The following is a 62312-nucleotide window of genomic DNA, read 5'->3' on the forward strand; positions in this document are numbered from 1 at the left end:
ATTCTGCCTTTGGACTTATCTTTAATATTTTCATTGTGGTCCCTCCAAGTGAGCTTGTTATCAAATATCACACCTAAGAATTTGTAGTTTTTCGTTATATTTATCTGTTGGTCATACAGATATAACTTTACATCTTTCTGGATTTTCCTTTTTTGTGAAAATCATTCCAATCATTCTTAGTTTTGTCTATGGAGAAACTGAAGCCCCCACCTGTTTCTCTTTTCTGCACTTCTCTCACGTGCATCGTTGAATATTTTGGAGGTGCTTTCATGGTTTCTGCTTTTGGTCCATATGGCACAGTCATCAGCAAATAACATGATCCCTATTCCTGTACTCATCTCCTTAAGGAGGTCATATATCATGATGTTAAGAAGGGTTGGCCTAATTACACTCTCCTGTGGAGTTCTATTTGCAATTGAATATATGTTGGAAAAAGGTTTCCCTATTCAGAGATGTATAGTTCTTTTGCTCAAGAAGTCCCTTTTCCATCTGTACATTTTCCTGTAACACACACGGAGGCCACTTTTTATGAAGAAGTCCTTCTCTCCATGACACATCGTAGGCTTCTTCCATGTCTATGTATCATGAATACTTCGGTATTCATACTTTTTTATGCATCTGTCTGTATTTTTACAGTGTGATCAATCACATTCCTACCTCTTCTGAACCCACTTTGTATTCCTTCTATGGACCTATTTCTTTCTAGGTGAGCTACTAATGTCTCCATTACCGTTCTTTCCATAGTTTTACCTAAACATGCTGTGAGGGCAATTGGTCTGTATGCCTCAGGACCTGAGCACATCTTACCCGATTGCCTCACTGGGACAATAATTGCATGTTTCCAGTCATTAGATATTTCGCCTTTTAGCCATATGATATTATGGAATTTTAGTATCACCCTCATGCTTCCTTCACTTAGGAGTTAAAGCATTTCAAGCTTATTCCATCCTTACCTGGTGTAGTGCTTTTATTCCTTATCACTTTCTGGAGTTCTCTCATACTAAACTTTTCATTAAAATAATATCCACATCCTCCTCCCACCTCTTCATCCTCTCATAATTATCCTTAATGAACGTTCTTTTCCTCTTCCTAATTTCTATCCTGTGATCCTTGTCATTGCTGACTTTTTGAAACATAGTGGCCCTCACATGCAGCCCCATGGCCTGACAGGAGCTGTCTCCCTTCCAAATACAGAAGTCAAACTATGCCTATGGATATTATCCTCCTCTTTGGTATTTCCTATTTCCTTAATATGTAATTAATTCCCTTCTCTCAGTAAATTTCCCAGGTGAATTTTATGGTATAGAAGCTAAAGAAGCTTCAGTCAACTGCATTGAATCTGTTAGGTGCTCCATCATTTAATATTACTAAATTATTCTCTTCAAAGAATAGCTCTAAACATTTTCCATTTTTATCATTTTTCTTACTTCCTCATAATCTGTTGTGACTATTCAGATCACCACAGATAATGAGCAGGCATGTGACATCCACAATTAATTCTTTCAGTCCCATAGCCTCTAGTTTCCTGCATGGGTTATAGACATTATAAAGTCTTAGAGGGGCAGAATTGCTTTGCATCAGTATCTCAGTAGCAGTATACTCCATACTTAGCTTCGGCTTCCAAGTAGTTCAGGTTCTACTTAATGAAGGTGCAGACACTACACCCTTTCCTATTTCTCTCTGAGGTCTATATGTACCATATCCCTGGATTTTATAGTCTAGCTTTTCTATTAGCCCAGCGTCTTGTGTGCACATTACATCAGACTTGGTTTTCATATCAGTAATATTTTTATTTAATTCCTGCCCATCTGCTATTAGACTGTAGGCATTCCAGCTGAAAATAGTCACTACCGTTCTTTTAACCTTCAATGTTTCCTTCACTTCGGAAAGTATGAAGTCATTCGTTCACAACACTTTTCAGCAGCTTTAATTATAATTCTCATGTTCTCTGTTTTCTTTCAGCCTCTTTCTACTACAACCTTTTTGGCTTTATAATCACCACGCAGCCCCTCCCACACTGGGCTCGATTATCAATGAAATCAGGGAGGCAAGCTCTCTCTCTCTCTCTCTCAGGTGCTGCCAGATATGTTAATTAGCCTCTCAGGCCCACATTAACCCTCTCAGGGCCTGTGTGGGGTACATACCCAATGAGAATGTTCAGAGTGGGGAGAGAAAAAAAAATTACATGTAAGGAGTAGTGACAATAAATAAAATACTTGCTAATAGTTTATGGACTGCTAAAAATAGAAGACTATGTCACTAAAAGTATGCTGATTGCAAGGTTTTGGGGTCCAAAGACCTGAAATTAGTCTGATGTGTTAATCCAAATAAACAATTAGACAAAAATAAACTGCAATTAATATATTTTGGAGATATTTGGAATATATATATCTGTGGAATGGGGAGGCAACAGTGAGACAAGAACAAAAATACCATTGAACTGTAGCTAAATACAGACTGTGAAATGAAGAGTCTTCCATTAATTTAAAACATTTTCAGAGTTCTCCCACACCTTCCCTTTCTGTAACTCCAAGCTTCCAGATCTGTCTGTACCACTGAACTAGTCTAGGTCCAGCTGTTCTCCATCCTAGGCTTTCCAGGCCCCACTGAAAACAGCAGCCTCCTGCCAGCAGGAACCCTGGTAAACAGAACAAGTGAGACTACAAAGAAAACCTCCTTTCCCCTGATCACCAGCTCTCTCTAGTGTCAGTTCACAAAAATTTCAAGTGTGTAATATAATCTTCCCCTACAGGCAGCAGACCAATACAAGAATTATTGTGCTTGTGTTTTTGTTTCATTTTTTAAAGTTTCAAAGCCTGATTGTTCTCTCATGTTGGTGTAAAGCAGACGTAACTATTGAAATCTGTGGAGTTGCACTGATGTAAAAATGATGTAAGTGTGGTCAAAACCAGAGCTTTAATCTGACAGGGGAATGCCCCTCCTAACTAGAAAAAACAAGGAGGAGTCCAGTGGTGCCTTAAAGGTCCTTTAAGGTGCCACTGGACTCGTCGTTGTTTTTGTGGATACAGACTAACACAGCTACCCCTCTGATACTTGCCTCCTAACTAGAATGCTGGGACCTTAGCACCTCCCTGTTACATGATATCTCGTCCTCAGACTAGCCAGGCTGACAAAGGTCTGGCTCTGGTATGGGGATCCCAGGAGGAGCAGAAGTTATCTGCTGTCCTTTAGAACCATTCCTTCTGTGACCAAGGGAGCTGTCCATGTGCTCTAAGACAGGAGATAAATAATTTAGGCCTGCAATCCCTCCCAGGGTGTGGCTGAGGTGGGCAGAGGGTTAATCCTGGGAAAGAAACATAACCTGGTTGTAGAACACTTTGGCTCTCTGACAGAAAGTTAGTCACAGCAGTCCTGGCTCTGTTGGAAGATTGCAGCACCCCTGATTCTGGTGTCTGGCTTCTTACACCAGGCCATGCTGCACATGCCATGGGAAACAGGGTTGGGCGAAGGAGCTGGTCTGGCAGTTGGATAAACACAATGCAGTGTCCCTTTGCCTTGGAGAACCAAGGTACTTGTGGTGCTGATCTGAAACTTAAGAGAACCAAATAAAGTTGTGGAGTGTGTATCCTTCTTGTCCTGTCCATTTCCCTGTTGTGAGCATAGGAGTAGGATTTTCTGTGATGCTGGGGTGGGTGGGGTGCAGACGGTATTCATGGTTCACATCTTCCTTGGTGTGGAAACTCCATCTGCTAGTTGAGAATATAGTCAATTTCCAGTCAAGTTACCTTCCAGTGCTGTAAATGTATTTCAGCAAATGTCTGGTGTAGCAGAAACTCCAGTCAGGTCTTGAAGTTCAACAATAGCATAAATCTGCCTGGTCCACTTTCAGAGCTGACCAATCCCCTCCATTCAGCAATGGGTGGGTTTGACCTTCAGCAGAAACATCTCTCTGGCATAGATCGCCAGATCTCCTCCTCTATTCCGTTCTGTTGCGTTGAAAACCACTATGTTTTCCAAATGTTGGCCAGCCTTTAAAGAAGACATTGCCAACCAGTAATGAAGCCCCAGGACCCTCTGAAGCACCCTATCAACATTTTAATTCTTTTTAAAATATCAGTAAATTTTCCTTACCATTAATAGCCTCTGCTCCTTCCTCATGGGCTGCTGGTGGACACCCAACCCCAACCCCCCAGCTTCAGAAATATCCAAGTCCCAGGAATACACAGGAGGGAGGGGAAAATGCAGTTAAAGTAATGCAGAAAGCACACTAGTTTTCAATGCGGCAGAACTCTACAACACAGAAAAGGATTAGGTGAAAGTCTCTACGGCTTTGTGTGCATGCAAACAATCAAAACACAATTCCAGTTACAATTCAGGCAATGGCAGCATCTGCCACTACTCTGTACATAAACAGCACCTCCCTCCCCAACTGTAGCAGGGATTGGTGCTGTATAAAAGCCGATAAGTGCAGTTAGCACCATTGATAATGAATGGTTAAAAAAAAAACAAGAATGGCTGAATACCTTTCTCTCCTCTCTCCGCTCCCACCCCCCACAACAAATCGTCATAAGGTCGTTCGGAGAAATTTAGTGCTCCTGATAACAGAGGTTTGTAAGCACATTTGAATAGTGAGGAGCCTTAGTAAGTTCACTGTTCAGTATTTGAAAATGTTGTTGTGTTTGTTCTTTTCGGGGGAGCTGTTATGAGCAGCAAGGGAGTTTGTTCTCTGCCTTAATCTCTGTAACTAGAGTCAATTCTTGAGGCAGAGTTGCTCTCTGGGAACTCGGCACTGATGACAGAGGGATTTGCCTGGATGCTGGTTATGGCCACCTCTGTTCAGGGACTGCTGTCTACAGTGTAAAATAATCAACTTGCAGTAAATGTATGTACCCAGATTCCATCACTGATTGCTCCTCCAATAAGAAGCTGACTTGCAAGTCCCTGGACATCTGCTTCTGCTCAGCAGAGGGATGACATGCATCTCCTTTCTTCTCCATCATCTAGTAACCTTCTCTCACTCCCTTTTTTGCAGCAGCATTATTAATCCTGTGAAGTAGGATATTCCTCTTCAAGCACGGATTACATCTGATAATGAGTCTCAGGGCAGCAGAATTCACTGCAATTCAACATGGAATGCAAGAAAGAAAATTCAGGGACTTGTGTAACACTGCTTGCACCTTGTATAGTCATTTACACCTGTCAAGAGTGGGCTCGAGGTTCTGGTGTGCTTTACTTTGTTTTCAATGTGCCCTTGTATGGATAAATCATCTGGGGGTGGGGGAGAGGAATATACTTGTCCAAGCAACTGAGGCAAGTTAAAGTGATGGCCAGGGCTGCAGGTGAGCAGGGCGTAAAGTAAAGGGGGATCACAGGCATGGAAAACATTTTTTAAAACTTGAGAAGGGTTGCACATCAAAACTGTAGACTCATGCAGCTCCTCAGGATCTGCTCCACACCCTCTGTGCAGAAGCACCACTGCCCACTCATTAGGTCATCTGCCCATGTCAGACATGCAGGGTCTGTTTACTGCCTCTCTATTGGGGAGAAATATTTTGACCCTACCCACTGTTGGGTGGAGAGTGGGGAAAGTTGCTGGCCTGCTTGGCTCTTTGTTTGGAAGCTGGGAGCCAATGGGGACCGAGAAAGAGAACACACCATAGAAATGAATGGGGCAATTCACATCTCTGCAAGGCTTCTAAGGTTCTTGAGGTGGGTAAGTTACTCGGGAGATCCCTTTTCCCCTCCAGCTTTACACCAGGCTCCTTACAGCTCCTTCATACAGCAGTGTAAATACTGGGGGCTGAGAATCTGACCTCACGTCTCCAGAGGCAAAAACCTAAAAGCTTTCAATATAGTGTCTGGAAATGTTCAATGTTCTTATTTGAAAATTAATCTACCTCTGTCCCTGTTGTTTGGACTCATCAAGCCATATCCGTCGGTTTGTACTGGGCCTAATTAGCAGCACAAAAGGCATGACTTAGGACCTGATCCTGAGAGCTGCTGAATGCCTCTTGCAAAGGTGCTGAGCAGCCTCAACTTCACTGATTTTCAGGTGGTTGGCCCCTTTCTCGAGTTGGCGATCCAGGGTAGGGGAGTAGTATTCAGTGTTACTTTTGAGAGAGGATTAATGCTGTAAACAAACAACTAGCACAGAGGAAAAATTGGCAGATGATGTAGAATTTCAAGCATCCTTGAAGACATAAGTAAATATGCTAGCTGCCCTGTTTACAGCTCCTTCATACAGCAGTGTAAATACTGGGGGCTGAGAATCTGACCTCACGTCTCCAGAGGCAAAAACCTAAAAGCTTTCAATATAGTGTCTGGAAATGTTCAATGTTCTTATTTGAAAATTAATCTACCTCTGTCCCTGTTGTTTGGACTCATCAAACCATATCCGTCTTCCTTTCTTCTCTTCATAATTTAATCCAGTCCAAAGAAAAACAGCATCTTTGTCCTTTAATTTGTTTATAAATTCCTACAGATAGAATTACATCATTACACCCTAATAATAATGGCATGTTGCAAAACTCCAGTGGTAATAAAGTTCAATAGTAACACAATATTTGCTTGTGCACTTTTCATGCCTAAGGATTCAAAAGTGTTTTACAAACCATCAAACTATGCACATGGGGCCAGATTTGCAGCTGAGCCCAGATTCACTGGTTACAGCTGCTATGGGGGCGTGGCATGGGAGGCAGATCTTGGGGTCTATTCTGTGCTCTCCCCAGCCCATGCTAGCTTACTTCAGACCAGCTGCAGGTTCTAAAGCACACCGGCTTTTAATGTGTCTTCTTGCCGAGGGACTGCAGGGGTTAGGGATGCTGAAAAGCACTTCACTAATTCTGTCAACTGAAGATCCAAAAAATGTTGGGGAAGTCCCCATTTGGGGAGGTCCAGCTACTTTCTAGTCCCTTTTTGTTGCAGGAGTGACAAAGTTGTTGTTTAGGATTTGGCCCATGGGACGTGATTCTCCACTGCCTTGTACAGACATTTAAACTTCTGCAAAGGAGGCCTAAGGTACGTAGAGGAATCACTCCACCCACCGGTGAAAAGCAGCAGCCTTCGGGGTGGTTTAGTTGTGCACAGAAGTTTAGGACAAAAATTGAAGGACAGAAATCCCTGAATCAGTTACTAAATATCTATTGTTGTTGGGGTTTATCACTAAGACAAATTACTGCAAATATTGTTTATGTGAAATTTAGGCTGATGCACATCACATCATTCATACAGACAGCCAAGAGTTTTCTTCATATACAGGGGTCTATTTTCCCTCAGCGCACTTGCTTACTAGCCATTAATATTGCATTATATGAGCATATTTATAGAACTGACCTCTGTTAATACGGGGAAATATTCTGCTCTTTTTCAGATTTATATCCATGTAAATGAGATCAGAAGTTGAAACACAGTAAGCAATGCAGATTTACCATTTCAGTTTCATCTTCAATAACAAGGAGCTCAGATATTTTTCTGAACAATATTCTTTATTGTAGTTCCAAGTCTCATGATCTTCTGAGTAACAGTAACATCTCCCACTGTGCAGCACCCATCCATTGGGGCAGAGCTCACATTTTGAATCTGAAGAGTTAAGGAGTGAAGAGGTATTAATATTAGTTATTTATAATTGTTTTATGTATTGCCCAATTCAAACTTTTGTTGTGGATTTTGAAAACAGAAGCCAAGATTTTTTTTTTAAATGGGTGCCTAAAGTCATGCCCATAAGTCTGTATTTAGGCACCTAAATAGGTGCCTGCTTTTAAAAGTCTCAGCGTTAAAATGAGGCATTTTTCATGCCTCATGTACCTTGTACCCTTTCTACTTGTGCTGCTTTTCTTGTGGCTTTTCCACAAGGAGAAGCCCAGCGGGCAGGTATTGGGAACTAGCTGATCCAATTAAGCAGCAGCTAATGATTGGCTCTGATTCCCAGCTGGAAGATCTAAGTGAGGCCTCAGTGCTGTTGTGGGGTGGAGGTGATAAGGTATAAACACTTTTCTGGCAGGGTTGGTGTCCTGAGATTAAGAGAGGGCTGTGATCCGAATCCATGAGCTGTGGGGGGGGGATCCTGCAGCATCAGTCCAGGTCAGGACTATCATTTGTTACAAAACCATAAGGAACATAGAAAAGTGACAGAAAGTAAAAGAGTCTGTGCAGAAGGCTGACATAGAGTGGGAGTATCTGATTGTTTTGTCCCCTGAGCCAGTGGGCAGGCCCACCACACTACAGCCTCCTTCCATGAAGTCTTCTGAATATAACAGGGCTGGGCAAACTACAGCCCGGGGGCCACATCTGGCCCTCCAGACATTTTAATCCAGTCCTCTAGCTCCCGCCAGGGAGTGGGGTCAGGGGCTTGCCCCACTCCACACAGCTCTTGGAAGCAGCGGCATGTCCCCCCTCTGGCTCCTATGTGTAGGGGCAGCCAGGGGGCTCCGCATGCTGCCCCTGCCCCAAGCACCTCCCCTGCAGCTCCCATTGTCTGGGAACTGCGGCCAATGGGAGCTGCAGGGGAGGTGCCTGCAGATGGGACAGCGCGCAGAGCTGCCTGGCTGTGCCTACATGTAGGAGCCAGAGTGGGGACATGCTGCTGCTTCTAGGAGCTGCTTGAGGTATGCACTGCCTGCACCCCCTCCCTCCTGCACCCCAACCCCTTGCCCCAGCCCTGTTCCCCCTCCTACACTCCAACCCTCTCCATCCCAGCCCGGAGCACCCTCCTGCACCCTCACCCCAACACAGAATTATAGAATATCAGGGTTGGAGGGGACCTCAGGAGATCATCTAGTCCAACCCCCAGCTGAAAGCAGGACCAATCCCCAATTTTTGCCTCAGATCCCTAAATGGCCCCCTCAATGATTGAACTCACAACCCTGGGTTAGCAGGCTAATGCTCAAACCACTGAGCTATCCCCCAACCACTAATTTCATGAGCATTCATGGCCCGCCATACAATTTCCATACCCAGATGTGGCCCTTGGGCCAAAAAGTTTGCCCACCCCTGGAATATAAGATGCACCTGTTGGGGAATGCCTAGGTTAAGGACATGGATCCACATTATTAAAGGTATTTAGGTATCTAATGACGCAGGGGCACTTAATAGGATTCTCAAAAGTACCTAGACACCTAACTCACATTGATTTTTGTCACTTAGGCACCTAGTAGGATTTTCAAAAACTCCTGTCTGTATTATAAGGTGCCTAAATTCCTTTAAAAATCTGGCCCATAGTGCCAACTCACTTAAGCAGCGCTTGGTTCCAAAAACATTGGCTGAAATCCTGGCACTATTGAAATCTGTGGGAGTTTTGCTATTTGCTATTGACTTTGGTAGGGTCAGGATTTCATCCATGCAGGAGCAATGAAGTACTTAAACGGTACTAGCCACACTGTTACTTTTTTCCTTTCCTTTTATTTTTATAAATGTGTGGGCCAAAATGTTCCAATGTGGGTGCCTAAAGTTAAGCACCTACATCCATATTTAGCAAGCAGAACGTGACTGCTGGGATTTCTGGAGGTGTGGAGCACCTGGAGCTCCCACTGATGTCAGTAGGATTTGTGGATGCTCAGCACCTTTGAAAAATCAGGACAGTTTTATTTAGGTTCCTAAATAAACCTAACTTTAGGCACCCACATTTGAATATTTTAGTCTATAGTTGTGGACATGCTCTACTTTCTCTTTACATTACTGAGGACTTAAACAGCTAATATTGCAGAATAATATTTTATTTTCTTACCCTTTGTATCTATGCACAGACTGTCCTTTAATCCAATCCCGCCCTCTGAACCCCTCGGTCCCAGCCCGGAGCACCCTCCTGCACCCTAAACCCCTCATCCCCAGTCCCACCCCACAGCCTTCTCCCCCAGCCAGTGCCCTCACACACACACCCATGCCCCAGCCCTCATCTCCCTCCTGCTCTCCAAACTCCTCAGTCCCAGCCCAGAGCCCCTCCTACACCCCAAACCCCTCATCCCCAGCCCCACCCCAGAGCCTGCACCCTCAGCTGGAGCCCTCACCCCCCCCCCGCACCCCACCCACCCTGCCCCAGCCTGGAGCCCCCTCCTGCATCCTGAACTCCTCATTTCTACCTCCACCCCGGAGCCCACACCCGCAGACAGAGTCCTCACCTCCCACACCACAACCCCAATTTCGTGAGCATAACATAGCCCACAATACAATTTCCATACCCAGATGTGGCCCTCGGGCCAAAAAGTTTGCCCACCCCTGCACTATAGGAAGGAAAAGCAATTAAGAGCAGAAATAATGGGGACCCTAAAAGCAATTTTATTTTCCCACTGAGTGATACTGAATGTGACGATAAAGTACTGAGTATTAGATAATAAGAAAAATGTCAATTATGTAAAGTCCATATTCTACCCTTGATCTTTGTGCAAACCTCCCATTGACATCAGTTGGAGATATACTGTGGACTGAGGAGAGTATGGGGTCCTAAATTTATGCCACAGTGCTCTTAACATATTTAAAAATGGAATTTGGACCTCTCTACAGAACAAATTTCATATTCCCTGCGCTAAAGTGTCAATTTGCTCTGAAATAAAATAATATCTGGATAACCCAAACTGGATAATCCCCTGACAACAAATAGCCCCAAACACTTTCCCATCAATACAGTGGATTTTGTTCACAAAGGAGTTTTGAGGTTTAATAAATATTGACAGAAAAATTATGTTTCAGAGAACATCCTTACTTTGATCACACTTTACTTTGATCACAGTCTTTATTGTGTAGTATCTACACAGGGAACAAATATTTGCTAATGGGCTCTTCAGTCTAGCAGAAAACGGTATAACACCATCCAATGGTGAGAAGTCAAAGCTAGACCAATTCAGACTGGAAATAAGGTGTACATTTTTTACAGTGAGAGTAACTAACCCTTGGAACAATTTACAGAGGGTTGTGGTGGCTTCTCCATCACTGACAATTTTTAAATCAAGAGTGGATCTTTTTCTAAAGAATCTACTCTAGGAATTATTTTTGGAGAAGTTCTGTGGCCTACTTTTTCTGAGGACTTCTGGCCTCGGAACCTATGGATCTACTTACCAATTCCTCTTTGCTTTCAATTACAGCAAGTAAAGCATCTTGTTGAGAACAGAATTCCTCACTAGTCTCCCAATACTTCACTTCATCAGAAAGGTAGTAACATTTTCCTTTGTAGAGCAGCCAGTTATCAAGACATGGATCTTTACACGTTGGGTCCCTAGAAGTAAATAATTGGAGAGCAAACGTTATTATTGTTCTCTTATAACATGCTCTCAGCGCATATTCACTGCGGTAGCTTGGCCCAGCCTACAGGTCATTCCCGTCTGACGAAAGACGGCACGATGGCAGCAGAGGTGGTGCCTACACATCACACCTTGTGTCAGAACTCAAAAAATCTCAGATTAAGATGAAAAACTGAAAAAATCTACCCTATTCTGTGGAGATTTTTAATGAAAACAGAATTTGACACAACTCCCAAAGGCAGGTCCAATATGGCTATTAATCCGACCTTCTGTTCCAAATAAAGGGTGGGCATAATCATCCAAAAAGTGATGTTAATTTGTCTCTTATATTGTTAAATTGTAGAGTTCTTTCCTATGCTTTAACTCCGCCCACCAACTGTCACCTTTCCCACCCCTGTTTTGCGTTTGTCCCATCTATTCCAGTGTCAAAAATTACATAAAACATGCAACTCTTTGCTAGAGCTGGTCAAGAATATTCCATTGAAATGTTTGTATGAGATTCCCATGATAGACCACAGTGGTTCAACCAGAGCAAAGACTATGGTGCAACATGGGATGTGTAGTCCAGCAGAAGGAAAGATGGGCACACGAAGCACCCACACTACAACACTCATGAGGCACTAGGGCAGATGCACTTCCAAGTTAAACTGAGAAGTAGAACATTTTGATTTGGGAATGTCAGAATATTTCATTTTGGCTGAAGAGGTTGGAACACACATTTTGAATCAAGTTTTTTCTTAACTTTTCCTTCTGCAACAAATTTCAGTATTTTGACTTTTCATCCTGATTCAGGCTGAAAACTGTTGAAAAAGCAGAATTTACCACAGGATGGAAATTCTAGTTTTCCTCTGGCTTGGCCACTGGCATATACTAATACTTCCCTGGCACTAAGTGCTTTTGACAGCACATATATCTGCAATATCTTCACTGAAGTTGCTTTCAAACACACAGGATGATGTTGTGGCTGCACAAAGGGAAGGCCACCCATGCTATTGGGCTGATATGGTAACACTACTGAAAGGAGAGCCCTATACTACATCTGCTGCAGGAAAGGACCCCTACTATCTTATACCCTGGTTTCTGAAAATTCATGTCACACACACACACACACACACACACACACACACACACACACACACGGAGTCCGGAGACATGGCAGTTGTAGCGGGGGTGTTCCCTGTCCCTCAGTGTCAACATGACCCTGATACAGTATCTGCACTGAATGAACTCCAGCCCCACATTACCGTTATCCTACTTTCCCAATTACTAGCTGCACTGAGAGGAACTCAGGCATCCTACTGTGCTGAAGTGGTGACTGTACGGAGTAGGAACCCACAGCCCCTCCCCACTTACAGTGGTAATGCGCAGCTCCACTTAGGAAACACCCCAAACTCTCACTCTGCTAATGTAGTAGGAGCACTGAAGAAACCCTTTCCCAATCCTATGTGCTGATGGGGCAGTTTCATGTCCTCTGTACTCCCCGCTCTCCTACACACCGCTCTCCTTTTCCCATCAATGTGGCAGCTGCACTGAAGGAACCCCAAGCACATACTCAGCCGATGTGTGGGAATCACCAAGGACCTCCCTCCACCTAAATGCACACCATATGCCGGCACAGCAGCTCCAATGGGATGAGGGATCTAGTCAAGCTTTCTGCCACGCCACACTCTATTTGTCTCTATTGCACCTACATTTTGGGGTGGGGGAGGTCCCACAATACTATTTGCCAGTGCAGCAGCTGCACCAGGAGAATCCACGTGCCAACACTGAAATTACACAGAGAGAACTTGATACACGACTGATATGCAGGCAGCATCAGAACTCCCACCTTTATACTTCATACATCTGCTAGCCCCAAGAGAAGTGTCCCTCCATTCTAGCTAAATTTGATCAGATGTGCAAAGGGAAACACACAATGTGCAAATGAGTTGGCTGCACAAAGGGCAACCCCACATACATAAGGTGATTGTACATGACATATTGAAAGAGAACAGATAGCTTGCGCCTTTTGATGGTGCTATAAGCTTCATGCTGGGAAGGTTTAAAGAGAAAAGAAATTATCTGGTGCCTGCATAGGAGAAAGGAGAAAGTGTTCTCTGTCAGTATTAATTTAAATAAATTATATTAGGCCTTGTCTACAGTACATAGTTATTTCGGAATTAGCCGAGTTACTTCGAAATAAAACTTATTTTGTCCACATGACCAAACCAGTTTTTTTTTTATTAAAAGGGCTCTTTAATGCGATTTCTGTACTCCACCTCGGCAAGTGGAGTAGCACTAAAATTGAGATTGCAGTTCCAGGTTACAGGTACTGTGGACGCAATTCGACGTTATTGGCCTCTGGGAGCTATCCCAGAATGCTCCCTTGTGACTGCTCTGGACAACACTCTCAACTCGGATGCACTAGCCAGGTAGGCAGTAAAAGCCCCGGGAACTTTTGAATTTCCTGTTTGCTCACCATCAGCACAGGTCAGCATCAGCACAGTCCATCATCACAGGCGACCATGCAGAGTCCACCATCACAAGAGACCACACAGCCCCGGATTCACAGATGAGCTCCAGCATGCTCCGAACGGGAGGTACTGGATCTCATTGCATGTTGGGGAGACAGATCTGTTATGGCAGAACTACCTTCCAAAAAAAGAAACGCAAATACGTACGCTAAAGTCTCCAGGGCCATGACGGAAAGAGGCTACTCCAGGGACACAGAACAATGTCGTACAAAAATCAAGGCGCTCAGGCAAGTGTACCAAAAAGCCAGGGAGGTGAACGGGCACTCTGGTCACAGCCCCATACATGCCGCTTCTACCGTGAGCTGCATGCAATTATGGGGGGTGACGACACCACTACCCCACCACTGTCCGTGGACACCTGCAAGGGGGGAGTAGCACGGGGCGAGGAGGATGAGTTTTTGGAGGACGAAGAGGAGGAGGAGGAGGACAGTGCATAGGCAGCAAGTGGGGAATCCGTTTTCCCCCCTAGCCAGGAACTATTCTTAACTCTGTAGCCAATAGCCTCCCCCCACGCCCAAGGCACGCTCCCGGACCATGACCCTGGAGAAGGCACTTCTGGTGAGTGAGAGCTAGATCAGAGCCACACGGTGGGGGGTGGGGGGAAACCCAGCCGTGCTGGGCTGTTTCCGTTTAGTTTAAAGGGCTAATTCCTGCTCAGAGCCTCATCAGAGCCACGCGGTGTGTGGGGGGGAGGGTGTAGTGTGAAGCGATCATCCCAGAGAGCCCGCAGGCCCTCCTTTTATATGGCAAACCCATCAGGCATTGCTTGCTATGGGAAAGGGGGCCCGGCAGTTTGAAAGCATTGAAATTAATGTAGAAGAAGCAGAATCCTGCGTGCCCCTAGGGCTTACCATGGCTGCCTGCAAGCTGAATTCTGTTGCCCGGCCGCATGTGATAACTGACTCACACCAAAGTGGCAGGCACTTCAGTATAAGAGGCAAACCTTGTACAGAAAGAACATGTGCTGTGTACTATGAATTGCCTGTTTCATGGAGAAAGAGTGTCCCCTTTGTTCTCTAAAATATATCTTTTAAAATACTACCCTCCCTTTTTCTCCTCCCCCAGCACGTGCAAATGTTTCAACGCGGCCCCTATCTACTCCATCCCAGAGGCTGGTTCAGATTAGAAGGTGGAAAAAATGAACTCGGGACGACATGTTTGCCAAGCTCATGCAGTCCTCCCGCACTGATAGGGCCCAGCTGAATGCGTGGAGGCAAACAATTGCGGAGTTGTGTAAAGCATTACATGAATACGAAGAGAGGAAGGACACGCGTGATGAGAGCAGGCAGGATGCTATGGTCAAGCTCATGGGGGAGCAAACTGACATGCTCCGCTGTATGGTGGATCTAATGCGGGAAAGGCAGCAAGACCACAGACTGCCGCTGCAGCTCCTGAATAACTGCCCTCCCTCCTCCCCAAGTTTCATAGCCTCCTCACCCAGACACCCAAGAACATGGCGGGTTGGGGGGCTATGGGGACCCACACAGTCAATCCCAGAGGATTGCACAAGCAGCAGAAAGCTGGCATATCCTAAATTTTGATTTGGTTTCTGGACTTGTCCTTCCCTCCGCTACCACCACTCTAACCCAATACCCCTTCCCCCCCACCCCCCATACCCCTTACTCTCACACATATTGTGGGGCACACAGCAAGCAGTAACAACAATGTGAATATTGGTTTCGCTGTGGTCTAGCTGAGTCAGTCAACTGTGCCAGCATGCTTTTAAATGTCCAAATGCACATTCTACCACCATTCTGCACTTGCTCAGCCTGTAGTTGAACAGCTCCTTACTACTGTCCAGGCTGCCTGTGTACGGCTTCATGAGCCATGGCATTAAGGGGTAGGCTGGGTCCCCAAGGATAACTATAGGCATTTCAACTTCCCCAAAGGTTATTTTCTGGTCTGGGAATAAAGTCCCTTCCTGCAGCTTTTGAAACAGACCAGAGTTCCTGAAGATGACTCTTTCCCAGCCATCCCACATTGATGTTGGTGAAACATCGGTGAAACGTCTCTTGTGATCCACCAGTTCTTGCAGCACCATTGAAAAGTACCCCTTGGGGTATATGTACTGGCTGCCACGGTGTTCCGGGGCCAAGATAGGGATATGCGTTCCGTCTATCGCCCCGCCGCAGTTAGGGAACCCCAGCGCATTAAAGCCATGCACAATGGTCTGCACATTTCCCAAAGACACTACCCTTGAAATTGCAAGCCCATTAGCAAGAATTTTTAATGAATCTGTAAACTCAGGGGTTGTACCGTATGATTGGAGGATTGCTAACATAGTTCCTATTTTTAAGAAAGGGAAAAAAAGTGATCCAAGTAATTATAGGCCTGTTAGTTTGACATCTGTAGTATGCAAGGTCTTGGAAAAAATTTTGAAGGAGAAGGTAGTTAAGGACATTGAAGTCAATGGTAAATGGGACAAAATACAACATGGTTTTACAAAAGGTAGATCGTGCCAAACCAACCTGATCTCCTTCTTTGAGAAAGTAACAGATTTTTTAGATAAAGGAAACGCAGTGGATCTAATTTACTTAGATTTTAGTAAGGCGTTTGATACGGTGCCACATGGGGAATTATTAGTTAAATTGAATAAGATGGGCATCAATAGGAATATTGAAAGGTGGATAGGGAATTGGTTAAAGGGGAGACTACAACGGGTCCTACTGAAAGGTGAATTGTCAAGTTGGAGGGAGGTTACCAGTGGAGTTCCTCAGGGATCGGTTTTGGGACCAATCTTATTTAATCTTTTTATTACTGACCTGGGCACAAAAAGTGGGAGTGTGCTACTAAAGTTTGCAGATGATACAAAGCTGGGAGGTATTGCTAATTTAGAGAAGGACAGGGATACCCTACAGGAGGATCTGGATGACCTTGTAAACTGGAGTAATAGGAATAGGATGAAATTTAATAGTGAGAAGTGTAAGGTCATGCATTTAGGGATTAATAACAAGAATTTTAGTTATAAGCTAGGGACGCATCAACTAGAAGTAACAGAGGAGGAAAAGGACCTTGGAGTATTGGTTGATCATAGGATGACTATGAGCTGCCAATGTGATATGGCTGTGAAAAAAGCTAATGTCGTCTTGGGATGCATCAGGAGAGGTATTTCCAGTAGGGATAAGGAGGTTTTAGTACCGTTATATAAGGCACTGGTGAGACCTCACCTGGAGTACTGTGTGCAGTTCTGGTCTCCCATGTTTAAGAAGGATGAATTCAAACTGGAACAGGTACAGAGAAGGGCTACTAGGATGATCCGAGGAATGGAAAACTTGTCTTATGAAAGGAGACTCAGGGAGCTTGGCTTGTTTAGCCTAACTAAAAGAAGGCTGAGGGGAGATATGATTGCTCTCTATAAATATATCAGAGGGATAAATACCAGAGAGGGAGAGGAATTATTTAAACTCAGTACCAATGTGGACACAAGAACAAATGGATATAAACTGGCCACTAGGAAATTTAGATTAGAAATTAGACGAAGGTTTCTAACCATCAGAGGAGTGAAGTTTTGGAATAGCCTTCCGAGGGAAGTAGTGGGGGCAAAAGATCTATCTTGCTTTAAGATTAAACTCGATAAGTTTATGGAGGAGATGGTATGATGGGATAACATGGTTTTGGTAATTAAATATTCATGGTAAATAGGCCCAATGGCCTGTGATGGGTTTTAGATGGGGTAAGATCCAAGTTACCTGGGAAAGAATTTTCTGTAGTATCTGGCTGATGAATCTTGCCCATATGCTCAGGGTTTAGCTGATCGCCATATTTGGGGTCGGGAAGGAATTTTCCTCCAGGGCAGATTGGAAGAGGCCCTGGAGGTTTTTCGCCTTCCTCTGTAGCATGGGGCACGGGTCACTTGCTGGAGGATTCTCTGCTCCTTGAGGTCTTTAAACTACAATTTGAGGACTTCAATAGCACAGATATAGGTGTGAGGTTTTTTTTTTTTTTTTTGTAGGAGTGGTGGGTGAAATTCTGTGGCCTGCGTTGTGCAGGAGGTCAGACTAGATGATCATAATGGTCCCTTCTGACCTAAATATCTATGAATCTATGAATCTATGATAGCAGCTGGTCAATGATTGCGTTGGCTACTTGCAGCACAGCAGCCCCCACAGTGGATTTGCCCAGTCCAAACTGATTCCCGACTGACCGGTAGCTGTCTGGCATTGCAAGCTTCCACAGGGCTATGGCCACTCGCTTCTCAACTGTGAGGGCTGCTCTCATTTTGGTGTCTTTGTGCTTCAGGGCAGGGGACAGCAAGTCACAACGTTCCATGAAAGTGGCCCTACGCATACGAAAGTTTCTCAGCCACTGGGAATCATCCCAGACCTGTAACACTATGCGGTCCCACCAGTCTGTGCTTGTTTCCCGGGCCCAGAATCAGCGTTCCACAGCATGAACCTGGCCCAACACCACCATGATCTCCCAATCGCCACATGCCATGCTTCTAGGAACGTCTGTGTCCATGTCCTCATCACTATCATAATTGCGCTATTGTCACTCCCTCGCCCGGTTTTGCAGGTACTGCACATACTGCTGGATAATGCGCAAGGTATTTACAATGGTCAAAACTGCAGCGGAGATCTGAATGGGCTCCATGGCTATGGCGCCTGCACGGGTAATCCTGGAAAAAGGGCTCAAAACGTAGGAGAGCAGAGTGGCACTGGAAGAGGTGCTGTTCGGTTCATGATAGCTGAAAAAAGGCGGGAAATGGTTGTCTTCTGCCCTGCCTGCAGCCAGCCCCTGTCGCATGCACCCGCTGCCTTGTCTCCAGCCAACCCTGCACCCCCTGCCTGCAGCCAGCCCCTGCCACAGCCCCTGCCCTGTATCCAGCCAACCCCTGCTGCACGCACCCCCTGCCCGCAGCCAGCCCCTATCTCCAGCCACCCCCACACCCTCTGCCCTGCCCGCACCAACCCCTGCCGCACCCCCTGCCCTGCCCGCAGCCAGCCTGTCTCCAGCCACCCTCATACCCTCTGCCCTGTCCGCAGCAGCCCTTGCCGCACCCCCTGCCCTGCCTGCAGCCAGCCCCTGCCGCACCCCCTGCCCTGCCCGCAGCCAGCCCCTGTCTCCAGCCAGCCTTTCACCCCCCTGCCCTGTCTGCAGCCAGCCCCTACCTCCAGTCAGCCCCTGCCCTGTCTCCAGCCAGCCCCACACCCCCTTGCCTCCAGCCAACCCTGGACCCTCCTGTCTCCAGCCAGCTCCGCACCCCCTGCCCTGCCCACAGCCAGCCCCGCACCTCCTACCCCCAGCTAGTCCTGCCCCATGCCCCTGTCTGCAGCTGGCCCCATATCCACTGGTGTCCTGCAGTTCCCAGGGTAGTAACCCTGCGCACCTGCTTCAATGAGGGGGGCAGGGAGCAGCTGAGACCCACACATGTGCACACCCTAGGGTGACCAGACAGCAAGTGTGAAAAATCAGGACATGGGGTTGGGGGTAATAGGAGCCTATATAAGAAAAAGACCTCAAAACCGGGACTGTCCCTATAAAATCGGGACATCTGGTCACCCTAGCACACCCCCAGGGAGTGGCGGGGACCCACACATGTGAAACGGAGCTCATTTCTAGTTCAGGCCCATCTTTTAAAAAAAGAACTTTAGGCGGGGTTAACATACACCTGTATTTTTCCAGACAGGTCCGGCTTTTTGGTTCTTAAATCGCCGTCTGGAGGAATTTTTAAATTTAAAAATTCCTCCCGGGAAAATATGGACGTATGGTAACTCTGTTGGTACAAAAAATACATACTGGGGACATCCCTTACATCAGAACTTGTTAAGATTTTGGAAGCTCATCACTGCCTTCATGTATGTATCAGCCTTAGCAGAGAGAGGTCTGGAACAGGGGAAGAGGGAGTTGGAGAAGAGTAACTGCTAGGCCCATGCTCAGTTGCTGTCTCTTGTTGCCCTGGACTTGGGGGAGTTGGGGAAGTGGTGCTGCAGAGACCTGGGCAGAGGAGAAGCCCCAGTACAGTGGGAGAGAAGTATAATTTAAAATAAAAAATAATTATTTTAAACTATTTAATTAGTGCAATTAAAATGAGATCTTTTTTAAAAACCTAAACGATTTATTGTAATTACTGGATAATTTGTATATTTATGTCATAGGCGCTGACTCTGTGGGTGCTCCAGGGCTGGAGCAGCCATGGGGAAAAAATGGTGGGTGCTGAGCACACACTGGCAGCCCCCCCATCAGCACCTCCCGTTCCTCCCAGTGCCTCCTGCCCGCCAGCAGGCCCCACACATCAGCACCTCCCCGCGCCTCTCACCCACCGCAATCAGCTGTTTCGCAGTGTGCAGAAGGCTGGGGGGGGGGAGTGGGAGGAGTGGGAATGGCCTCACTCGGGGGAGGGGGTGGAACTGTGCGGGAACAGGCAGAGTGGGGTGGAGTGTGGGCGGGAAGAGGTGGGTGTGGGGTGGGAAAAGGTTGGGTGGAATGGGGCCTTGGGGGAAGGGGTAGAGTGGGGGCAGGGCCTGGGGCAGAGCTGAGGGTTGAGCACCCCCCAGCACACTGGAAAGTCGGTGCAATTTATGTAGTTATCAAAATTATACAAAGAAAGGCTGATTTCAAGATATTTTTGAAACACTTTGAATGTGATTGAATTGCTTATTTGAAAAAAAAAACATATTAAGAATTCTAAATATAATTACTGCACCGAGACATAGAAAGCTCTACTTGGGTGAGGGTTTTCCAGCAGTTAGCAGGGTTGCTGACATTATAAAGATGTGTAGATAGACTCATAGATATTAAGGTCAGAAGGGACCATTATGATCATCTAGTCTGACCTCCTGCACAACGCAGGCCACAGAATCTCACCCACCCACTCCTGTAATAAACCTCTCACCTATGTCTGCACTATTGAAGTCCTCATATCATGGTTTAAAGACTTCAGGGTGCAGAGAATCCTCCAGCAAGACCTTCTTCATGTAAAGATTTTTGCAGCTCACCTAATCTTTACTAAAAAATTCATTTGAAAACTTGATCCATGGGGCGGATGCTTTGTGTTTCTTGGATATTCACTGTTCACTTTCCAGCTCTATTTTATAGCCTTTGTACAGTATATTCAAAAATAACATCACGATCCTTTGTGTCTGATTTATGAAGGTGCAGGTGACCAGTCAGGAAAATGGGAAGGAGGAGAATTAGGGAGGAACGTTGAGGAGGGGAATATAGGGGGAAGGTGGGAAACAAGGAGAGGAGAGTCAAGACACAGGTAGCAATGGATGGGAGTTCTCTTATAAATGTGGGGGAGGAAGTAAGTGGAGTCTCCATCTGAACAGTCGGGGAAGGTGTGCGTTTTTGTGTATGGTTGACTTTTCAATCTGATTTATCACACACAGTGACAAAAGTAGATATGATTTTAAAAGTCAAAAGACAGACTAAAAAATATGATTTGATTTTTTTTAATCTCATGATTTTTATGTCTGACATGTTTTTGATCTCTTGAGATTGGCAATATTGTAATAGATCAGTATTGCATAACTTGAATCTTTTCATAACATAACAACTAGTTCCAACAGGCCAGAGCCTCTTAAAAGTACAGTTCCTCACATCTTCCTTCCCCAGTCAAACATAATAATAATTAACAATCAAATCAATATAATACAGAATTTCAACTACTCTTAGCCAACCTAGTAACTAAACTAACAATGTTCAATTAGTCTCTGAGGTGCCTTCTGCTGTTGTGTGGACCTTTCGGGCTCCTCTGAGACATCAGCACCACTGTTATCAGGCAGCAGTAAGTCCATTAGTTCAGGCTGGTCCATACCAATGAAGTGAGCTGTAGCTCACGAAAGCTTATACTCAAATAAATTTGTTAGTCTCTAAGGTGCCACAAGTACTCCTGCTCTTTTTGCTGATACAGACTAACAAGGCTGCTACTCTGAAACTTCCTATTGACACTCTGTTTTTGTTAGCACCTTCGACACATACATCATTGGTCTCTAGTTTTGACTATACTTCTGTAAGAGGACTGTACCAGTACCCTCTTCAGAGGCAACCCATGGACAACACTGTTTTGTGCTTCCTGTCATAGAACCTTAGCCCTGGGGCCTCTTTAATTAACTCCTTCAGTTTCTCAGACTGTTTATTAGAATTTGCATCCCATGTCCAGTGGATATCTTTGTAGAACAGCAGTTTCAGGTTACTGGTTTGAGCAGCTAGATTAGGGATAGATTCCCTTATATAGTTCCCCATTCCAAAGAATCTTTGTACCCTTTCTTTGTCTAGAGGCAGGCATGTTGTTATACCAATAAAATAAAAACCAGCAGGATCTTATTAAAGGGGAAAAGGCAAAATGCCACATTTATTGTGAATACAGAAAGAATCATAGTAAGCAGTTAGTTATAGCTATAACATTCCATTCAATTTCATATTTATTCACACATTCATTCATACACACACACACACACACACAGGTTCTGCAAGGTTGTTATCATAGTGACCAGCCTTAGAGTTGCTCATGCCACACCACTGGCCAGGTGGCCTGGACATGAGGAGGGAGCAGGGCCTTGTCAGATGCTCATCTGATGCTCCTGGAAGTTGATTTGCAGAATCAGACCCCAACATTCTCACTTTCTAGAGTCCATTTTTATAGGAATTTCTTCCTATGCCAGTCTATGGGAATTGCTTCATCATGCTGTTGCTGAATCAATCAGCAGATGTCACATTCCTGACAGCTCCGTGCTGCCAGATGTTATCATGTCCTTTGGTTCTCCCATCCTTGAGGCTGTTGGGTGGATTCCAGTCTGCCCTCCAGGGGTCCTCCGGTTATTTCCACTTGACGCCTTCTTCAGCCAATGGACACTGGATTCTTAGGCTGGCACCTCCCTGATCAGTCAGTTATTATCCACACCAAGCATCCATCCACATACATCCTTTATTTTAATCACAATTGTTAACAAAGCGAGATGAATACAACAAAAGGGCGGGGAGTCTCTGGGTGCTGTTTCTGTTGTTACAGAGTATTGCTTTGAGTCTCCCTCTGTGTGAGTAGTTGTTACAAAAAATTGCTTTGAGAACAGACTCTGTCTCAGAATGTACTAACTCAATTAGCAGCTTGCAAGTTTCACACATAGAGGGAGAGAAACAGTACCAAAAACCAAGAGATCTCTTAATTAGTAATACCCTGGAATTTAAACTATGGGGAATCAAACTCATTTATGATTTTAGAACTTCTTTAATATGATCCAACAATGTTGGTGATGGCCTCAACCTTACTGTGATCTACCTTTACACCTTGCTGTGTTAAATTCTCTCGCAGGTATTCTTATATCCATTACATGAAATTTACATTTTTGGTTGCTTAGCTTTAGCCCTGCTGCTCGGCTCTTTCCAAAGCAGCCTGGAGCTGCTGGTCATGCCCTTGTCCTGTTTTTCCCCCGATCAAAATGTCTTCTACATAAACCTCAGTGCCCTCTAAACCCATCAAAATTTGGTGTATTTTTCAGTGAAATATGTCGGGTGTAAACAACCCAAATGGCTGTCTGTGGAAATAGTGTCTCCCCAAGGGGTATTGAATGTACACAAACCTATGCTCTGTTTTAACAAGGGCACCAGCCATCTCCCCAAAATTCCTCCTCTTGTAGGCAGTGGAAAATGTTCCTACTAACATATTTATTTAATTCTCTGGGGTCTATAAATAAGTGAAGGGGTCCATCTTTTTTTCCTGCAGTGACCAACGAATGTACACAACTCTGCTGGTTCTTCTATTTGTTCTATGATTCCCAAAGCAATGAACCTATCACGGGCAGCACGTCAATCCTCCATTTAGTGAGGCTGTGTGTGCCTGGACCGTGGCCCCACCCCAAGGCGTGCCCCAATTCAACCTCCACCCCTGGAAGCCCCGCCCATGCTCTATCCCCAGCCCTGGTTGGTCCCCACTCCGAGGCCCCCCTACCTGCTGCTCACGCCTCTTCTCCCCTCCACCCTTCGCGCTGCCCCCTCTCTTTCAGTGGCAGCTCCAAAGGTGGCCTCTTATACCTCCTGCCTATGGAACCTTTCCAGTTCTTCTGAGCTGCGTGGATGCAAGTCCTGTAACAATTCTATTTCCAGTACCCTATAGCCTGCCCAAGTCCTCAAAAGATGTGTGCCAAAGTTAGCCAGGTGGAGACTGCACTAGGGCAAAGCTTTTTTTTAACACTGCTGTGAACTGGTATCTTGTCAGGAGGCTGTCCTCTCAGTGTATAAGTGTCCTCTCAGCTCCATAGGGCTAGCAGAACTTTGACTGCCCTTATTCACTTGACAGCCCAAAAAACAAGTCTGAGGTGGCAAAATTGGCAGATGATACAAAACTTCTCGCTTTAACGTCACTGGCCCTTTTGGCCCCCTGGGCCACTGAGAGGGGGCAAAAGGGGCAGCTGCCCCGGGGCCAGCAGTGCCCAGAGTCCCGGGTGATTTAAACCGCTGCCAGAGCCCTGGGCGGTGCGGGCCAGGCCAGGCAGCATGGAAGGGTTGGCTGGGGGAGGCTGAGCCCCAGCCCCACCCCTTCCGCCTGAGGCCCTGCCCCTTCCGAGGACCTGGAGCCGGGCCCCCGTACCGGTAAGAGTTTTATGTTACTTTCACCTCTGGTGCTGTGGGGCTAGAGGTGCCACCTTTTTGAAGTGATGGTAAAACTCTGGCCCACTTTTGGTTGTTAAAGATCCCCTTGCACTGTTCACTTGGAGGGATGGCGGCTGCAGATCCAGCGCCTGGGTAAAGAACATGCTGATGTAGAGATACTAGATGAATCTGTGTAGGCACATTCTTCATGATCCTGTATGTGAAACCTGAAAAATATGTGATAAAACAGTCTTCGGGAAATAATTTCCAGCATGACATTCACATCCTGCAGTCTTCTATGAGGCAAAACTTCTACTGAAGCTAGTTTCAATTCATGTGACTACTCGCGTCACTTCAGATTGAATTAAACGTTCCAATTAAGATTTTGCAATGGCATAAAAAGTTTTACTAAATTCCAGATACGGTATATACATAACTGCTGCATTTCTTCACAAAAAACAATCAAGTGTATTTAACATGATTTATTCTTTATAAACCTGACACTTTATTGCTCATTGACTAATTCCATTAGCCTCTAAGTGAAAACATATTTTCTCTTAAGTTTGCTCCATTATGGAGTGAAGGTAGATTTAACAGACAGTAACTGCCAGGATCACTGTACTTTCCTTTTTAAATATGCTTACCAGACTGGCTTTTTAAAAAATTTTATCAGCTACCTGCTTGAATCTCCGTGGTTCAGGGATTCACTTACAGCTCAATGTACAGATATTCACTTTTTCTTAGTATTTCATTCCTGCCTTCTACCAGTTTTAGTTAAAAGTTCTTCAATTTTCCACTACCTTTTTTTTTTATTTTTCTTGTTTAAAAAAAAAGGCAGTCCATTACAACTATGTTAAAATCATGATAGATTCAGCCTGTCTCCTAATTTAAAGGCTGTTGTTGTTTTTTTTACTGAGTTTTCCCTTGGTATATTATTATGGAAGTGCTGCTCACAATTCCATAATTAAGGCTGAGTTGAGTTTTCCACTATAAAGCAATGGTATAACCACTTTGTAAGACAAGAAGAATACAGGACATCTACCCTAAAATTACAGCACTTACTCTGAGTACAGAAGGAATTTCCTGAGAATTCACAACTAAATTTGTTACTTGGTTTGAGTTAAAAAATAATTTTTAAAATTAAAATTTAGCCCCCTGTGTCAGACCATTTTTATGTCCCAAATGATCTTCATAATGGAATAACACAAACCCTTAAATTGTCCCATATAGTTAAAACTCATGGATTGTGCATTGGCTATATTTTGAGAATTATCTTTAGTATCAACAGCCATTTTTCCTGTTATTCTTCATACCTGTTTCAGATGTTTCTCCTTCAGCAGAAGCTGTCAAATACTGTTCTCCATCATGGAACTCTTTCAAAATGGCTGCTATCTCCTATGTTCTCAATGAGAATGAAGCTAAAGGGATGCCATTCACAAAAATGCCCTCTCTCAAAATGGCTACTGTGATAAATGAAGGGGGAGGGGGGGTAGCTCTCCTTTATGGACACCCAGCCAGCCAGTTAGCTGTAAAATCCCTTTTGGTAGCTGTTCTCTACTTGCTTTACCTGTAAAGGGTTAAAAACGTCCCCAGGTAAAGAAAAGGGCATCTGACCAAAAGAGCCAATGGGAAGGCTAAAACTTTTTAAATTGGGAGGGAAGCTTTCCCTTTGTGTCTGTGGTTGTTCTCCGGAGAGGAGGGAACAGAGCAAAGTCAGGGCTATGACTATGCTATAAACAGCTTTAAGCCCGGTTGGAGAAATCATCGGATTATACCTAGAATTACTTATTTGAAACCCCCCCAAATATGTAAGTAAATTAGGAATGTTTAGAAAGATGAGATTAGGTTTGTTTCTGTTTATTTTTTAAGGCTTGTGGACTTCTCTGTGATAACCCCAGATGCTTTTGTTTGCTTGTAACCTTTAAGCTGAAACCCCAAGAAAGCTATTTGGGTGCTTAATTTTTGGAATTGCTCTTTTAAAATCTAGCAAAAGCCTAAATTCCAGATGTATTTTCTTCCATTTTGTTTTTAATAGAATTTAACTTTTTTAAGAACAGGATTGGATTTTTCGTGTCCTAAGAGGTTTGTGCATGTTGTTTGATTAGCTGGTAGCAACAGCTAATTTCCTTTGTTTTCTTTCTCAGCTCTTCCCCGGAGGGGGATGGGTGGGGACAGGGCTTGAGGGTACCCCACAGGGAGGAATTCCCAAATGCTCCTTCCTGGGTCCAAGGGGTTTTTTGCATTTGGGTGGTGGCAGCGTTTACTAGGCCAAGGTCAGAGAGAAGCTGTAACCTTGGAAGTTTAATACAAGCTTGGAGTGGCCAGTATTAATTTTTAGAATCCTTGCAGGCCCCCACCTTCTGCAATCAAAGTGCCAGAGTGGGGATTCAGCCTTGACAGCTACCATCTTCCATTGTTCCCAAGTGGTGTGAAGCCAAACTGTTCTCAGGAAGACGGTGGCTCTATGTGGCTATTTTGAAAGAGGGCAGTTCTAATACTAAGCACTTATTTTTAAAAATTACTGTTGCACCAGATCTACTCAACAGAGAGGGCAGGAGCGGGACATTTGGCAGTGTAGTGTAAGGACATTTGTGAACAGAACAGAGGAGGAAATCGGTGTGCGCATACGCAGGTGCATGTGTGTGAGTGTGCAGGGAAATGTGAGGAACAGCAGGGAGAGGAAAATTGAAGGGAAATGTTGGAGACAGTAATGGGGAGAGGAAGGGGCATGTGTAGGAATTTAAGTTCCACCACTTTTGGAGGGGCACGTTCTGTGCCCTCTCCTGTTGGCCACCAGCCAAAGGAGCTCACTCACCCCGCCATGGCCCTGGGGCCAGAGGAGCTGTAAGTTCCCACCATGACCCCGGGGCTGGAGGAGTTCTGTGTCCCTGCCAATTACTGGGGGGAGTGCCATGTACCTGCTTACCCCTCCTTGTGCACGCCCCTGGGGAGAGGAATTGGTGTGTGCATGGGTGAACGGGGGGAGACATGTGGAACTGGAGGAAACTGGCCACTATATTCTGGCTTGTTTACATAGCACCACAGCGGTAAAAAGCAGCTAGAATTGGTGACTCTGATAATAAAAGTTAAAAATAGGGCTGTCAATCGCAAAAACAACAAGGAGTCCTTGTGGCACCTTAGAGACTAACAAATTTATTTGGGCGGGACTGCTATGGGTACCCGCATGGCCCCACAGTATGCCAATATTTTTATGGCTGACTTAGAACAACGCTTCCTCAGCTCTCGTCCCCTAAAGCCCCTACTCTACTTGCGCTCCATTGATGACATCTTCATCATCTGGACCCATGGGAAGGAGGCCCTTAAGGAATTCCACCAGGATTTCAACAATTTCCACCCTTCCATCAACCTCAGCCTGGACCAGTCCACACAAGAGATCCACTTCCTGGACACTACAGTGCTAATAAGTGATGGTCACATAAACACCACCCTATACTGGAAATCTACTGACTGCTTTACTTACCTACATGCCTCCAGCTTTCGTCGAGACCACATCACATGATCCACTGTCTAAAGCCAAGCTCTAAGACACAACCACATTTGCTCCAATCCCTCAGACAGAGACAAACACCTACAGGATCTCTATCAAATGTTCTTAAAACTACAATACCCTCCTGGTGAAGTGAAGAAACAGATTGACAGAGCCAGAAGGTTACCCAGAAGCCACCTACTATAGGACAGGCACAACAAAGAAAGTAACAGAAAGCCACTAGCCGTCACCTACAGCCCCCAACTAAAACCGCTCCAGCGCATCATCAAGGATCTACAACCTATCCTGAAGGACGATGCCTCACTCTCACAGACCTTGGGAGACAGGTCAGTCCTCGCTTACAGACAGCCCCGCCACCTGAAACAAATACTCACCAACAACTACACACCACACAACAAAAACACTAACCCAGGAACCAAATCCTGCAACAAACCCAGTGCCAACTCTGTCCGCATATCTATTCAAGGGACACCATCATAGGACCTAATCACATCAGCCACACCATCAGGGGCTCATTCACCTGCACATCTACCAATGTGATATATGCCATCATGTGCCAGCAATGCCCCTTTGCCATGTACATTGGCCAAACCAGACAATCTGTATGGAAAAGAATAAATGGTCTCAAATCTGACATCAGGGATTATAACATTCAAAAACCAGTAGGAGAACACTTCAATTTCCCTGGACACTCAATAACAGACTTAAACGTGGCAATTCTTCAACAACAAAACTTCAAAAACAAACTCCAACAAGAAACTGCAGAACTGGAATTAATTTGCAAACTGAACACCATCAAATTAGCCCTGAATAAACACTGGGAGTGGACTACAAAAACTAATTTCCCCTTGCTGATACTCACACCTTCTTGTCAACTGTTTGAAATGTGCCACCTTATTTACATTGTCCTCATTAGCACTACAAAAGTGATTTCCACCCCTTCTTGTCAACTGTTGAGAATAGGCCACTTCCACCTTAACTGAATTGTCTTGTTAGCACTGAACCCCCACTTGGTAAGGCAACTCCCATCTTTTCATATGCTGTGTATTTATACCTCCCTACTGTATGTTCCACTCCATGCATCTGATGAAGTGGGTTTTAGCCCACAAAAGCTTATGCCCAAATAAATTGGTTAGTCTCTAAGGTTCCACAAGAACTCCTTGTTGTTTTTGCTGATACAGACTAACACGACTACCACTCTGAAATTAATTGCAGTTAACTCAAGCGATTAATGCAAAACAAATTATCTAGATTTTAAAAAATAGTCACAATTAATCACAGTTTTAATAGCACAGTTAACCAATAATAGAAGACGAACTTAAATTTATTATAAATATTTTTGGATGTTTTTCTATTTTCAAATATATTGTTTTCAGTTACAACACGGAATGCAAATTGTGCTGTGCTCATTTTATATTATTATTTTTGATTACAAATATTTGCACTGTAAAAAAAGAAAAACAAAAGAAATAGTATTTTTCAATTCACTTCATACAAGCACTGTAGTGTAATCTCTTCATCATGAAAGTGCAATTTACAAATGTAGAATTATTATTATGGCTTTCAATTACTCGCAGTTAATGCATGTGGTTAACTCAAAACAACTTAACATTATTTTTTTAATGAGCGTTAATCGCACACCTCTGTAGATGGGATTCAGCAGCAGCTGGGCGAGGAGGGAGGCACTGGCTGCGGCAGCAAGTAGGAGACAGCCAGGGACAAGATACTCCATAATATCCAGACTAGACGTGCAGATTACAGAAATGTGTCCCGACTGAGGCTTACACCCTAACGACTTCTCTGAGTAATTACTGCATCTCTTGAGGAAGCTCGTAGTAGGAAGGTAATATGGATGGGGAGTGTTCAGCTGTTGTGACCTGCACTGGATGTGCCATGTTTGTCTTTCTTCCACAGGACAGAAGCGACTTTGTGTGCACAAAGTGCAAGCTGGTCTCCATATTGGAAGAGAAGGTTCAAGGTCTGGAGCAACAGGTATCGACCCTGCGTTGCATAAGAGAAACTGAAGATTTTCTGGAAAGACGTCAGGATATGCTTCTACAGGCACAAGATTCTGAAGATTCAGAGCAGGCTGCGCAGCGGGGACAGGCGGACGGTGAAGAAATTTGGCAACATGTGACCTCCAGAAAAAGAAGAGGGAAAATCCATGTACCAGCAACACAGATACAGGTAAGTAACCGTTTTCATTTTCTCTCCACAGGTACCATTGCGGGGAGTGGTCCAGATGATACGTCTGGGAGAAGGGAGCAGAAGGAGACTCCACCAGTTGAAAGGCATGAGATGCACTGTCCTAAGGTTGGGGGTTCCACGACCACCACTCCCAAGAGAAGGAGGCGGGTGGTGGTCATCGGGGACTCTCTCCTCAGGGGGAGTGAGTCATCTATCTGCCGCCCTGACCGGGAAAACAGAGAAGTCTGCTGCTTGTCAGGGGCTAAGATTCGCGATGTGATGGAGAGTCTGCCGAGACTCATCAAGCCCTCGGACCACTACCCCTTCCTGCTTTTCCACGTAGGCACCAATGATACTGCCAAGAATGACCTTGAGCGGATCATTGCAGACTACGTGGCTCTGGGAAGAAGGATAAAGGAGTTTGAGGCGCAAGTGGTGTTCTCGTCCATCCTCCCCGTGGAAGGAAAAGGCCGGGGTAGGGATCGTCGAATCGTGGAAGTCAATGAATGGCTACGCAGGTGGTGTCGGAGAGAAGGCTTTGGATTCTTCGACCATGGGATGGTGTTCCAAGAAGGAGGAGTGCTAGGAAGAGACGGGCTCCACCTAACGAAGAGAGGGAAGAGCATCTTCGCGAGCAGGCTGGCTAACCTAGTGAGGAGGGCTTTAAACTAGGTTCACCGGGGGAAGGAGACCAAAGCCCTGAGGTAAGTGGGGAAGCGGGATACCGGGAGGAAGCACGAGCAGGAGTGTGTGAGGGGGAGGGCTCCTGCCTCATACTGAGAATGAGGGGCGATCAGCAGATTATCTCAAGTGCCTATATACAAATGCACAAAGCCTGAGAAACAAGCAGGGAGAACTGTAGGTCCTGGCAAAGTCAGGGAATTACGATGTGATTGGAATAACAGAGAATTGGTGGGATAACTCGCATGACTGGAGTACTGTCATGGATGGGTATAAACTGTTCAGGAAGGACAGGGAGGCCAGAAAAGGTGGAGGAGTTGCACTGTATGTAAGGGAGCAGTATGACTGCTCAGAGCTCAAGTGTGAAACTGCAGAAAAACCTGAGAGTCTCTGGATTAAGTTTAGAAGCGTGAGCAACAAGGGTGATGTCGTAGTGGGAGTCTGCTATAGACCACCGGACCAGGGGGATGAGGTGCACGAGGCTTTCTTCCGGCAAGTTGCAGAAGCTACTAGATCGCACACCCTGGTTCTCATGGGTGACTTCAATCATCCTGATATTTGCTGGGAGAGCAATGCAGTGGTGCACAGACAATCCAGGAAGTTTTTGGAAAGTGTAGGGGACAATTTCCTGGTGCTAGTGCTGGAGGAACCAACTCGGGCGGAGCTCTTCTTGATCTGCTGCTCAGAAACCAGGAAGAATTAGTAGGAGAAGCTAAAGTGGACGGGAACCTGGGAGGCAGTGACCATGAGATGGTCAAGGTCAGGATCCTGACACAAGGAAGAAAGGAAAGCAGCAGAATACTGACCCTGGACTTCAGAAAAGCAGACTTTAACTCCCTCAGGGAACTGATGGGCAAGATCCCCTGGGAGAATAACATGAGGGGGAAAGGAGTCCAGGAGAGCTGGCTGTATTCTAAAGAATCTTTATTGAGGTTACAAGGACAAACCATCCCTATGCGTAGAAAGAATAGTAAATATGGCAGGCGACCAGTTTGGCTTAACAGTGAAATCCTTGCTGATCTTAAACACAAAAAAGAGGCTTACAAGAAGTGGAAGACTGGACAAATGACCAGGGATGAGTATATAAATATTGCTCAGGCATGTAGGAATGAAATCAAGAAGGCTAAATCACACCTGGAGTTGCAGCTAGTGAGGGATGTTAAGAGTAACAAGAAGGGTTTCTTCAGATATGTTTGCAATAAGAAGAAAGCCAAGGAAAGTGTGGGCCCCTTACTGAATGAGGGAGGCAACCTAGTGAAGGGGGTTGTGGAAAAAGCTAATGTACTCAATGCTTTTTTTGCCTCTGTCTTCACAGACAAGGTCAGCTCCCAGACTACTGCACTGGGCAGCACAGCATGGGGAGAAGATGGCCAGCCCTCTGTGAAAGAAGAAGTGGTTCGGGACTATTTAGAAAAACTGGATGTGCACAAGTCCATGGGGCTGGATGCGTTACATCCAAGAGTGCTAAAGGAATTGGTGGATGTGATTGCAGAACCATTGGCCATTATCTTTGAAAACTCATGGCGATCGGGGGAAGTTCCAGAAGACTGGAAAAAGGCTAATGTAGTGCCAATCTTTAAAAAAGGGAAGAAGGAGGATCCTGGGAACTACAGGCCGGTCAGCCTCACCTCAGTCCCTGGAAAAATCATGGAGCATGTCCTCAAGGAATCAATTCTGAAGCACTTAAAGGAGAGGAAAGTGATCAGGAACAGTCAGCATGGATTAGTCAGGCATGACTTGTCCTTGGTGAATCTAATTGCCTTCTATGATGAGATAACTGGTTCTGTGAATGAAGGGAAAGCAGTGGATGTGTTATTCCTCGACTTTAGCAAAGCTTTTGACATGGTCTCCCACAGTATTCTTGTCAGCAAGTTAAAGAAGTATGGGATTGGATGGATGCACTACAAGGTGGGTAGAAAGTTGGCTAGATTGTCGGGCTCAACGGGTAGTGATCAATGGCTCCATGTCTAGTTGGCAGCCGGTATCTAGCGGAGTGCCCCAAAGGTTGGTCCTGGGGCGGGTTTTGTTCAATATCTTCATTAATGATCTGGAGGATGGTGTGGATTGCACCCTCAGCAAGTTTGCAGATGACACTAAACTGGGAGGAGTGGTAGATACGCTGGAGGGTAGGGATAGGATACAGAGGGACCTAGACAAATTGGAGGATTGGGCCAAAAGAAATCTGATGAGGTTCAACAAGGACAAGTGCAGAGTCCTGCACTTAGGACGGAAGAAGCCAATGCACCGCTACAGACTAGGGACCGAATGGCTCGGCAGCAGTTCTGCAGAGAAGGATCTAGGGGTGACAGTGGACAAGAAGCTGGATATGAGTCAACAGTGTGCCCCTGTTGCCAAGAAGACCAATGGCATTTTGGGGTGTATAAGTAGGGGCATTGCCAGCAGATCGAGGGACATGATTGTTCCCCTCTATTGGACATTGGTGAGGCCTCATCTGGAGTACTGTGTCCAGTTTTGGGCCCCACACTACAAGAAGGATGTGGAGAAATTGGAGAGAGTTCAGCGAAGGGCAACAAAAATGATTAGGGGTCTGGAACACATGACTTATGAGGAGAGGCTGAGGGAACTGGGATTGTTTAGTCTATGGAAGAGAAGAATGAGGGGGGATTTGATAGCTGCTTTTAACTACCTGAAAGGTGGATCCAAAGAGGATGGATCTAGACTATTCTCAGTGACAGCAGATGACAGGACAAGGAGTAATGGTCTCAAGTTGCAGTGGGGGAGATTTAGGTTGGATATTAGGAAAAACTTTTTCACTAGGAGGGTGGTGAAACACTGGAATGCGTTGCCTAGGGAGGTGGTGGAATCCCCTTCCTTTGAAGTTTTTAAGGTCAGGCTTGAGAAAGCCCTGGCTGGGATGATTTAGTTGGGATTGGTCCTGCTCTGGGCAGGGGTTTGGACTAGATGGCCTCCAGAGGTCCCTTCCAACTCTGTTATTCTACGATTCTATGACTCCTGGGAGCCGGTCTCGTGCCCCTTCTTCCCATGATAATCCATTGATTTATTTTACATGAGGGGAGGGCTAAGGGCAATTGCTAGCAGCCGTGAGGCTATAAAGCAGGGAAAGGGTGATTCGCAGCTGCCACTGCAGGACCCCACCTGCCGGGTGACTCCAGTTATCTCTTCCTGTTGCACTAGTCAGTCGTGACCCAGTCTCGTAGTCTGCGGGCGATTTAGGAGAGCAGGTTAAACACCTTTCAGGGGGAGAGAGGAGCCAGGCCCCCTGCCACCAGCATCATCCCAGCCCCGCTAGACAGGGCCGGCCTTAGGGGTGGGCAAGGGTGGCCACTGCCCAGGGTGTCATGCTCAGTGGAGCACCACTGCATGCCTCAGGGCTGGGGTGCCTCTCCTCCACCACCTGCTCCACTGCTGCTCCCACTTCCCCCACCACCACCATGGAGCTGACCCTGGCTAAGCTGCTCCAGACCAGGAGCCTGCCTTCTGTCTGCTGCGCAAAGCGGTGGTGGTGGGAAGTATGATATCAGGGTGTCCCTGTCCCGCAGCCTCTGTACCCAGGCACCACTGAGCTGGAGTCAGGGAACATGGGGAGCCTGTCTACTGCTGCTGCTAGCTCAGGAGTGAGTGCTGCCAACAGCAGCTGCAGCTGGCTGAAAAAGCGTTCAGGCTCCTGATTGCTCTGCTTAAGGAGACAGTACTCCCCCAAACACAAACTCTTCCTCCCCAACACACACACACACTCCCCCCGCAACACACACACCCTTTCTCACACCAAATCAAAATTTGAAATGGCGCCCCGGTGAGCCAGGAATGGCCAGAGGGCTGGGGGATGGCCGGGGGCTCTGGCAAGATGGAGCCCCCAAGCGACAGCACAGAGTCCGCCTTGAGCTGCAGGCTGAGCGTCAGGTACCACGAGCTGCAGCAGCAGCGCAGAAGTAAGGGTGGCAATACATCATATACCATACCACCCTTACTTCTGATTGGCTGAACAAGAAGTAGGACTGAGTGGACTTGTAGGCTATAAAGTTTGACACTGTTTTATTTTTGAGTACAATTATGTGAAAAAAATGTACATTTGTAAGTTGCATTTTCACGATAAAGAGATGGAAGTACAGTGCTTGTATGAGATGAATTTAAAAATACTATTTCTTTTGTTTATAATGCAAATATTTGTAATAAAAAATAATAATATAAACTGAGCACTGTACACTTTGTATTCTGTCTTGTAATTGAAAAAAATGGTTACTAACCTTTCCGTAACTATTGTTCTTCGAGATGTGTTGCTCATGTCCATCCCCATGTAGGTGTATGTGTGCTGTGTGCATCGTTTCCAGAAGGTTTTTCCTCTCCACGGTATCTGTAGGGTTGGCTCCAGCACCGTCCCCCCCCACCCCCCGGAGTCATGCCCTCATGGTGCTGTATATAGGAGCCTGCTGCCCAGTCATCCCCTCAGTTCCTTCTTGCTGGCAACTCCGACAGAGGGGTAGGAGGGCAGGTTTGAGAATGGACATGAGCAACACATCTCGAAGAACAACAGTGACGGAAAGGTTAGAAACTGTTGTTCTTCTTCGAGTGCTTGCTCATGTCCATTCCCATGTAGGTGATTCCCAAGTAGATGCAGGAGGTGGGTTCAGAGTTCAATGACAAGCAGACTGTAGCACTGCTCTGCCAAGTTCAGCATTGTCTCAAGCCTGCTGCATGATGGCATAGTGGGTTGCGAAGGTGCGGACTGAAGACCACGTTGCTGCTCTACAGATATCCTGGATAGGAACCTGTGCCATGAATGCCACTGAAGACACCTTAGCCCTCATGGAATATGCCATCACTGCCGGAGCAGAGACTTTCACCAGGTCATAGCATGTGCGAATACAAGAAGTAATCGATGAAAAAATTCTTTGCGTTGAGACTCGGAGGCCCTTCATCCTATCTGCCACTGCCACAGAGAGCTGAGTAGTCTTTGTAAAGGATCTGGTCCTATCTGTGTAGAAGGCCATCACCCGCCTGACATCTAGCAAGGTCAACCTCTGCTCCTGGCTATTGCCATGTGGAACTGCGACACTACCTTTGGGAGGAAGGCCGGCTGGGGGTTCAGCTTGTCCTTGAAGAAGACCGTGTAGGGCGGTTCTGAAGTAAGGGCCCTGACTTCTGAGACCCTCCTGGCCAAGGTGATGACCACGAGGAAGACCACCTTCCACGAAAAATAAAGGAAAGAGCATGTTGCCAAGGGCTCAAATGGTTTCCCCATGAGTCTCGAGAGAACCAAGTTGAGGTCCCAAGGCAGGATTGGCTGTCTCACCTGCAGGTAGAGCCTGTCCAGTCCTTTAAGGAAATGGCTACAGAGCGGGTTAGCTAAGATGTACCTGCCTCTCATGCCCAGGTGTAAGGCCAAGATGGCTGCCAGGTGCACCCTAATCGAAGACACCGACAGCCACTGATGTTTTGGATGTAACAAATAGTCCAGGATAAACGGTATTGTTGTTCAAGTAGGCAAGATCCTCTTCTGCCTGGCCCAGATTGAGAACCTTTTTCCATTTTGTCAGGTAGGTGGCCCTGATGGATGGCTTTCTGCTCCCTAACAGAACCTCCTGAACCAGGTCCGAGCACGCTAATTCCAAAGGGTTCAGTCATGGAGCTTCCAGGCTGTCAGATGGAGGGACTTGAGGATCAGATGATGTCTGTGATCCTGGGAGATCAGGTCTGGAAACAGCGGTAAGGTGATTGGTTTTCCAACTGAGAGCTCCAGGAGGGTGGTGAACCAATGTTGATGTGGCCAGGCCAGTGCTACCAGGATCAGGCTTGCTCTATCCCCTTTGACCTTCATTAGGACCTTGTGTATGAGCAGAATCCGTGGGAATGCATAGAAAAGATGGTGTGGGAGAAGGAACATGTCTGCAAGCGAACCCAGACTGTAATTATGAAAGGAAAAGGACTGTAGACACTTCCTGTTGTACTTTATCACAAGCAGGTTGTCAAGGTTCCTTCCCCACTCTGAACTCCAGAGTACAGATGTGGGGACCTGCATGAAAGACCCCCTAAGCTTATTCTTACCAGCTTAGGTTAAACGCTGCCACCACCAAAGTGTTACACAAAGAACAGGGGAAGTGCCCACTTGGAAACGTCTCCCCCCCAAAATCTCCCCCCAAACCCTACATCCCCTTTCCTGGGGAAGGCTTGATAAAAATCCTCATCAATTTGCATAGGTGAACACAGACCCAAACCCTTGGATCTTAAGAACAATGAAAAGCAATCAGGTTCTTAAAAGAAGAATTTTAATTAAAGAAAAAGTAAAAGAATCACCTCTGTAAAATCAGGATGGTAAATACCTTACAGGGTAATCAGATTCAGAACATAGAGAATCCCTCTAGGCAAAACCTTAAGTTACAAAAAGACACAAAAAAAGGAATATACATTCCCTCCAGCACAGCTTATTTTATCAGCCATTTAAACAAAACAGAATCTAAACGCATATCTAACTAGATTGCTTACTAAATCTTTACAGGAGTTCTGACCTGCATTCCTGCTCTGGTCCTGGCAAAAGCATCACACAGAGAGAGAGGATCCTTTGTTTCCCCGCCCCCCCCCTCCAGCTTTGAAAGTATCTTGTCTCCTCATTGGTCATTTTGGTCAGGTGCCAGCGAGGTATCTTAGCTTCTTAACCCTTTACAGGTGAAAGGGTTTTTCTTCTGGCCAGGAGGGATTTAAAGGTGTTTACCCTTCCCTTTATATTTATGACACAGGTCTATCTAGGGAGCTCCCTATCTCTGGAAAATGTCCCTCACAACATCTGGGTAAATGGACCAGTTGTGATTGGAAAAGGACCTGTTGAGATGATCTGCTAACCCATTCTGGGGCCCCAGAAGGTAGGAAGCCTCGACTTCCTGGCATAGGTGAGAGGAGTGCGCTTTATCCTTTCTTTATATAGAATATCGATGTTGTGTTGTCTGTAAGCACTGACACACACTTGCCTTCCAGGTAGGGCTGGAACATTTGGCAAGCACACCACTCTGAGTTTTCTCACATTGATGTGTAGCAAGAGCTCCTCCTGGGACCACAGGCCTTGAGTCCTGAGGGCCCCAGGTGAGCTCCCCATTCCAGCTCAGAAGCGTCAGTGACTAGAGACATTCATGGCTGTGGTCTCTTGAATAGAACACCTGTGCACAACACCCCTGGGTCCAACCACTATAAGAGGGAGTCGATCACCGAAGGGGGAAGTGTGACCACTCTGTCCAGGCAGTCCCAGCCTAGTTGGTACGTGGTCATTAGCCAGGCCTGAAGCGGTCTGAGTTGCAGCCTCATGTGCTTTACCGTGTACATGCACGACACAGTGTGCCCCAGGAGCTTCAGGCAGATCCTCACAATGGTGGTGGGATATTTTCTGAGGTCTCTGTGATTGAGCTCCGCATCTGGAACCTGGCTTCTGGTAAGAAAGCTTTGGCCTGGACTGAGCCGAGGACAGCCCCTATGAACTGTATCTTTTGGATGAAGCGAGGTTCAACTTTTGCGTGTTGAACAAGAGGGCTAGCCTCTGGAAGGTTGACAGTACTAATTGAATCTACTCTTCCATCTGAGCTCTGGACTGGCCTCTGACCAGCCAGTAATCGAGGTAGGGATATACCTGTACTGTTTCTCAGGAAGGTCGCAACCACTGCCATCCACTTTGTGAAGACCTGCAGGGCCACTGACAGGCCAAATGATAATACTGCGAACTGATAGTGCACATGCCCCACAACAAAGCTCAGGAATTGTCTGTGGTCCGGGAGTATGGAGATGTGAAAATATGTGTCCTTCAGGTTGAGAGTGGCAAACCAGTCTCCTGGATCGAGAGAGGGGATAATGGAGGCCAAGGAGACCATGCAAAACTTTAGCTTCTTCATGAATCCGTTGAGGTTTTGCAGGCCCAGAATGGGATTGAGGCCACTGTTGGCGATGGGGATTAGGAAATATCAGGAGTAAAAACCCCTGTCCCATAACTCTGGAGACCTCCTCCGCTTCTTCCACTTGTAGGAGCGTCCGCAGCTCTTGAATTAGAAGTTGCTTGTGAGAACGGTGTGATGGGTTACCCCCGACCCACAGATTCGGGGTGCCACCTGATGTACTGGAGTCCCTCTGAGCCCGCCCGTTCCAGCAGCCTGGGCTCCCTCACCCTGTCCTGCTGTGCCAGGCCCTCAAGCCTCCCCTAGCACACACACAGGTAGGGACACACCCAGCTGTAGAATCACACAGAGTCTGCAATCAGTTTGCTGTGGGAAGACTCAGCTCGGGGATTGCCCAGCATTCAAGTGCACATCCCCTCTGGAGTGTAAACCCAAAATTGTATTGTCTTGCGCTGTTCAGAAATCTATACAGTGTAAGCTCATGAAAATCGCCCCCTCTCTCCAGTGGCGGCTCTACCAAATTGCCGCCGCAGGACATGGACTGCCGCCTCATTCTGAATGCCGCCCCAAGCACCTGCTTGGAAAGCTGGTGTCTGGAGCCGGCCCTGCCTCTCTCACTGTGGAAGAAGATATGCAGGGCTTCCCCCCTGCCCAGTTATGAATTGCAGAAACTGGGTTTTAGAATAAACAAAAAACAAATGTATTAACTACAAAAGGGAAATTTTAAGTGATTATGAGGCATAGCAAACAGATCAGAGCAGATTACTGAGTAAATAAGACAAAACACGCAAACTAAGCTTAATACACTAAAGAATGCTGGCTACAAATAATAATTTCTCACCCTAAATATTGTTTTAAACAGATTGCAGAGTTTCTTGAGGGTAAACTGTACTGGTTGCACCTTAAATCTCCAGGTATTCCTTTCACAGGCCAGACACCTTCCACCCTGGGTCCAGTTCTTTCCCCAGTTCAGTCTTAGGTGTTTCCAGCAGACATTTTGGGTGGGGATTCTGTGAAGAACTGACCATGATTAACTCACTCCCCAGCCTGAAATAGGATTTATATATGGCAGGAATCCTTTGTTTCCCAGTTTGATCCGCACCCCCTCCTAATGGGAAAAATACTAGCAGTTCAAGATGGTGTCCAGTACCAGGTGACTTTATCACCTGACCCTGCAGTGTCCAAAGCAGCATCCCAGGAAACTTCTTAGGAAGGAGGGAGATTAGCATCTTCAAAGACCTATTGTTCTCCCTAATGGCCCATCCAGGTTGACTGCATTCTGTCTGGTGGGTGTTTCCCCAGGTACAAACACAGTTGTAATTGTTACATAGTTCATAGTCTTAACTTTAGATACAAACATGGTACATGCATACAAATAGGATAATCATATTCAGTAAATCATAACTTTTCCAATGATATCTCACATGACCCATCTTGCATAAAATACATCTTAGTTATGCCATATTCATATTATAACAATATTTCTGTGAAGAATATGGGGTGTCGTGTCACAAAGGGTCCCTGAAAAGAGACGAGGAAATAGGGCAGGAGGGAGAGGAAGAACTAATTCAGGAGTGTATCCTGGTCCTATTGTGCATAGCACCCAGCTATCTGAGGTGATATGGGCCCACGCCCGATAGAAGTGGGATAGCCAGTCCACAAAAATAGGGGAGGATGCCATCCAGGGGTACACCCTCAAAATGCCTGCTTGGTGCCAGATGACTGCCTGGTGGGCCCAGATCCCTGGATTGAAGAGAATTAGAAGGAGGTCGCCTCTTGTAATTCCTGCCCTGCCTTTGACTATAGTCTTGTCTCAGTTGTGACCTGTAGAACTGAGGCAATGGCTGTAACTTGAAATGTTTTCTCAGTAGGGTCATGGTGTGCGGTCCCAAAGACTTCAGCATGGCCCTGGAGTCCTTCAAGCTCTGCAGTTTGGCATCCATTTGCTCAGAAACCTGTGCAGTGCCTTCAGAAGTCAGGGCTTGGATTGTCTGCTGCCCCTCGTGAGGGAGGCCTGAGGTCTGCAACCGAGAAGACCTTCTCATAACCACCGCCAACACCATGGTCTGCTCAGCTAAGTCAGCTACAGCCAGAGACACCTGCAGGGATGCCTTTGCTACCACCCTGCCCTCCTCGACCAAAGCTGAGAACTCTGCTCTGGACACCTGGGGCAATTTAAATTTTGTCATTGCTCCCCAAATATTAAAATAATATTGGCTACAGAGCATTGCTGATTCGCAACGCAAAGCTGGAGCCCCCCTGTGGCACAGATCTTTCTGCCGAAATGGTCCAGCTTTATGGCATCCTTAGCCTTCAGGGTATGACCCTGTTGCCTTTGTCTCGCTCGTTTGCTGCTGAGACTACTAGGGACCCAGGAGGAGGTGGGTTATAAAGATATTCAAATCCTTTTGGTGAAACTAAGTATTTTCTCTCCACCCTCTTTGCCATAGATTGCAATGAAGCTGGAGTCTGCTACAGTGCCTTGACCGGTTCTAAAATGGCACTACTGAGAGGCAGAGCTACCCTTGATGGACCCAATGGTGCCAAGATATCCACCAGAGCATGGGAGGTCTCTGAAACTTCCTCCACCTCGATCCCGAGGTTTTGAGTGACCCTGTTCAGCAGTTCTTGTTGCGACTTGTGGTCATCTTGTGTGGGCACCATTAAAGTTCCTGCAACCGCCTCCTCCGGTGAGGAGGTAGAGGATACTAGAACCAGTACCGGCACTTGGTCTTGCCTGTGAACTCCTGATGGGTCCCGTGGTGCCAGTCCCTGAGGCACAGTACCAGGCTTGGTGCCTTGGTCATGTCCCTGTACCACTAGAGGACGAGGCAGTGCTGGGGCTCTACTTTCTGATGCCACTGAATATGACTTCCTCGACTGAGGTCCTTGGGCCTGGTGAAAAGCCCAAGGAGTCCAAAATGGCCATTGCACCAGCATCTGCCATTGTGCTGGCCAGCCCATTGGTAGGAATCCCTGAGTTGTGTCCTTTATTCAGCACAGTTGGCCCAACCAGTGACAGCTCCTTTGTGAGTCTGATGCCAAGGATTCACTGCCCAGAGACCAAAGGGCTGCTAGATGGTACCAGCAAGCGGTGCCGGGATGGGCTGTTGCATCATTGCCGGCTTTCCTTTTGACAACGCCTGGGGTCTTGATACCGAAACTGTCCTTGCTTCCGGTGCCGGCTCGCGTCTAGTTGGTGATGGAAGTACTGGGAGGGACGTCAGGTCCCATGTTGCCTGGAACTCCTCAGCAATGCACGGGAGTGCCAGCCCTACACTCCTGTGGCTCTCCAGTGGCACTGGACGCGACAGCTCCCTCCCTGGGGTTGGGGTCAACAGTGCCACAGTAGCAGTTGTTGAGTCTGAGTGGCCCTGTGCAAGTCTCACTCTGCCAGAGTCCTTATGACTGGTGGGCTTTGGGGTAGGGGAGTGCCCCCATCAGTTTTGCACTGCTTTTTGTGCAGTACTGGGGAACAGGAGCAGTGCCGCCTACGCTCCTGCACCAACCTCCTCTGTACTGGCAAACTGTGGCAATGCCGGGAGTCATGTGATGCTGATGAGGAGTCCTTCCTCGGTGCCAGAGAGATTGGGCTGCGGTGTCTGTCCCTCACAGAAGCCTCACACTCCTCACAGAGGCAGGGGTGCTCAGTGTCCAGTCGGGGTGACCCGGCTCTGAGGGATGAAGAGCCGCCTCCATCAGGAGGAACTTAAGTCTCTGTTCCCTTCCTTTTGAGTCCAGGGCTTAAAGCTGATATAAATTCCTCTGCGATCACGCAGCTGGGATTCACCCAAACACTTGAGGAAAGTGGAGTGGAAATCACTGATAGGCAGAGGCTTGTGGCAAACCTCGCATGGCTTAAACCCCAGAGACGGAGGCATGCCCCAATGCTGGAGCAGGAAAGAACCCATGAAGCAGGGTCCTACTCTATGCTACCAACTACTAACTACCGCAAACACTAACTACAAACTTTTATATAATTATTTACAGGAAAATGTACAAGAAAGTCCACTGGGGAGGGTACCTGCAGAGCAAGAAGGAGCAGTTCCAGCAACCGTCACAGGCAGAAAGCTGGAACTGAGGGGATGGCGGGGCTGCAGGCTCCTATATACAGCACCATGAGGGCACAACTCCTGTGGGTGCTGGAGCCAACCCAATGGACACCACTGAGAGGAAAAACCTTCTGGCGATGGTGCATGCAGTGCACGTACACCTACATTGGAACGGACATGAGCCAGGACTCGAAAAAGAATCAATATATTTGAAAATGTAGAAAACATCCAAAAATATTTAAATAAATGGTATTCTATTGTTGTTTTACCGTGCAATTAAAACTGTGATTAATCATGACTATTCTTTTAATCTCACGATCAATCACAATTCATTTTTTTAATTGTCTGACTGCCCTAGTTAAAAATAAAATGATTTAAGATACAAATATCAGATGGTAATATTATTTGGGGGCTTATTATTTAGTGTTTGGGTATACGATTGTTTGGTTTTTTAAAAAGGAAATTCCTAAACAAAAATTCCAAAACATCCAAACGTTAAAATATGGGGAATACCCAGGTAAGCTAGCCAAACAATCTAACTCTGCCCTGTAGTGATAACATGAGGAACATGAAAAACCTAATATAGCTTTATAAATCCGCTTCATCTAATCACAAACATTATTATGCACTAATCATGTTTGGTTATTGCATGGCATAGCTACAGGCAAAGTTTAAGTTGTTTGGGTGCCTTAACTGTGCACTTCCATACATAAAATGTTTGGTTCTCCACTTGTGAGGTAACTCCCTTCTCTTCATGTGTTGGTATAATAATGCCTGCATCTGTAATTTTCACTCCATGCATCCGAAGAAGTGGGTTTTTTACCCACGAAAGCTTATGCCCAAATAAATCTGTTAGTCTTTAAGGTGCCACTGGACTCCTTGTTGTTTTTGTGGATACAGACTAACATGGCTACCCCCTGATACTTGACAAAATGTTTAGATTTGTTTTATGTTGAAGTCAGTTTCCTGAGTTCGTAATACTTGTCTTTGGGATAATTACAATATCCCAGTGATGTTTTACTTCCAACGTACTGATACGTTTAATATATTTTTTATTCAGGAATATTTATGAAAGCTCTTCATATTCTCCTGTGTCTAGTAGTAACACATTCTATATTTTTGCTGCATTTCTTTGTTCTCTGCAGGCTTAACAGACCCTGTTTATCTTATGTATTTCCCTGGTTCATTTTCTGTAAGAGTGCTTTTTGTACTAGGGAAAAAGCAGAGCAGTTTGGAACTATACCACTGTCAGGAGTGTCTATTGCCAACTCCACGCATTCAAAAATAATGAGATTTTTAAAAGTAATGCATTTTGTGTTCTTTTTATTTATCATCTGGGTTGCAATGTTAGGGCTCATATTTTCAAGCTTTTCTCTACATCATAAGCACTGAAACTTACTGGTTTTGTATAAAAGTCATGTGTAGACAAGCCCTAACTCTGCATTTGTTTAATTACTTCCCTTATTCTTGATCAGCATCAATATATTAGAAACTCAGAGGGAACTTACAGGTCTGTTGTAAGTGGAGTGCCACTGACCCAGTAGAAGCCTTCTTCTCGCTTGCGCAATCCAATCCAAGAGTCTTGCATGTGCATACGCTTAGTGAGGAAATGCTAAACAAGACAATGTTTATATTAATTTGAATTTCCCCACTGGGCACTTTTCTGTACCCACTCAGGAGGGATGATTAGTCATTCTATCAAGGAGTTCTCATTGTTATTGCACAGAAAGTGATGGGCCTGATTCTGCACTTACATCTGTCTTACACTCATGTAACTCCAATGACTTTAGTGAAGTTACTTGTGGTTTACTCCAGTGCAAGTTATTGCTGTTTATTGTTTACACTGCAGAAACACTTAGCAGTCCCAACAAGGTCAGCGCCCCACTGTATGCTGTTCTGACATACGGTAAAAGAATCACTGCCTTGAAGAGTTTACAATCTTAGTTTAAGTCACAGTGTAATCTAACCTAACCTGAGTGAAACAAACAAAGAGCAGTGGAAGGTAGCAGGAAAGGGAGGACAAGGTAACAGAAATATGAGCATGTTAGCATGTGGAACTCATTGCCACAAGTTATCACAGAGGTCAAGTGTTGAGCAGGATTCAGTAAATCATTAGCTATTTATATGGCTAGCAGGAATATTCAGGATTATGACTGTAAGGGGGTTTATTTAAAAGATTTGGAAGGGATATTATAACAGACTGACAATATCCTGTAATATCCTGAACAAACCTTATGGAATTAAGATAAAGTTTATTGAATTAAGTTAGACCTTATTGAACAAGGCTTAATACTTCTGGTGTACAATATATTAAAAATGTAACTGTGTATATGTTGTTGGGGCATTGTATGTATCTTCTCTAATAGGAGGGGGATGCTAATCAACTTCTTCCTTCATCACCCTTTGAGGCCCCACGGGGAGATAAGCATATGTTAGTTCCAATTGTATTTTCCAGGGAAGAGACGACAAAGAAAAGAATTTTGGATAAAAGCCTGCATTTAAACTGATTCTAGGCCTCATTTTTGATGCAGCAAATGGACATTTGATAACAGCCTTCAACTACCTGAAGGGGGTTCCAAAGAGGATGGAGCTAGGCTGTTCTCAGTGGTGGCAGATGACAGAACAAGAAGCAATGGTCTCAAGTTGCAGTAGGGAAGGTCTAGATTGGATATTAGGAAACACCATTTCACTAGGACGGTGGTGAAGCACTGGAATGGGTTACCTAGGGAGGTGGTGGAATCTCCATCCTTAGAGATTTTTAAGGCCCGGCTTGACAAAGCCCTGCCTGGGATGATTTAGTTGGGGTTGGTCCTGCTTTGAGCAGAGGGTTGGACTAGATGACCTCCTGAGGTCTCTTCCAACCCTAATATTCTATGATTCTATGACAGGAGCCCTAGTCTATGGAGGGCCCCAATCCTTAGGGGAGGACTGGAAGGACTTGGCTATTAAGACCTCATAAGATTGTGTGCTTGTTCTGACCTGGAGCTTTGATAAGCTTGTAACCACAAAGAAACTTCTAGAGTGGGGTGATGCCTGGTAAGCTTATTAGCATTCATGGAGGTTCTTTCACTGTTTTTAATGTTCTCCCTGTAATGCTTTTTACCTTAAGAGTAAAGTTGGCTTGCTTAGAAAGAGCTGTGTGGTAACTTGTATCTATAGTAATCACTCTGTTATCGGTCTCTGAAGAGAATGCAAGCAGGTCTGGTCAGACAGACTATCTGTGCTGGGAGATACACAGTGAAGGCAGGGAACTGTGCAGCCTGGAAATACCGCAGTCAGAAGGGAGTGAGACACGGGGTCTCCACGAAGGAAAGCAACAGCTGGGCAGCTGGAAGCCAAAAGTGGGTGCCGTTGCTGAATTGCTGAGGGGAAATACAGGTGCAGTTACCCTGAACTTTAACAGATGTGCTTCCTACCAAAAGCCAATCGCCAACTAATGGTATGAAGAAGAAACTTTCACTGTGGGCACATTTATGTAACTGCCTTCTCCAGGGTTTCTTATACTTTCTTCTGATGCAGCTAGTATAATGGATGAGATGGATCACTGGTCTGACCCAGTGTAGCAATTACTATGTTCCTTTTTTTTTTTTTTTTTTTTTTTATAGACTAGCTGTGATCAGTTTATAGGTATAGAGCAGTGGTTCTCAACCTTTCCAGACTACTGTACTCCTTTCAGGAGTCTGATTTGTCTTGCATATCCCAAGTTTCACCTCACTTAAAAACTACTTGCTTCCAATATCAGACATAAAAATACAAAGGTGTCACAGCACATTATTACTGAAAAATTGCTTACTTTTTCATTTTGTCTAGATGAAATTTTTGTTTGCACTAACTTCGCTCGTGCTTTTTATGTAGCCTGTTGTAAAACTAGGTAAATATCTAGATGTGTTGATGTACCCCCTGGAAGATCTCTCCATTCCCCCAGGGATACATGTATCTCTGGTTGAGAACCACTGGTATAGAGCATTGTTACTGCTGAATTCCTTTCCAATACAAATAAATAAAATTAGATTAAAAAGCATAGACTAAATTCATTCTTGATGTAAATTAGTGTAAATTGACTTCAGGACTGAATTATTTCCCTGTCACTATGTTATCACCAATAAAATCAGTAAATCAGATAAAACTCTGGCTTTCTGACCATATTCAGTGATTAAAGTAGGACAGAAAGCTCAAATATCAGTCTATCACAGAGGTGGGCAAACTTTTTGGCCCAAGGGCCACATCTGGGTGGGGAAATTGCTTGCAGGGCTGGGGCAGGGGGTTGGGGGGCAGGGGCGGAGTGCGGGGAGTGGGAGGGGGTGCGGTGTGCAGGAAGAGGCTCAGGGCAAGGGGTTGGGACAAAGGAGGGGTGCAGGGTGTATGAGGGGCTCAGGGAAGGGGGTTAGGGTGCAGGAGGGGTGTGGAGTGCAGGAGGGGGCTCAGGTCAGGGGGTTGAGGTGCAGGAGGGGTGCGGGACGCAGAAGGGGGCTCAGGGCAGGGAGTTGGGGTGCAGGAGGGGTGCAGGATGCAGCAGGGGGCTCAAGGCAAGGAGTTAGGGTACAGGAGGGGTTCAGACTCCGGCCCGGTGCTGCTTACCTAGAGTAGCTCCGGGGTGGCAGCAGCGCGCATCAGGGCCAGGGCAGACTCCCTGCCTGCCCCGGCCCCGCGCTGCTCCACTCCGGGAAGTGGCAGGCACCATATCCCTGCACGGCCCCTGGGAGTGGGGTGGAAGAGGGGCGCAGAGGGCTCCGCATGTTTCCCTCGCCTGTGGGTATCTCCCCCGAAGCTCCCATTGGCCGTGGTAATCCATTCCTGGCCAATGGGAGTTTTGGGGGAGGTACCCACAGGCAAGAGCAGCGTGCGGTGCTCTCTGCTCCCCCACCCCACGGGCTGCACGGACGTGGTGTGGCCGCTTCCCGGAGCGGCACAGCGCCACGGGTGTGGCAATCCCATGGGCCGGATCCAAAGCCCTGAGGGGCTGGATCCAGCCCGCAGGCCGTAGTTTGTCCACCCCTGGTCTATCAGAAACCAAACTTTCCATAAGAGTACAGTATGTTACCTGTTCAGTATATTACTCAGAATACACAGGTTCAAGTTCTCATCTAATAATAAGTAATGATGCAGCAATGTCACTAGTGTTGATTAACCCAGTGTGGTTGGACAACAACAGGAAGGAATGAAGATATGTCCGTGCAAATGACAAAACAGTGAGTTAGAATCCAAGGAAGGCCAAAGTAGATCAGTCCCGATCTACACCAAGGGATGATCTACAGTCAAGGGATCTACAGTCAAGGAATCTAGTCCCACCTTGGCATAGTTGGTGTGTATCTCTAATAGGGATGAAGACCAAAATGTTCAAATCTGGGTTATTTAAAATTAGGCAACTACATCCATATTTAGGCATTAAATAAAAGTGACCTGAAGATCCACTGCTCCCAGTGCGATATGGAATTAGTTGCCTAATTTTAAGAACCCATGTTTAACACTTTGACCTAAGTGTGTGTCAAGGAGAACAGATAATACCTGGAGGCAAGGAACCACAAGAAACAGCAGTGTAATCATTCCACATCATTCACTGCTTTCCAGAGGGAGAAGGGAGAGATAGGAAGGGAGAAACAAAAATTTACAGAATTTAGAGACTGGAGTGGTAAAGAACAGAGACCACAACTAGAGTACTCTCCTGATATTGTAGTCCATACCCATAGCTCTGCAAAAGCACCCCCTTTAATCTAAGGAAATTTTCTCCCACTAGTGCCTGCAACCCAAGGAATGAATTGGGCTCATTGTTTTAAGATTCTGATGGCTGTCTTACATTCTTTTAAGGTGGTCAGATACCACAGGTATGGCCATGATATAAATATATTGACAGAGGAGCAAAAACACCACTCCTGTTGCCAAAATTCTGTTAGAAGGAAGTGGGTTAAACTAATGAGGCATCATCACTCATCTGTCTGAGACCATGAAAGCCCCTCCACAGAAATATTATTCCTATGTTATTACATGGTTTCAGGGAGATGACTAGGTGTGGAAAGGATATTGAAGAACTGTCCTTCACAGCACTGTCCCCCTTCAAACTCATTTTGATTTCCCTACTGGCTATATCAATAAGATGGAATCCCACTCCATGGTATCAAACTTCTTCAGTAAGACGATTGACCTAGTATATATAGAGAAACCATGACAGCTAAGCCACTGAGGCCAAAGGTTGTGGGGCCAGGAAGTTGTGTGGATGTAGTGACCTCCATCTTGGTGCCTGGCCTTCTCAGAATGGTCTCATATCTCCAGGTTTTCCTCATTAATCTTAGGACCTCTATGATGTTGGAAAACCATGTCTCCCACTTATTACATGGAAAGGAGTACTTGTGGCAACTTAGAGACTAACACATTTATTTGAGCATAAGCTTTTGTGAGCTACAGCTCAGTTCATCAGATGTATGCAGTAGAAAATACAGTGGGACAGTACACAGAGAACATGAAACAATGGGTGTTACCATACACACTGTAACGAGAGTGATCAGGTAAGGTGTGCTATTACCAGCAGGAGAAAAAAACAAACAACCTTTTATAGTGATAATCAAGGTGGGCCATTCCCAGCAGTTGACAAGAACGTGTGAGGAACAGTGAGGGGAGGGGATAAACATGGGGAAATAGTTTTACTTTGTGTATTGACCCATCCACTCCCAGTCTTTATTCAAGCCTAAATTAATTGTATCCAGTTTGCAAATTAATTCCAATTCAGCAGTCTCTTGTTGGAGTCTGGTTTTGAAGTTTTTTTGTTGAAGAATTGCGACCTGTAGGTCTCCTAACACGGCTGCTACTCTGAAACCTGTCATTACTACATGGAGAGGCAGTCTGTCTTCCCTCATCTGCACTTAAATTTGGTGGGAATTCTGCAGCCTCAAAGCCAAGGAGTCTTTCACATATGTGGACTCTGGGATTGTCTTCTAGGTGGGAAGCAGTTATCTAGTCTATAATTTGTCATTCTCAAGTAATAAAATTAATATGACTCATGATAGATGTTGTTTGTATGGGCCCAACCTTTTCTGGGGGTTTCTTTCTCCCCCATATTTAAAGGAAGACATCAGATTTGCAAGTAGATGATACTGGAAGGTGACCTCCATTTCACTGAACCGTGTTTTACAGGATCTGATTTCTTTACCACAGATCCATTCATCTCTGTGTCCTGTGAGCTTGGACATGCACTGGAGGGAGGAAGGGACAGGAAGGGTCAGGAGATTAATAATTTCACCTATAATTTGCAAGTTCAAATCCAGCCATCAGGGCAATGTGTGCATTGCTGCTGCCTCTGCTGGTGTTAAATAAAGGCCCTTGGTTTCCTGGACTGACAATCTGGCATCTTTCACTATCTGACTAACATAATTTTTTATTTTACAAAGATTTAAAAGGACAAATGTTGAATGAGAAAGTGGGGACATTACAGGAGCTAAGGGAAGAGACTAAATGAATTTTGTTTTTATTCCCTTACCATTTCTTGATGGTTTTCAATCACAGCAAGTGAAGCTTCATAAAGGGAACAGAAGCTCTGACTGGAGTCCCAGTCCTTCTCCTCCTCTGAGAGGTAATAACATTTCTTTTTGAAGTACAGCCAGTCCTCAGGGCATGGCTCAGAGGGCAGGGAGATGGGAGGTTCTTTATAGGAGAAAAGACATACAAATAAAAAGGGGAAAAATGTGTCATAGTTCTTTCTGATAAAATCTCCCAGTTCAGGTTCTCTGGGGCAGATTAATCCAGCCAAGTTTAGCCCTTCTGAAGCAAGATTCACAGTGAATGTCAGAGGAAAAAACAAACTAAATAAAGAATAATAATGCACCTAATCCTGCAAGCCCTTCTGCATGCAGAACTCCCATCGGTCTCAGCAGTTGAGGGAGCTCAGCACCATGCAGGATTGTGCCCTCAGTGACATGCCCAGGATCTCAGTGACCGTCTCATCCTCCATGAGTACCAATGCACATCCTGAATCACGAGCACCTTCATCACCAAAGGCACCAGAAGTTCTCTACCACTTGAGCTATACTTTAGCTGATAGTAGTAACAAGCTCTTATCTTCTTTTTGGGCCACTTCACTCACCTCATGTCAAAATAATTGGGCTTTACACATGTGAAGTACTGTGGAGAGGAGGAGGAGCTTGTGGGGAGTGAATATATGTCCCAGTCCCTGTGGCCAGAACCTCCTGCTGCTCCAGCTTCTCCTCACCATTTTTGTGTTGTGTTAGATCATTGGATCTGCATAATTGTCAGTCATGTAGCCATTCTCCCAGCCTGCCCCAAATACCACCTTCTGCATTGGCCTACGTAGGACTGGTGTGAAATCCCTTTCTGCAATGCACAGAGAATATAGAATCTGCTTCCATCTGCACAACCTCATCGGGGGCATAAATGGTGTCAGGGGCTTTGCACAAGGGATCCTCACCAGGGTGAATTTCACCCCATGGTGAATTATTATTTATGTCAGAGTAACTCCCAAAATATCTCACAGCACTGTACTGACATGTAGACAGATGTATTACTGACCCCAAAAGCTTATTAACCAATGGCAGCCATGAAAAAAGAGCTACAACAATAGATGGGAAAATTGGAGGATGGCCAGAGGAGGGTGTGATGAAGTGGGGATTCTCCCTTGTTACATTGTATGTGTGAGTCTATGTGAGTTTTACTGTTTTGCATGAATACTGTGTGTGCCTCAGTTTCCCTGTGTGCTGCACCAATGCCTAGGTAGTGGGAATAAGGGTGCGTGACTTTGGCTAAGACCCTCAGGGGGCAGGTGAGGCTGCTCCAGCTGCCTGTATGTAGGCGATGCTTGGTGCTCTTCATAACCTGAGACCCAGGAGGGGGATGCAACCAGGTGATGACTAGGTGACTTTGCCTGGGAAGCAGGACAAAGACAAGGAGAAGGAGAAATGGGGGTGCCTGAGGTCAGGTCGCTGGAAGCTGGCAGTCTGCTTGGGGGGACTGGAAGAGGGGGAGTCCAGGGCATCTGGCCCAGGACCTCCCAAGATGGACTTGGCTGGAAGTCACTGATTTCTGTGCTACCAAACTCTGTTCTATGCTGTGTTCCTGTCGACTAATAAACCCTTTTGCTCTACATGCTGACTGCTGTGTTGGGGTGCAGGGCCCCCTGGCTTCCCCAAGAGCCCCATCCAGGTGGACTCACTGCGGGAAGCGCACGGTTTGGAAGGGGATGCTGAAAGCTCCAAGGTCAGATCCAGGAAGGTCGAAGCTGTGTAAGCTTCTTGCCCTGGTGACAGTATGCTCAGAGAAAGTAGGCATGCTACCCCAGAGTCCTGACTGGCTTTATACGGCATAGTTCCAGAGCATTGCCCTGGTGACTCCATGACAGAGGGTTGCAGAAAATAAGGTCATGTACACTTAAAATTTTACCAGCAGAGATACATCAGCTAGGGGTATGATTTTTACCAATATAGCTATGCCAGTAAAAGCCTTAGTGCAGATGCAGTTATATCAGTATGACAGTGCTTATGCCAGTATAGCTTATGCTGGGCAGGGAAACAAGCATTAACTATACTACTGTAAGTACTTTCATACTCATAGAACTTTGTCTACAGAGGGTTCACCTGGAGTTATGCACATCTTGTTACAAAACGTGTTTGACAACATGTATAAAACTCCCTTAACTCACTTAAATCCTCTTCCAGGGTAGAGTGCCCCTATATTCAAACTCCCAACCCCATCCTCACTCACCATTCAACCTCTCCATCCACCACCCTCTCTAAACATCCAACCATCCTCTGTCCTCATTCTACATGGCAACTCCTTGGCAGGTCATCCTATGACCATTCCATACCTACTCCTAGCAGCCTGCTCCTTCACGAGTTCTCCCCCCCCCCCCCCTCCCCGGGCTATTGTGAAAGTTTTCAGTAACAAAACTTGATAAAGGAGAAAAAAACCTTGATTATTAGGCAATACACTTGCCCTCTCCAATCCGGAGGCGGTACTTGCAGGAGCGGGCAGCACACGGAGACCTGCTGACCCCCACTCCCCTCAGGGGGCATGCAGAAACGTGCCAGCAGCAGCCAGCCGCATTTGCTTGCGGGAGCGGTGTGGGGCCACGGCATGCAGGCAGCCTGCCTGAGCCCTGCTGCGCTGATGGCCGGGAGCCGCCTGTGGTAAGTGCCTCCCAGCTAAAGCCTGCACCTCACACCCCCTCCTGTATCCCAACCCCTGCCTCAGGTCAGAACCCCGTCCTGCCCCCAAACTCCCTCCCAGACCCTGCACTCCCTCCTGTACCCCAATCCCCTGCTCCAGCCCAGAGCCCCCTCCTGCACCAAACTCCCTCCCAGAGCCCACACCCCTCACCATCTCCTGCACCCCAACACTCTGCACCAGCCCAGAGCTCACTCCTGCACCCAAACTCCTTCCCAGACCCCGCACACCCTCCTTTACTATAGTAGGAATGTGCGGCCTGGTACAACTTACCAAAATTCGTGGAGTGGCCCCCCCGCAAAAATTATTGTCCGCCCCGATCCAATGGCAGGTTGGTGTGGAGTAGGAAAATGGGATCCTTTCTGGTCTCCAATGAGTTAGGGGCTAGAGTTGGCTGAAAAAGGGGAATCCTTTTCTGGAAAAATTCTTTCCATTTTGAAAGAAGTTATGTCCTGAAGCTAAACTTATTTTCGTCAGAAAATTTCTGACAGCTCCGTTAGGGTACACAGGGCTGCATTTCACCCTTAACAAATGTTTAATGAACAATACGAAAAAATAAAACATAGAAAAATAGCAAATGACCCCACAGAATGTTTGTGGGAAAGGGGCACAAAAGGTCGAGTTAAGAATAAAAAGGTAATTTTATTGCTAAATCCTCTGGATTTTATTAATTTGTGGGGGGGAATTAAACAGTTTTGGAATAGCAGACTTCATCATTTTTTAAGATTCTATATTGAAGTTATTCCGCCTCAATAGCAGCATCACATTGCTGTAAAGATGCCTGACATAATAAAATGAATCAATGGGAGTTCTGGCTTTAGGCCCCAGCATTTCCAGTATTGTTGGATACAAGTATTATTGCATTTGACAACTGAAGTCCTAGAGCATGATAGTTAGATGAAATGTACAGTACTTCAAATGGCAAAAAATAATACAAATACTTACTCAGGAAAATTACCAGGACCAATACCAAAATCCCAACAGCAACAGTTCCAGCAATGAGTTTCTGGCCTGAGAAAAATCCTGAAAAGGTGAAGATCATTAAAGGCTTTAACATGTGTTTCAGGTTTAGGACTACTGGCTGGGAGTTAGGCTGTGCACCACAGATCCAGATAAAGGAGTCCTCAGACAACACTGGGACAATTTCTAATCTCAGTTACACCAATGTAATCCTGAGCAACTCCACTGAAGTCAAAGAAGTGGTTGCTCCAGTTTTACATCAGTGTAACAGGGCTTTTCTACACACAGAATTACAGTATTCCTGATTAATGTCACGTGTGGACACTCTTACTATTTGCACATGGATTATGTATGCTAAACATGAAGAAAGCACTTTTCTTATGGAATAATAGTGGCCACACATGGAGTAATTCAGGAACAGCTACTGTGCTTTAAATTCACACCCTATCTTAATCAGGGTCAATTTTCAAGCATATACAACTCCTGTGTGAGATCAGAATCTGCCCAGTTGTGTCTACCTAGCAAATCCACCCAACACAGTCAACCAGTCAGCCACATGTACATACCTGTAATCATGTTATATTAATGAATGCAGCAAGATGGGATGTTAGATGGGGTGGGATCTGAGTTACTACAGAGAATTCTTTCCTGGGTGTCTGGCTGGTGAGTCTTGCCCACATGCTCAGGGTTCAGCTGATTGCCATATTTGGGGTTGGGAAGGAATTTTCCCCCAGGGCAAATTGGCAGAGGTTATTTTTGCCTTCCTCTGCAGCATGGGGCATGGGTCACTTGCTGAAGGATTCTCTGCACTTTGAACTCTTTAAACCACGATTTGAGGACTTCAGTAGCTCAGACATAAGTTAGGGGTTTGTTACAGGAGTTGGTGGGTGAGATTCCGTGGCCTGCATTGTGCAGGAGGTCAGACTAAGACGATCAGAATGGTCCCTTCTGACTTTAAAGTCTATGATTCTAATACAAGATGAGGTACTTGAGTGGGGTTGGGGGGGTGTGGGGTTGGGGGGCATGGGGTGGGAGACAGAGAAGAGTTAGAATCTTATATGAGAGGAGCAAAGGGATACAAAGGATACCAGGACAAACCAAGGACAGTAGTGACTTGGATTTAAAAGAGCATGTCTACTTGAAATCTAATCAATTTAGAATATATATGTTCGTTAAAAAGGAGCCTCAGGCTCTATACCTGCTCCTGAATACCCCTACCAATTGCTGTGGTTTTATAATCACATTTTTCTAGTTTCAAAAAGTTTTGTTTCACGCCTGTTGTTGTATGAAAGAACCACACAAACAACAAGGAAACAAACAGCAATCACATTTCCCATAGATTTTGGGGCCAGTTTGAGAAGTGCAACTTTCATAGGGGGCAGCCCCAGACAGAGGCATTCAAAGCCACTAACCGCTTCTGACTTTTTGGCCTTCCTGTACAGGGACAGTAGAGAGTTTGACTCAGCACAAGACCCCAGACCCGCAAAGGTATTTCAGTGGGAGTCAGGCACCTAAATACCTTTCAGGATCTGGGCCAATGTGCTAGCAAATAGAAAGTAAATGGATATTCTTTCTCTAATCTCTTTTAGTTACAATAATTTTTGATGTTATTTGTAGTTAGTAGGAAACATTTTCAGAGAGAAGTATGATTTTTAATTGGCAGTATCCTTTTAAATAAGCAATGGCTTTACGTTTTCCTAGTGCACCTGTGATAATCCCTGCATAAAGAGGTATGCTTGAAAGGGTGTGAAAGAGTGAGGAATCTATTGTTTTGTTTTTCCAGTTAAATAAAAACACATTCTCTTGATCACAGAATTTACAAGTGTATTAAGATGCACTTGGCTGACAAGATTTATACTTTGTTCCTGAAAAACAGACCCATAATATTGCACAGTTCAAATGGCAGAATTTGGGGCAGGAGGCCTGGCTGCACATCTTGAAAGCGAATCAACTGTTGGGGTGAGGGGCCTCACCACTGGATTTTGTGAGAGAGAGAGAGCGTCCATTCCGAAGTCAAAATGTGGGCGCAGCCCCGCACTCTGAGCAAAAAGCCATTGTGTTGTGTCCTTCGCGTGCAACTAGCGCTTGCAGCAAACTCAGCCCCCACCCGCACCCGATCGGGGCATCTCGCTAGGACCGCGCAGAACTCAAATCTGGGACTTCGGCAGTCTTTCCCAACCTGGATGTGGCGCCCAACTTCCCCCGCGATGGAGGTGTTCAGCGTGGCCCCTTTCCGAGATGGATGTGGCGGGGTTAATGTAATTAAACATTACAACCTCCTCCTGTAATATCGTCCCACCGCCAGCCCGCTCCCTTTTCTCCCTCCCACACAATCCCCATTCTTTGGTCATCGTCCCCGAACACGACCTTTTCTCTTCTCTTCCCCCATCCAAAATCCCCCCACCCCCAAAGGTGGGCACCCTTCCCCCCCAAATGGTCTAGGCCCGTAACTGCAGCGGAGAGGAGTGGGGACAATTCAGATCGCACCAGCTCCAGTCTCCTGGAGTAAAAGCTCTTACCGGACACAGCTGCCTTCATCCGACTGAACGGCTCCCCGCACAGCTTCCAGGTCCAAAAAGTTGCATTAGTCGGTAACGAAGGGCTCCCGATGGCAGGAGTACACCGAGGACTCGGCTCTCCCGACCCGCGGCGAGGCTGGGGCTCACTGCCGGCGCCGGGTGCCCACCGAGTGCCCTGCGAGCTGCGATCTTCCGGGGTTCCCGGGGGTGCTGTGCTTGTTAACGGCTCTCTCTCCTCTCGGCCCCCGGGCAGGGCCCCAGAGGCTCCTGACGCAGCCCGAGGAGGAATCCCCCCTTCTCCTTCCCTCTGGGCCCCGACAGGCTCCATCCCCGCTGGGACGCGGCCTCGGAGTGATCGCGCTTCCGCAACGATCCGGTTCCCCCCTTTCACTTTCGTGCCCGGGCGCCCGCAGGAAAGGCAGCTGCTCTCGGGGGCGGGCGGGCGGCCTCCCCCCGGTAGCACCCCCCTGCTCTTCCCTGGAGAGGCAAGCAGGGAACGGGAAGGGGTGGGGAACGGGGAGAACAGTGCCTCCAGGGGGCGACGAGGGCAGAGCGGCACAGGGGGAAGGGGATGGTAGGTGGAAGGCACAGAGAACAGCGGACTGAATAGCAGGTGGAGGGGTAAAGGGGAAGGGAGATGGGAATGACCTGGGAGTAGAGAAGAGGTTACAGGGTGGGTAGCACAGAGAAAGGAGGGGATGCCATGGGCAAACAGCAGGAAGTGGTACGGAGAAGAAGGGGTGGCATGGGACACAGGGGAGAAGGTGAAGAGATGGCACAGAAAGGAGCCTAGGCATAGTTTGACGGCTATATTTGGGAAGGGGAGGGGCAAAGCACTGAAGCCATTCTCCCCCCACCTGCAGTGGTCCCTGGGCTGCTGGTGCCAGGGTCGGGGGAATGGGTTGGGATGGCTTAATGGGGCATCCCCAGCTACTGCTGTCTGCTGTGGCAGCCTGAGCAAGGGAGCTGTGGCCACTCTGGCAGCAGCTCCTGCCCCTTGTGCCTGCTCTGGTGCCCCCCTGTGCTGCTGCAGCGCACTCCCTGCTGGGGCTGCTGCTGGGGGGACAATACATGCTGGCCTCCCGCTTCCCCCTGCCCCCATTTCCGTATCCAGGGATTTCCCTACACACACACACACACCCCTGAGTTTTCCCAACACCTCTCCCCCCACTCAGTTATATGCAGTGTTGCCAATTTACTGGGTTGGAAATTTGAATTGACATTGAAACATTAATACACTTTAAAAGCATACACAGTATATGAGAAAATATTTTTACCTGAGAAAACATAATGGGTTTGAAAAGTATGAACAAGGACTACCTTCCTCACACAGCTGTTATTTATGACAATGTTGGTGAATTTGTTTGCGCTATATTGGCCTACCTAATCATTTCAAATTATGATTTGTAAGCCAGGTCTGAATGAGCTCTCCCCTGACATCTAGTGATGAGCCAGTGGTGGGTGGAAAGGCTTCAGGAGCAGACTGTATATACATGAACACACTTACTCTGCCTAGGTATCCAGCAAACACAACTGTGCTGCTCAAGTGATCGATTTTGGCTGGTGTTGGGTTACAAATCACTTTAGTATTGAAAGTGGGAGTCATGAAATGTTATCCTTATTGTACGAGTAAAGGGTGGCAGAACTGTACTTAGCCTGCCTGAATTCGGGAGGGGGTGTCTCCCTCAGTGCTTAATTTGTGTTAGGGCTTGCCAGAGCTGAGCCCCAGCACCTGTGGGTGTGGCAGTTCATAGCCCTGGGACCTCTGGGCTTGTCACATCAGTTATGAAAGTAAAAAACTTGCTTGAGCCCCAGCACCTGTGTTGTTACAAATTAAGCACAGGTCACCCTCAGCTGAACTGCACTCCCTACACAGGAGGTTTGGATGCCATATTCTAGTGAAGAGAGAGAGGTGTTTTGCTTGGTGGTGTGGGCTCTGCCTAAAAGTCACAGGCAATATCTGACCTGCCCCTCTCTCCTGTTTAGAGTTAGAGCTGATTAGGCTCCATAGGGAGTCTTTTGGTTTGTTAAGTGACCACTTGAGCTGAAATCACTGATAATCAGGTCTGAGTGCTTAGATCTGCTGTAGGACAGTGTTTCTGTGGAATAGACAACCCAGCCTTCACTAGAAGTGAGGTTCCCCCACTGAGAGTTGAAATCACTGAGAGCTGGGTGGAACCTTGAGAGACCGACTCACAGAGGTCACAGTGGCAGGTGACAGCAGAAGGTGACAGTGCCAGGCCATTGGGGACAGAGCGGTGGAGTGAATGGTGGCACGATGAACAGCAGCGGCCAGAGCATTTGTTTGTTGGACTATGTTTTTGTGACTTTGCTCCAGAATGCCAGATTTGTGACAGGATGGGCAGGGATGCAACACCATGCTCTGAGTGTCCCTAGCCTCTGTTCACCAGAAGCTGGGAGTGGACAACAGGGGATGGATCACTCGATGATTCCCTGTTCTGTTCATTCCCTCTGAAGCACCTGGCATTGGCCACTGTCAGAAGAATCACAGAATCATAGAATATCAGGGTTGGAAGGGACCTCAGGAGGTCATCTAGTCCAACCCCCTGCTCAAAAGCAGGACCAATCCCCAATTAAATCATCCCAGCCAGGGCTTTGTCAAGCCTGACCTTAAAAACTTCTAAGGAAGGAGATTCCACCACCTCCCTAGGTAATGCATTCCAGTGTTTCACCACCCTCCTAGTGATATTTTCCTAATATCCAACCTAAACCTCCCCCACTGCAACTTGAGACCATTACTCCTTGTCCTGTCCTCTTCTACCACTGAGAATAGTCTAGAACCATCCTCTCTGGAACTACCTCTCAGGTAGTTGAAAGCAGCTATCAAATCCCCCCTCATTCTTCTCTTCTGCAGACTAGACAATCCCAGTTCCCTCAGCCTCTCCTCATAAGTCATGTGTTCCAGACCCCTAATCATTTTTGTTGCCTTCGCTGGACTCTCTCCAATTTATCCACATCCTTCTTGTAGTGTGGGGCCCAAAACTGGACACAGTACTCCAGATGAGGCATCAGCAATGTAGAATAGAGGGGGACGATCACGTCCCTCGATCTGCTCGCTATGCCCCTACTTATACATCCCAAAATGCCATTGGCCTTCTTGGCAACAAGGGCACACTGCTGACTCATATCCAGCTTCTTGTCCACTGTCACCCCTAGGTCCTTTTCCGCAGAACTGCTGCTAAGCCATTCAGTCCCTAGTCTGTAGCTGTGCATTGGGTTTTTCCGTCCTAAGTGCAGGACCCTGCACTTATCCTTATTGAACCTCATCAGATTTCTTTTGGCCCAATCCTCCAATTTGTCTAGGTCCCTCTGTATCCTATCCCTGCCCTCCAGCGTATCTACCACTCCTCCCAGTTTAGTATCATCCGCAAATTTGCTGAGAGTGCAATCCACACCATCCTCCAGATCATTCATGAAGATATTGAACAAAACCGGCCCCAGGACCGACCCCTGGGGCACTCCACTTGACACCGGCTGCCAACTAGACATGGAGTTCCTTAAGTCTAGATGATCCAGGACTGTGGACCCACTTGAGCAGTAGCCTGAGGGACTTCCTTGTACTGTATGGGCCATAGCAAGTGAAAAACTTCATGTCCCCCAAAGACAATGAAGACAGAAGTTTCCATCCAACACATTACTGGCATGAAATCCCCAATGGTGACAAAGTGGAGAGGCCATGGCTTATGTACTCAAAAACCCAGAATGCTGCATGCTGTTTTTGTTGCAAACTCTTCCAGTCTAATGTTCCAGCCACATTGGGTTCTACAGGAACAAAGGACTGGAAAAATCTGGCTAGAAATCTGGCATGTCATGAGAAGGCAGCAAATCACCAGAGAGTATTCCATAGGTGGAAAGAGCTTGAGATGAAACTAAGGTTAAAGGCCACCATAGATGATCAGCATCAAGAGAAGATTGCATCAGAGTCTCTTTACTGGCAAAATGTTCTGAAAAGGTTCATTGCCATTGTGAGAATGCTTGCTACCCAAAACCTAGCACTGGGTGGCACTTCAGATCAGCTGTATGTGCCAAACAATGGGAACTTCCTTAAAATTGTGGAGCTGATGGCTGAGTCTGATGCTGTACTCCAGGAGCATCTAAGAAGAGTCACCACCCAAGAAATGTACACGCAGCACTACCTTGGAAAAACAATTCCAAATGAGATCATACAGTGACTGGCAACAAAAGTCAAACAGAAGATTGTGGCAGATCTGAAGTCAGCATGATATTACTCTGTTATTCTGGACTGCATACCTGACGACAGCCATACGGAACAAATGACTTTAACAGTGTGTTTTGTAACAACAACAGAACCTAGTGAAAATGTCCCTGCAATGGTGACTGACAGATGTTAGGATATAGATATTCAGGCCTGTCGGTAAAGGCCTGTACTCTAAGAATTTAGGTGTATTCTTATCACTTAGCTAGTTATAGAGGTATAAAAGAAAGAATCAAAATCACTGTCTGCCGGTGTAAGAGCCTTCTCTTACTGTGACAGTCTGAGGCCCTGTTCTTAAGCTAAGGCCTTTGGCTAAGCAGCAGAGGCAGCCATAAGCTGGGAAGCGACCGGTCACATCCTCACATTCCAAACTAGTCACATTGAAAGAAGGTGCTATTGGGCTGTTAGGAGTACAATCCTGTCCTGATACTGCCTGTCACCTCCAGAGAAAGGGAAGTGCCTAGAAGATGTAAAAGGAAACTTAGTTTGATAGCATCCTGTCTGGCAAGAACTCACTTATCAATAGCTGGGATGTGAAATCCTCACTTCTGTATTGTTTTGTCATTAAAGTTCCCACTTTGCCATTGTTTGTCTGTATAATCTCTGTCTGGTTCTGTGATTGTTCCTGTCTGCTATATAATTAATTTTGCTGGGTGTAAACTAATTAAGGTGGTGGGATATAATTGGTTACATAATCATGTTACAATATGTTAGGATTGGTTAGTTAAATTTCAGGAAAATGATTGGTTAAAGTATAGCTAAGCAGAACTCAAGTTTTACTATATAGTCGGCAGTCAATCAGGAAGTGAGGGGGTGGGAGTATGGGTGGGTGTGTGTGGGGGAGATGGGAACAGGGAATGGGGGTAAGGAAATTGGAATCATGTTTTGCTAAAAGGGGAAATGGGAACAGGGAATGGGGGTAAGGAAATTGGAATCATGTTTTGCTAAAAGGGGAAATGGGAACAGGGAATTGGGGTAAGGAAATTGGAATTATGTTTGGCTAAGGGCAGGAATGGGAACAGGGACACAGGTGTAAGGCTCTGTAGTGTCAGAGCTGGGAAGGAGGATACTAAGGAAGGAAACTGGAATCATGCTTGCTGGAAGTTCACCCCAATAAACATAAAATTGTTTGCACCTTTGGACTTCAGGTATTGTTGCTCTCTGTTCATGCGAGAAGGACCAGGGAAGTAAATGGGTGAAGGAATAAGCCCCTAACATCAGAGAGCATTTTCTAGAATTTAATGACATTGATGATACTATAGGAGCTGGTATGACAAATGTGATTCTTAAAAAGCTGGAAGATACGGGAATTGCGAGAGCTGACATGAGAGGTCAGGGCTACGATAATGGTACCAACATGAGAGGAAAGAACAGAGGAGTGCAGACACGGATCCAAGAGTTAAACCCTCGAGCTTTTTTTGTCACATGGAGTTCTCATTCATTGAACTTGGTGGTCAGTGATGCAGCATCAGCTTCTAGTGAGGCTGCTGAATTTTTTAATGTAATTCAAAGCATCTATGTATTTTCCTCTGCATCAACTCATCGATGGCAAATTTTGAAGCAACATCTGGGAACATCCTCTCTGAAACTGAAACCACTGAGTGCCACATGATGGGAAAGTCGAGTGGAGGCGATAAAGCCTATTAAACACCAAATTAGGAAGATAGATGAGGCCATAGTTGCCATTATGGAGGATAATGCTATGACAGGAACTGTTCGTGGAAGAACAGTGGCAGAGGGAAATGGAATCACCAGAAACATACATCACTCCAAATTTCTGTGTCGCTTAGTGCTGTAGCATGACATACCGTTTGAAATAAATGTTGTAAGCAAGAGACTCCAAGGTGTTGACCTTGATATATCTGGAGCAATGGAACAACTGGACAAAGAAAGTCATACCTACAGTCTTACTGGTCAGGTGA

At 46.2% G+C, this 62312-nt stretch overlaps 1 protein-coding gene across 1 annotated transcript; it reads right to left on the bottom strand.

Moving 5' to 3' along the window:
- Positions 1–7419: 7419 nt before the first annotated feature.
- On the bottom strand, positions 7420–56628 carry LOC144267786 (uncharacterized). The gene is made up of 6 exons (XM_077822121.1): positions 56154–56628; positions 53620–53697; positions 49979–50142; positions 44019–44122; positions 11008–11164; positions 7420–7539 (listed from the first exon to the last, which is right to left on the bottom strand). Exons 1-6 carry the CDS (start codon positions 56479–56481, stop codon positions 7420–7422), a joined length of 951 nt encoding a protein of 316 aa, XP_077678247.1. The 5' UTR covers positions 56482–56628.
- Positions 56629–62312: the final 5684 nt, after the last annotated feature.

This window comes from Eretmochelys imbricata, chromosome 1, assembly GCF_965152235.1.
Source record: "Eretmochelys imbricata isolate rEreImb1 chromosome 1, rEreImb1.hap1, whole genome shotgun sequence".
Classification (NCBI taxonomy): domain Eukaryota; kingdom Metazoa; phylum Chordata; order Testudines; family Cheloniidae; genus Eretmochelys; species Eretmochelys imbricata.

Coding starts and splice junctions, on each gene's coding strand:
- LOC144267786 (XM_077822121.1), bottom strand. CDS start 56,481: ATGGAGCCTGTCGGGGCCCAGAGGGAAGGAGAAGGGGGGATTCCTCCT. Junction 53,698..56,153: donor GATGAAGGCAGCTGTGTCCG/GTAAGAGCTTTT, acceptor TCACCTTTTCAG/GATTTTTCTCAGGCCAGAAA. Junction 44,123..49,978: donor TTGAAAACCATCAAGAAATG/GTAAGGGAATAA, acceptor TGTCTTGTTTAG/CATTTCCTCACTAAGCGTAT.